The following is a 69872-nucleotide window of genomic DNA, read 5'->3' on the forward strand; positions in this document are numbered from 1 at the left end:
GCGATCAACAAGAGTATAAATGTAGGCCGCTATCCTGCAATAGATAATGGCCATAGCTTTGTAGAAGAAAACATGTTTCCCTAGCAGAAGGCTATGGCTCCAAGCCCTGAATTTTAAGGTAAAAGAGGGAGTGGGGGATGGAAAATACCCTTTTCTTCTTAAGAGTCCCCAAAACTCATGTTATATGGAAGAGGTCAACCAATAATTTGCTCTGGAATAAAACAGATCCTTGGTGCTGCTATCCAATAGTGTTACTGGCTTCTTGTAATCCCTGGAACTCCAGAAGGAGTTCATTGAAGAACAGTTTGGCAAGATGGCAGAACTTGGAAGCTTTTCCAAGATGGAATCAAACCAGGGGAGCCTGCATGAGCCTTCAAACATTGGACCACAATTCCCAGCATTCTCAGATGGCCTGGAGAATAGCAAAGGATGCTGGGATCACAACATCTGGAACGTCATCAATTCTTCATCTTCATATGTTCTCAAGCTTTGCCTTGGTCTACGGGGTGACTAACTCTCAGTGCTGAATCTCTCACCCACCCATTTCGTTTTCTGCCCAGGAATCAACGTCTTCCATTCCCCTGTCCACCTGGAGCTGAGCACTTCAGAGGTGTGCTGTTACCTGAGTGGAGAGGCCAAGAAGCACCGTGTCTGGTCTAGGTGAAATATTCTCTTGAAGAGTGGGCTTCTCCCTGTATCTCAGATCAAAGAAGATCAAAAAGTAAGCAATCGTGATGCTATCCATTTCTTTCAGACAATTTACATATTATACTTTTGCAATTTATGAAGCAAGGGGTGGAGGTGTTGCAGATTTAGCATCCCATGATGGGACTTCACGGAAGGCCACAGTGAGGCATGACTAAGCCAGAACACGTAGGGAGCCTTGTGACACATCAGTACTTGAAGTGAGTGAGGAAATAGATGCAGGGAATGCTATCACTCCCACGCGTGGTGTGAGGAAGGATTTTGTCTAATCCTAACCCTCCCTTAATCCCAGCTGCTGTGTCACAAGGAGAACAGAAGTAGATTAATAGATAGGGGGAAGGCTGGGAAACAAATAACCAAGAGGTGGCCTTGGAGGCTGGAAAAAAGGGAATAAAACCTTCCCTGTTTACACAAAGGAGAAGAGTTGGTCCAGAACTGTTTCTTCTCAAATTTAAGATGTAGGGACTTCAACTCCCAGAAGGCTGCTGGCTGAGGAATTCTGGGAGTCGAAGTCCGCACATCTGAAATTTGCTGAGTTGAGAAACAGTGGTCCAGAAGCTTTAGGACTGAGCAAAAAAGAAGAAGCCAAAGGTGGGATTCTACCGGTTTGGACCGGTTCGTGTGAACCAGTTGTTAAAGTTGCAGCTGGTTTGCTGAACCAGTAATTCAACTGACTGCCTGGGCCCTCCCCTCCTGCCTCACCCCTCCCAGGAGTCTCCACATGGCCCGTTTTCAAGGAAGGTAAGTGCAGGTCCACACCGAGGCTCTGGGAGGAGGGAAAAATGGGCCTTCCGGAAGTTGGGAAACGAGCCTGTTTCTGGCTTCCGGACAGCCTCCAGAGACCAGGGGAAGCCTCTGGACCTTTGGGAGGGTGTAAACGGCCTCCCCTGGGCTCTGGAAGCCCACCAAAAGCCAGAAACAGGAAGTTCCAGTAGGCCATGCCTACTATGGCCATGCCCACCCAGCCAACCGGGCAGTGGAGCGGTTGTTGGGATTTTTGAATCCCACCCCTGAAGAAGCCCACCTCGTTTTGAAAAAGTAGGATGGTTGTAGCTGAGGGATAGTATTTGTTCTATTCATTCATTCATTCTCATTCATTCATTCATTCATTCATTCATTCATTCATTCATTCATTCATTCGTTTCTAACTTCAATGGATTCTGGAGCAAGAGACTCAAACCCTTGGAAGTATTGCTTACACAGACCCTCCTGAGGCTACCACCGAAGTCTTCTTCACCCTTCTTTGGACTTTAATTGGCACAAGGAGAACAGAAAGTTCCAACTTAATACCCCTAGGCTCAGAAAAGAAAGGAAAAAAATAACACGGTCCGAAACTCCCCTGCCATCCCAACCCAGAACTCAATCCTTGCTTACCCAACATGAAATCCAGGCATCTTGCTGACGATGCAGCCCCCCTGCTTCTCCCTCTAGGGGTTCTGGGTCTCACTCGGCTGTACTGGACCCCCATCTGGGAAAGCCAGTGCTTGAAATGCCTGATGCCAAAGTCCTGTCCTTCAACTGAAAAAGACATCAAGAGTCAGAGGTCTTGTGGACAGGGCTCCCCTGGTGCATCTTAGCCCAGCATGGTCAGTCTAGGCCCAAAGACTCATTTACAGAATTTGCCCCGGCCCAATCCTCCCTTCTAACATCAAAGGACAGGTCCTAACAGGAACCAGGAAGACATCATCACTCACAAGCTGAAACTTTCTGACAGTGAGAACGATCAACGAGTGGAACAGAAGTGGCCTTCAAGGGGAGCTTGTGGGAGCTTCCTTGCTTGAGACTTTCAAGAAGAGACTGGACTGCTATTTGTCAGAAATGGTGTAGGGTCTCCTGCTTGGGTGATGGGGTTGGACTAGATGACCTACAAGGTCCCTTTCAACTCTGTTCAAATCTGTTGATTGCTACTCCAGTAGATTCTCTCACTTTTCTACCTGTTACATCAATTATTCTGATTTCAGTCTATGGAAACCTTTTTGGATGTTTCCCAGTCCAACAGAGTGGAAAATTGTTCCTGTTGCCATTTCCACTTGCAACAGGCACATTTTGCTTTGCATGAAGTAGAACAGAGCTGTCCTGGATAATTCCCATCCCTGGGTGTCTCTTGTCCTTTAAAGGCAGTTCCTCCTTAAATTCCAGTGGTTATTTTTCTAGAAGGAGCCTTTCCTACAAGCTCCCTCCTCTGTATCTTATTAAACTGATCTATTTGACCCCCCACACACAAAAGTAAAAAAGAAGAAAAAAGAAGAAAAAAAGTATTCCACTTCTCCACTCACAATAGAATTCCCTATGTCTCCAGGCTCGAAATTTTGGGCCTGGACAATCTGGAACTGCACTGCCTGCGGTCCAATCGAATTGTCTGCTACAACATCTTGCCTGTCAACAACTTCTTCAGCCTCCATCACAATAATACACTGGCAAACAACGATACAAACTCAAGGTAAACTGCTCCAAACTCGATGGCAGAAAATATGACTTCAACCACAGAGTGGTCAATGCCTTGGAACACCCTACCCAACTCCGTTGTTACAGCCTCAACCCCTCACAGCTTCAACCTCAAACTGTCTACTATGGACCTCACCCCATTCCTAAGAGGTCCTCAAAGGGGGTGTGCATAAGTGCACCAGCATGCCTACCGTCCCTGTCTTACTCTCCCCATTGATCTGTATTTACTCCCTTTGTTCTTGTTTATGTTCATATCTATACTTGTTATCTTGTACATGTTTGACAGCAAACAAACAAACAAATAAATAGGAGGTTTAGAGGGCGAACCACCACACTTCCACCCAAGATCAAGACCTCCAATGCTTACTTTGGAGTCAACTCAGCCACCCGTGTGGGTCGTTGTTTCTCCTCAAAGAGTTTTGCCATCTGCCATGGTGGGGTGGGTACCAGATGTCACTTACCAAGCCATGCACCAAGCAACCACAACAGCAAGACAAAAAAACCACAAAATCCTTGGGGAAAAGAGAGGACTAATACCAGGAACGAGAGAAAGAAGAATTTGGAATATATCTAAGGATCTGCAAAACAAGTTGCTTTTGGAAAGCAGTTTTTTAAATCAGCTTCTAAAGGAACTTTCTGTCCAATGCACACCTTCTGATCTGCAGCTGTCTCCAGGAGGCGGTTCTGATAGCCGAAGTCTGAAGGACAGACCAGTCTCTGTTTTGTCTTGTCAAATGTCAGGCTGACGTAAGGTCTGGTTCTCTGCCAGCTCTCCCCCTCCTCCTCCTGGCCCTTCTCTATGTCCCAACAGGCAAAAATAATCACGTTTTCTCCTCTTTTTAAAGCCACAGGACAGAAAAGGGTTTCTGAGCAAGCCAGAAGGATGCTAATGCCACTCTATAAAGTTTTAGTAAGACCACACTTAGAGTCCTGCATCCAGTTTTGGTCACCACACTATGAAAAAGATGTTGAGACTCTGGAAAGAGTTCAGAGAAGAGCAACCAGGATGATGAGGGGACTGGAGGCTAAAACATACAAAGAACGGTTGCAGGAATTGGGCCTGGCTAGTCTAGTGAAGAGAAGGACCAGGGGAGACATGATAGTGGTCTAGCAATATTTGAGGGGCTGCCACAGGGAGGAAGGGAGTCAAGCTATTCTCCAAGGCACCTGAAGGCCAGACAAGGAATAATGGATGGAAACTGATCAAGGAGAGATTCAACCTGGAAATAAGGAGACATTTCCTGACAGTGAGAACGATCCACCAATGGAACAGAAGTTGCCTTTGGAAGTTATGGGAGACTGGACTGCAGAATGTTTTTATTGAGAATTATACCCCAAAAATACAATAAGGAAGAGCTATATTTGATAATACATGTCATCACTGCGGCAAGAATGGTATTTGCCCAGAAGTGGAAAGAGAAAAAAATTCCTAGGGAAGATGAAGTAATAAAATTTTGACTTGCGCTGAAATGGATAGGCTGACTAGACTAGAGATGAAAAATAGAGATGAATTGGAATATTATATAATTTGGAATAGATTTTACTATTGGTGGAGACAGAAAGGAAAGGTTTAAGATTGAAAAGAATTGTTTTATTAAAATAATTTTTATTAAATTTTTACAAATTTTAAAAAGAAACACAAATCATGTTTACAATTTTTGTAATTCGTTGTAGCCTTGGTTTTTCCCATCTTCCCTTATTCATATATATGTATGCATTGTTCATATTTCCCTTATACATTATCTATTATTCCTGTTGTCTATCCGAGCATACAATTTCTCCCAGATCGCGGAAGAATTGTGAAGAGGACATTGTGATCATGAGACTTAAATAACACTAAGAGTGTTGGAAGATGTAAATTAGGATGAATAAATGTATATATATGTGTGTGTATATATGTATGTATGTATATGTATATGTATATATGTATATAAGATCTATATTCTATTATTTCACTAGAATGATGACCAAAAGTTATGTCAAAACAACTCCATTACATTCAATGTTTTTTAATTATGTTTAATAATAAAAAAAAATCTAAAATAATAATTAAAAAAAGAAGAGACTGGACTGCCCTCTGTCAGAAATGGTGTAGGGTCTCCTGCTTGGATGGGGGTTGGACTAGATGACCTATAAGGTCCCTTCCAACTCCATTTTATGTTAAAACAGCAGCTGAACTGGTGGGTCAAGCCAGAAGAACAGGAGGCGAGCTAAGAAACCATCCGAGTTTCTTCACTCTGCTAAATTGAAGGAGGGGGGAAAATACAAATGAAATGAGAAATTTTCCCCTTGAATCTGGCCATTCCCACTTTGGCAAAATTGTGCTCCTTCGACTAGATGTTCAGATGCAGAAAAGTCTTTGCTGGCAAGAAGAATTTCCTTCATTGTCTCCTCTTGCTGAATAAACCAAGCACAACATGTTGATGTTGCTTCTGCAAATAAATTCACTAGGAGCCTTTTGAGGCCTCTCCAGGAAAGGGGGAAAAAAAGCCAAAAGCCAAAACTGCCTCTCTACTCACCGCTTTGGAGGTGCGACCCAAGACTTCCTGACTCTTATTCGGCAACAACCTAAAAGCGATTTGCCCCTCTATGCATGTATTTAATTTTGCTTTTAACTTCCCCCGTCTTCTAGTCTTGCAGCTGCTGGAACTTCCTGGCAGTTCCTTGCCAGGGCACAACCCCAAATCGCTCAGCCAAAATCAAGGAAAGGGTGCCACCTACTGCAGTGAGAAAGTTGCACAACTCTCCCCCCAAAAGAGGCACACATTATTTCAGCCATTTTTGGTGTGTGTGTGTGTGTGTGTGTTGGGTCGTTGTCCTTAGGCCTCAGTACTCGGAGGGATTTGAGGGGTGCAGGAATCAAGGTTTGGCTTCCATCCCTCCCCTCCCCAGCCTCCCAAGCCAGCCTGCCACCCTCACAGCTGCGGTTCCAGCTGCGCTCTCCTCGGCTTGCCAAGGAACGCGGAGAGCTTTCGGTTCGCCCTTTCCCCCCGCTAATTCGCGCTGGGTTTCGCGGCTGGAAGCACGTCGACCCTTCCCCCAAAGGGAGCCCAGCACCCCCCTGAGGTTGCAAAGAGCTCCGCTCCGTTGCCCGCTCCCCTCCGCCCCAAAAAACCCGGACCCTTCGGAGTCACCTGAGAGGAAGAGGGTCCCGCGTGGGTGGTCGCAGCCCCGGCGCGCTGGGCTTCATCGGGGACTCTTCAGCCTGGATCTCTGGGGGGGGGGGGCGGGGATTTGGGGGAGGGAGAGGCAGTCAAGACGTTCCCACTGCCGCTTCTCTCAGCCGCTGCGGTTTCCTGCGCTGCCCCGGCACTTCCCGCTGGCTGGCTGGCTGGGCTCGCCCTCCCTCGGCGCGATGGGTTCGGCGTCTCAAATCCAGCCGGCCGGGGAGGAGCGCGGTGGCTGCTCGAAGCCATCCCGGCGCCGGCAGCAGGGTGACTCCCTTAGCCCCGCGGGGCTGGCCGGCTCGGAGGCGAAGCGTGGTGCCAAGAAGAGAGAGAGAGAGACGGGCTGGAGAGACGGACCTTGAGCTCTCGCCCGGACCGACTGCACGATCTCACAGGGGCGCGCGCGGGCTGTCCGGGAGAATTGCATAAGGCGAGCCCCCTTCGATCAAGCCTGGTCGAGGAACTGCCAAGAAGAAGCCAAGACGCCCGCCCACACATTCAGGGCGAGCCGCTGCATATAAACAGTGAGCAAACCCCCGCTGCCTCCTAGCACTGCTGATGTTCCCCAGTTGGGTCATGAAACGTCTGCCAAGAAAACCACCAGGTTCAGAGAACACCATGAACCCCACAGTCCTTCTCCTCCTCCTCCTCCCCCTTCCTCTCCACAAACCCCACTGATGTTACCTGGTTTGGCAATAAAATGTCTGTAAGAAAGCCACCAAGCTCAGAGACCACCAAGGAGCCCCCCCTCCGCTTCTCCCCTTCCACTTCTCCTCCTTCTCCTCCACTCCCCAAATTCCATCCCCTTCCAGCACTGGTGTTACCTAGTTGGGCCAGGAAAGGTCTGCAAGGAAACCACCAAGCTCAGAGAGCAGCGAGGACTCCACAGTTAATTCAAGAGTCAGGTCCTCTCTGGAAGATGGGGGAGGAGGGGGAAGGATGCAAACTTTTGAAACATTACAGAAGTCTTCCATCAACTAGAGAGAAGCAGCATTTGGGCAATAGAAGTATAGGTTTTATTCATGTGTGAAATAGGCCTGTGAACTTTCAAGAGGAACAACAAACCTCATCCTTTCTAAAAAATAAATAAATTCCTGCTTTCAAAAGGATCTTGGAGGTCTCTGATAGATGCTTCATAATCCAGTTAGATCCAGCCTGTCTCTCTTGTCATTCAAACATTAAGTTCTCTAAGCTCAAAACTTGGATATCCCTCCTTATTTTGGGGTTTTTTGCTCAGGTGGGGCTTTCCAGGAGCTGCAGGAAATCTCCAGGGATGTAGGTTAGACTGGCAAAATGCTAATATCCTAATCGACTCAAGGGAAAGGGCAAAACGTTTGAAAAACTTTTATAAGCCCTGAAGAATATTCTCTGCTCCGCCAAGCAGAGAATGGTGGAGAAAGAAAAGGAAAGACATGAAGATGTGATTTTAAGCAACCGGAGGTGGAAATCGGCCCTTTTGAAACGGAGGAAATTTTCCCCTTTTTTTGAAACTAGAATTTTATTACAGGGTCAATTCCAAGTTTATTTACCCAGGCCTGAATAAGAACGTGTAAGAAATTTTGCTATTATCATAACTTGCTTTTAGCATCAGTTTCATTTCAAAAAAGAAGCAGCAGCATTTTTTTTGGTTAACGCTGAACTGCTTAAAAGCATTCTAACTTGCTTTGGAAGCCCAGAAACTGCAAATGTACAATGTTTCCAAAAGATGGTATCCACAAATACAAATACCAAGAACAAAGAAAGAAACACCAGGAAAAGCAGAAATTGGCTATTGTTTATTCCTAAACATTTGCAACTAAGTGAAGGTGTACCATCGTCAGGCGTCGAGCTGTTAAGATTTGAGGGTGGATATCCCCACCCACCTTTCCGAAAATTAACAGTGGAAATGAAAGGTAGAAAGAGAAAGAAAGAGAGAGAGAGAAAAGAGAGAAATTTGTACTCTCGCCTGAGTTTTGGGTAGGAGCAATGAATGGCCAACTGAAATCATAGCACCAACAATGAAGTCTTTAAACTCCTTGAGAATTGAACTACGAAGGAAACTATTGTCTTCATCATTAGATCAGACCAGTTTCCTGCAACTTGCAGTTGTATTTAGATTGCAGTTTTTCCACTTTCCAGTTGCCAATCGCTGCAAATTGCTATCCCAGAGGTGCCCAGGGAGCATTGCTTGCGGGGGAAAAAAAATCTATGGAGATTCTCAGTCCTCCAGGTTATGGTTGTTCCAACGGGGCTTTTCCAAGAGGCAATTGGACTTCGTTGGCTTTTCCTTGAAGACGTTTCACTTCTCATCCAAGAAGCTTCTTCCACTCTGGCTGAAGTTCTGAAGGTCAGAACGGAAGAAGCTGCTTGGATGAGAAGCGAAACGTCTTCAAGGAAAAGCCAAGAAAGTCCAGTTCGCTCTTGGAAAAAAAGCCCCTTTGGGATCGCTTTTGGGGTGTGTATTTGGGAAACTGTGAAAAAAAACACTCTTGCCTTTCTTTGGACATTAAAGTAGTCCTCAAGTTAGGACCACAATCGGGGGCTGGGATTTATGTCGCTAAGCGGTAGGGTTGTTAAACGAGTTGCCTCTGATTTTAATGACACTTTTTTTTTTTGCCAGGGTTGTTAAGCGAACCACGGCAGTCCTTAAGGGAATAATGCAGTCGTTCAGTGAATCCAAGTTTTCCCATCGAATTTGCTTGTCGCAAATGGCGACCACGGGAGCCCTGCCACCGATGGGTTGCCACACGCCCACACGTTGATCCTGTGATGTGGGGGATGTGGCCACAGTCACAAGCGCAAGGACTGTTTGCAAGTGACCTTTTCAGCGCCGCCGTAACTTTGAACAGTCATTCAACAAATGGTCCAAAAGTCGAGGAGGGCCTGGTCAGCGCTTTCTTAATCACCCTGGGCCAATTCCAGAGGGGTATGAAATCCCTCCGGGGGTGGGGGGGGAATAAATAAAACATCCGAAGGCCGCAGAGGTTTTGAGAGTTTTCCCTGCCTCCCTTTCAACCGCGACGGGACTTTCCTTCTTTTCCCCTCCTGCCTTTTTTTTTTTTGCTCCTTTGCCTTCCGGGTCCCACCTCCGATATTGTGCCATTCCTGCTCGCCACCTGGAAGGAAAAGGGCCTCTTTCGTTCCTGAGAAGATGCCCACAACCGGTGGTGAAATCTGGCTTTGCAGTTTTCATCCATTCATTCGTGGAGAAGAAGCCCCCCATCCACCCCCCACCCACCTCCAGGTGCACCTGCTGTCCTGGTTCCCACAGCTATAAACGGGGTGCAAAGATCTCAGCGGAGAGGCTCGTGGAAGCCAAGGCAACATAGGATAGAAAAAGGGGTTATTGCTGCAGCAGAGGGAGGTTTTTCTGGGTGATGGGGAGGGGCCGAGAAGGGGGAAGGGGCTCCTTGGGAAAAATTCCCTTGATGGGCCAGAAATAGAGGGAAGGAGGGAGGGAAGAAAGGAGGAAAGAAAGAAAAAAGGAAGGAAAGAAAGAAAGGGAAAGGAAGAAAGAGGGAAAGAGAGAAAGAGAAAGAAGAGAGCATGCTTGTAAGACAAAGAAAGGAAAGAAGAAAAAGAAAAAGAAGGAAAGAAAGAAAGAGGGTTAGAGTGGGGAAAAGAGAAAGAAGAGAACATGTTTGTAAGAGAAAGAAAGAGAAAGGAAGGAAGGAAAAAGAAAAGGAAGGAAAGAAAGAAAGAGTGTTAGTGAGGGAAAGAGAGAAAGAGAAAGAAAAGAAAGTATGTGAGATAAAGAAAGAAAGAAAGAAAGAAAGAAAGAAAGAAAAAGAAAGAAAGAAAGAAAAAAAGGAAAGAAAGAGAGGAAGGAAAAGGAAGAAAGAGGGAAAGAGAAAGAGAAAGAAGAGAGCATGTTTGTAAGACAAAGAAAGGAAAAAAGAAAAAGAAAAAGAAGGAAAGAAAGAGAAGAAAGAAAGAAAGAAAGAAAGAAAGAAAGAAAGAAAGAAGAAAGGGTTAGAGTGAGGGAAAGAGAAAGAAGAGAACATGTTTGTAAGAGAAAGAAAGAGAAAGGAAGGAAGGAAGGAAAAAGAAAAGGAAGGAAAGAAAGAAAGAAAAGAAAGAAAGAGTGTTAGTGAGGGAAAGAGAGAAAGAGAAAGAAAAGAAAGTATGTGAGACAAAGAAAGAAAGAAAGAAAAAGAGGAAGAAAGGAAAGCATGTTTCTGAGACAAAGAAAGGAAGGAAGGAAAGAAAGTATTAAAGAGAAGAAAAGAGAAAGAGAGAAAAGAAAGTGTGAGATAAAGAAGAAAGGAAGGAAGAAGGAAGGAAAGAAGGAAGAAAGAAAAAAATCTCCTTACAAGTTTTAAAAAATCATACATAAATAACTCAAGATTTTCAGACAAAAGCAATGACAGGACAAGCAAAACAACGCTAGGCATGGCTCATTATCCAGGCTTGAGCTAAAGTTCCATCATCCCCAGCATCCGATGGCTTCAGGGCACTCACATGGGCATTGTTGATCCCCACCATGTATTTGGTAGCAGACTGCTCTTGACTATGGAAGTTCCATTCATTCTCTCCAGAGCTTTGCTTTTTAAAACCAAACAGGACCCCGGGCAGGAAATTGGTGGTCAGGCAACAAACCCCAATCGTTCCTCCAATCCAGTGATCCCCAACCTTTTTATGGCGCGCCCGTATCGCATAGCTGGCGCCGCCATCTTATTTGATGAAAAGTGCCGGTGACCTCACCGAAGCACTTTTTCATCAAAAAGATGGCGGCGCCAGCAAACCAGCTGCCCGGTAGGACTTGTTCCACGGACGTGCACGTCCGCGGACCGGTGGTTGGGGACCCCTGCTCCAATCCGCCATTTCATTTGTTCTTAGTTATTATAAAGCTATATCTGTCAAGAGCCAACTGATCCCCAGGAGAACCCAAAGTGCAAAATATCAGGAGGAGACGTGCTGGCCAGAAGCAGCAATTTGGGGATCTTTTTCTGATCCAGATCTTCCACGATTGAGGTGGTCCAGGAAAGACAATCCCTTTCCCCAGACCCCTCAGGGGTCTCCAACTTGGGTAACTTTAAGACTTGTGGACCCTAACTCCTCCAGCTTTGCCGACTGAGGACTTCTGGGAGTTGAAGCCCACAAGTCTTGAAGTTGCCAAGGTTGGAGACCCCAGACCATCAACAGTGACCAGCAGTCTGACCGCTGCCACCCAGTTGGAAACCATTTCCGTGCCTTAATTCTTCATCCACACCTTCTGGAGGCAAGTTGTTCCAAGTTGATTAATTGTTCTTACTGTCAGGAAATGTCTCCAGAGTTCTACGCTGCTTCTCTCCTTGATTAGTTTCCATCCGTTGTTAAAGCAAGCAGCAGGGAGAGGAAGCCAGGAAGCGGTTTTGATGAGCATGACACTTGATTGTCTCATAATTTAAAACAAAAACAAAAAACGAAAATGATTGCAATGTCCAGAAAGAAATACCGAAGGGCCCTCCGATGTCCTTGGACCAGCGGTGGAGATCCGAGAAGGTTGGGAAGCCCCCCCACCCCCCAAAAAAGTCTCAAATGGCACTTTTCACTTTTCTATGGCTGAGGACAAGATCTTTTCCCAGCAGACTGAAAGTGTTAAACTGGAGCACTTGTCATTCCAGGCGGAACTCCACTTAATTACAAATCTCCTGTAATTTCTTCTGGTTCATCAGGCCGAGCCAGTTTCGAACATGGTTTCATAAACTGGCCATACTGGATTCACCAGAAGCAAAACGGAAGTGTGCTTTTCGCAGCCTCTCCGACTCCGAATTCTTCCCCCCCTAGGTAGTTAGTCCTTGACGTACGACTCCGGCGGAGCCCACGATTTCTGTGGTTAAGCAAATCCCTTTTGACCCCCATTTGGTGACTTTTCTGGCCCCCGTCGTTAAGCCAATCGCTGCCGCTGACACGTTCGTTGTTAAGTGAATCAGACAGACAGACAGGGATGGGTGGGTGGATGGATGGATGGACTGATGGATTGGTAGATATCAGTAGATGATAGATGGATGGATGGATGGACTGACAGATTGGTAGATACCAGTAGATGATAGATAGATAGATAGATAGATAGATAGATAGATAGATAGATAGATAGATAGATAGATAGATAGATAGATAGATAGATAGATAGATAGATAGATAGATAGATACATAGGATAGATAGATAGATAGATAGATGATTGATTGATTGATAGATAGATAGGGATGGATGGATGGATGGACAGATTGGTAGATACCAGTAGATGATAGATAGATGGATGGATGGATGGATGGATGGATGGATGGATGCCTGAATTTTGGAGCATGGGGCATTGGGGAAGCTGCAACCCATCATAACTATGAGCCAGTTGCTGCCAAGCGCCTAGATTTTGATCCCAAGGCCGTGGGGAGACCACAAAGGTCATAAGTGTGAAAAACAGGCCATAAGTCACATTTTTCAAGGCGGTTGTAACTTTGAACAGCCCCTAAAATAAACGGTTGTAATTCGAGGACTAGAGCCGTATCTCCTGCTTTCAGCTGATACACGCAACAAGATTTTGTGCAATCCAAAACTGCCTTTGTTCCCCCCCACCCCCGAATCTGCCAGCCCCCTACCACCAGCTCTGGCCCCACTGAAGGAGGAAGTTTCCAAAATGCCACTCAAAAGTTGGGAAGGGCCTCTCGGGGGGGAGATCCCACCGGCTGAACTTCCTTCAGTGCCTGCATTTTTGCAAAAGAAGCTGGATAGATACTTGGGGGGTGTTGGTTTTTTTTTTTTTTGAGAAAGGGGTCAGGAAAAGGAGGCCAAGAGGGAGCTCCTGGGAGGAAGGGAAGAGATGTTGTGGTTAGCCAGCAGCAGGTGTGAATGGCTGAGAAGAGCAAGGACTCTGATGAAGGGCCAGGACCATCAGGGAGTGGACTGCTGCCTTCAGAGATTGTGGGGGCTGGTAGCAGCGATGAGGAGGTTCCCGAGGAGCCTGTGCCAAGTGCATGCGCATGAAGGATTGCTCGGAGGAAAGAACAGTTACAGCAGCACAGGTGACTCGGGAGTAAGGCTGCAAGGTAATGGCCTCAAGAGGATAAAAGCCAGGTTTGGAAAAGCATTCTTTGCAGACAGCAAAGAAGCTCTGAAGCTCAGCTTGTGGACATCTTAGTTCGTGTTTGGAGAATCTTGTAAATTAGTTCTTATCTCTGGGTTTTTGGCAGCCTTGACAAACAATTTGGCAAGGCTCTTTCCTGTTGGAGCGAATTAGTGGAAAGCAGCCTTCAGAACAGAATTCGTTATTAAACCTGAAAAGGTGGGGGTTGCTGCCTTTGTCTGTGTTTGCTCTTTGGGAACCTGGTTGGGTCAGAACAAGAGATGAAAACCACCCCATTGCTACATGTAGGGTGAGGGTGGACAGATCTGGGCAGCCCACACCTCCTCTTAAGTCTTCCGCATCCACATGCGACAGTTCCTGCAAGCGAAGCAAGTCAACCCCCCCCCCCCCAAAAAAAACACGAGGCTATAAAACAATGGCGCTACGGAGTGTGCTTGTCAAAGGAAAACCCCTCCCTCCCCTCCTGAACAGCTTCCCCCCAGCTAGAGCCTCCCCGGGCCCTGCCCAAACCGGCTCTAGCATCTCTCCCACCCCCCCTTTGGCTGCCCCCTCCCCCCAGTCTGGGGCTCTTTCTCCACCTCATCTCCACTCGTCGTACGGCAAAGAAAGTTTCCTTGGGTGGATATGCAGCTTTGGGAAGAGAGTTTGGACATGATCCAGAAATGTATCAAAGAGAGGGAGGGAAAGAGGAAGAGATATGAGGGGAGGGAGGGAGGGAGGGGGAGGGAGGAGGGAGGAAGGAAGGAAGGAAGGAAGGAAGGAAGGAAGGAAGGAAGGAAGGAAGGAAGGAAAATGGGAAGGAGAGGGAGAAGAGGAAAGAAGAAAGGGAGGAGGAAGGAAGGTCAGGGAGGGAGGGAGGAAAGTAATAGGAAGGAAGGAAAATGGGAAGGAGACAGAGGAGAGGAAGGAAGGTAATAGGAAGGAAGGAAGGAAGGAAGGAAGGAAGGAAGGAAGGAAGGAAGGAAGGAAGGAAAATGGGAAGGAGATGAAGGAAGAAGGACAGGACAGGAAGGACAGGACAAGACAGGAAGGAAAAAGGAAGGAAAATGGGAAGGACAGGGAGGAGGAAAAGGAAGGAAATAGGAAGGAAGGAAGGAAGAAAAATGGGAAGGAAGCAGAGGAGAGGGAGGGAGGGAGGGAGGGAGGGAGGAAGGAAGGAAGGAAGGAAGGAAGGAAGGAAGGAAGGCGGGATGAGAGAAAGAAAGGGAGGGAGGGAGCCTCATTTGTCATGAAGAAGTTAGGTTAAAACAGTTCTGAGATCCTTCATCAGTCCTTGGCCAAGCTGAAGGGGTCCCCAGCTCTCCAACGCCTCCCTTCTTGACCGGCAGCCGGCAGAGGTTCTCTTTGGGGCATGTGGGCAGTAGTAAGGAAGGGCCTTGCCTGCCTGACTGCGCCTGTCCCTCAGCCACAGGAACTGGGTCCGTGTCCCCTCTTATCTTTCCGCCTTCACCTTGTACTTGAGGGTGAGGTAAGCCAGAAGGCGGATGACGAAAAAGAAAACCCCTAAGATGGCAAAGTCGAGGTACAGTTTGGCTTCTTCCACATCCAACTCCTTCAGGATCTTGGCTGGATCCTGGAACGGGCAATCAGTGTCTTTGCAGTCCAGATTTCCACGGTCCATGGAGTAGATGGTGAGGATGACGCCTTCAAAGCCGTACCTGAGCCAGAGCAAAGGAGAGGGTGCCATTGGAGTGACAGAATAAACGGAACCGTCCTTCAAACAGTTGACTGGAACATCAGGCATAATTCAGTATGACCGGGGTGGGTGGGGGGAGACAGACAGACAGACAGACATGAATGGATGGATGGATGGATCAAGGGATTGGTAGATACCAGTAGATGATAGATAGAAAGATGGATGGATGGATGGATGGATGGATGGATGGATGGATGGATGGATGGATGGATGGATGGACAGACGGACACAGACAGACAGACAGACAGACATGAATGGATGGATGGATGGATGGATCAAGGATTGGTAGATACCAGTAGATGATAGATAGAAAGATAGATGGATGGATGGATAGATGGATGGATGGACAGACGGACACAGACAGACAGACAGGAATGGATGGATGGATGGATGGATCAAGGGATTGGTAGATAGCAGTAGATGATAGATAGAAAGATGGATGGATGGATGGATGGATGGATGGATGGATGGATGGATCAACAGTAAATGATGATAGATAGATAGATAGATAGATAGATAGATAGATAGATAGATAGATAGATAGATAGATAGATAGATAGATAGATAGATAGATGATAGATAGATAGATAGATAGATAGATAGATAGATAGATAGAAGAAAGAGAGAGAGAGAGACAGAAAGACAGACAGCATTTGCTGACAGCAGAGAGAAATTCTGTTTTCCTTTCCATGATGGGCTGAAGAACAGCGGTAGTCTCCAAATTACAAAAGCCGTGTTATTTCCATGATCATGAGACAATAATGTGTTTTCATCGTCATCATCATGGATTCTGTTCGAGATCTATGACCAGAGTCCGAAGCTCTCTGGACCTCCACCTGAGCTAAAGGGAGCCCATTCCAAGGAGGCTCCAGAGATAGGCTCCTCCCTGCCGAAGCTCCTTACCTCACATAGGAGACGTAGGTGCTCCACCGAAGGTAGGTTGGGATGGTCTTGAAACTGACAAAGAAGCCAGAAAGGAGAAGGACTGGAATCGCTGAAACGGGACCAACAAAAGTGGCCACCTGGGAGGAACATGGTGGGAGAGAAGAGCCATGTAAGATGGTTGGAAGAAGACCAAGATGGAGGCTGGAAACTCAGGATTTCAAATCTGGATGTGTAAACCAGCCTTCCACAGGTTGGGATCAATCCTAAGCCAGTTAGGTGTCGTGGTCCTGTTTGTCCCAAGAGATCAGGTGAGGAAAGCAGGTCAAAGTAGATGCCTCTGACTTATTTCCTTAGTTCTGAGGTCCAGGACTGTGATTTGTCTAACTGATGTAAGATTACATCACTAGCATCATTTGAACAATGATGTTGCTTCTTCCCCTTTGAACTCTTAGGATGTTTCAAGATATATTTTTTTAAAAAAATCCTTCTTGTGAAGACCCTGGTTTTGGGTCAGAAATGATCTTGGAAGGATTCTGGAGGAACCTTGAGGAACTAATAGTGAAAAGAGATAATTTTTTGTTTCCAAGACCAACCATAGCAATTTTGGAATCCGTTTGCGTGTTCGTATTTATTCCTCTTCTCCACAAATGTTCAGATTTGGGCCTTTCTCAAGTGACTTAAATCACCCAAATGCCTTTTAAGAAGTGAGAAGACTCCTTGGCATGGACTTCTACCTCAAAAGAGTGTGTTGTTGGTGTGTGTCTGTGTGTCTGTGTGAAACCACTTGCTTTAAAAATATTTTTTTAAAGAAGGACCTTGATTAGATCTTACAATGTGGCTCTCTCTTTTTTGATCCTTAATTCCTTTTCGGGTGGGATCACGTTAGACTCTGGGGTGACAACTTGAGGTCCTGAACAGAGGTGGCAGGCTCAGCAGGTTCTGACAGGTTCTGGAGAACCGGTAGCGGAAATTTTGAGTAGTTTGGAGAACCGGCAAATATCACCTCTGACTGGCCCTGCCAACCCCATCTCTTCTCTGCCTCCCATTGAGTCCCAACTGATCAGCTGGGTCTTCTTTGGTTGCCCTGCACAGGAGAACGGATCTGGAAAGCAGGTTAGTGGGGTGGGGAAGGAATGGGGATTTCGCAGTAACCTTCCCCTGCCACGCCTGCCATGCCACGCCCACAGAACTGGTAGTAAAAAAATGTTGAATCCCACCACTGCTCCTGAACCACCTTGGACCTTGCCGTAGACTCACTTGTGGTGAGCTGGATGCTGCTCCGATGAAGAGACCCACAGATTGGGCCACCAAGGTCGTGAAGGTGGCCAAGGCTGAGAATAGCAGGAAGCGGGTCGCTTCGGGGGGCTGCCCGGTCATCCAGTAGACAATGCTACAGTAGGTGATGGGACAGATGATCTATAGAAGAAGCGGGGGAACCAATGAACCAGGATCTTATACCTCAGAGTAAAGTAGTTATGGGTTGAAGTGGCTCTCCGTTAAGGGGAGGCCAACGTCCTCCACCAAGGGAAGCAACCAACCCTTGACTCTACCACCTCACGTAGTCCTCTACATAAGACCATTTGTTTAATAGCCAAAGTTGGGATGGCCCAGAAGAAAAAAGGACTTTGGGCCAATCCTCTCAGCACCATCACAGTGTCCTGCGGTCATGTGGTCAAAATTCAGATATTTGGCATGTGTTCAGGGCTGCTCTGCTGGGGGTTCGCAGGGGTTCAGGTGAGTCTCTAGCTAAGATTCTGCACAGTTTGGAAAAAAACCCAAATCCCACTCCTGGCTGGCCCCTCCCACCCTGGCCCGCCCATCCAGGAGTCCCCACGGGGCCCGTTTTGGATGCAGGTAAGTGCAGGTGCACGTGGAAGCTCAGGGAGGGTGAAAAATGGGCCTCCCGGAAGTTCGGGAAGGCCGGAAATGGGTCCGTTTCTGGCTTCCAAAGAGCCTCCGGAGCCCGGGGAGGCCAAAAACACCTCCCCACTGTGGTGCAGGAGGCCAACTAGGCCACGCCCACCATGGCCAGCCCACCCAACAACCGGGCAGAGAACCCCTTGCTAAAATTTTTGAAGCCCACCCCTGCATGTATTTATGAAGTTGTATCATCCCGGGGTCTTGCGATGGCCATTGTTGTCCTTCCCAGGGGTCTTCTGATAAGCAAAGGGAGGCGGGAGAGAGAAAGCCAGATTTGCTTAATGACCATGGCAAAGAAGGAGGTCATAAAATCAGGCATGGCTGATTTAACAAACGCATCATTTAGTGACGGAAGGGCCGGTCCCAATTGTGTTTGTAAGTCAAGGATTGCCTCTATGTTCAGCTGCACCTGTTGAACCTCAGTCTGCTATCAAACTGTAAAAAAAAAAAAAAAAGGAGTGGACCCCCTCCCAGTGGCAGAAATGGGGTGTGTGTGTGTGTCAGGATTAAGTGCTCACCTGAAAAGGAACATCTGCTACAGTTTTGGCCAGAAAGTAGGCCTTTAGACTGTACCAGTAGTTGAGATGTTCTCGCAGAAAGACGGACATCTCCAGAGGGACTGAAAAAAGAGAGAGAGAGAGAGAGAGGGACGGAGAGAAGGAGGGTGGGAAGGAGAGGGAGAAAGAGAGAGGGTGGGTTTTTATATCCAGGCAGGGAGGAGGAGGAAGAATTGGTGCATTTGTATTGGAGGGAGCCCAAATGCTGGCAGTTCAGTCTTTATTGATTAGGCCATGTGTCAGGATTCCGGCAGTTACTCCAATTAAATTGTGAGCCTTGAGCCATACTCCCAAAACTAAAGAGGATTTATTTGAAGCTACCATTCTACGACTGGCACTAACTTGGGCGTAGCCAACTCTGAGATACGTAATTCACTGTCACCACCCTTGATCCTGCTTTCCCCTGGCCCCTCCCGCCTCTGGGTGTATCATCCAACGAAACACAAACATAGCCAAGAGTCATCAATCATGCTCTCCAATTAGATTTTTGCTCGGCAAAAGCTTCAGTCATCTAATCAGTCTCTTAAGAAAATATAAATGGAATGTACTTTCGATTCCACACTGCCACCTGCAGTTTGAAACTCCCCCCCCCCACTTCTTTCTGTTGTCAACTATAAAACGTGTATACAAAATGTTTTATGAGTTGACACCTTGGGCCATATCAAAGTGCAGAGTTCCGAAAACAAATTATTATTAACATTTGATAAAAGCAATTTGCTGTTCTACCAAGGGGCCCCCAACTCACAGGTCAGAATGGTGGGCATCAGAGCAGCAAACATGAGGAAGAGCATGGAGACGAACAGGAAGCCGGTGTTGTTGAAGACCTTGGTGGCATCGTTGCCGATGTGTAGGTAGAGGAGGCCGATCAACACCCCCGTGCAGATGTGAGACATGAACCTCAGGTGGGTGAGGAGCTGTGCAGAACAAGAAGAGCCCTAAGTCATCTGGGGAAAGGATTCCCCCCCCCCCAAAGATACTTTCATCTTCTTTGGCAAAGCGTTGGAACATCTTGAGAAAAAGCCACAGAACCTGTTCTGACCGAGGCTTCCCAAACTCACGAAGCAGACTCCTTGTTCTGACAAAAACCCCTTTTATTTAAGCTAAATGTAAATTCCTATCATTCACATCAGCAAAGTCCCAGCAAACATTCTTTCAAGAGCAATTTACAATCACAGACCTTATCAAGCTTGGAGAGTTGCCAGGCCGATAGCTTCCAAGCGCAATGCTGTAGCAGAAAACACTTGGCAAGGAGTCAAGTCTTCACCCAAATTAACTGTCTCCTGCAAATCCCACTCCCCTTTTGCTCCTTTTTATTCCCTAGGGGAGGGGCCATTCACCATCCACCTGTGCCTTTACTCCTGAGTTGACCCTTGTTCCTTAATTGTTCCCTTCTCCTGGCAGCTCTGCGCATATGCACACTGGGAACAGGCTCCAGCTGTTCTTCTGCCTCACTGATGTCCGATTCCAAAGGCAGCAGATAACTGCTGGATGGCCCTAGCCCCATTTCTGCCTAGGAGACAGAGCCCTCGTCAGAGCCTTCCCCAGACTCCAGGACTGGCCCATATTCATCCCCAACCTTGTCCGAGGCTGCCACCAGCTTCTCTAGCCACTGATGGGCCAGAACAGAACTGATCAGGCAAGCTACAATGGGTGACTTCCCACAACAGGTTGGGTTGAAAGCCAGTTGACCACTGGTGTTGAAGGAAACTCTACTTTATCCCAGTGGGGAGATGGGTGAGAAGCACCCTAACCTCTGGGCTCTTCTTGTGTTTTCAGAAGCTGATGGATGCAACTTTTTTATTTTATTTTCCTGCTCTTGATCCTGGCGAGGAAATCGCATTTTGGTAAGCTGCCCAGGGTTGCCAAAGGAGCTCATAAAATCTCTGAACAAATGAAGAATAAAGACGATTTGTGCTGTATGAACCAAACCTCTCTCAACCCCACACAGCACAAAATATTCATTATTATTATTACTTGGTAAATGCAAACCTATCAAATATTCATCTGAAGTGAAAGCCAGCCAGAATCTTGGGCTGGACCAGGAGTAAATGTTGTGACTGTTAAAAACAGATCAATAAATAGTCTGGGAAGGAATAAAAAACAAAATGATTATCAAGTCCTGGATCTTGAGTCTCTCTGAGGATCAGCTGCCTGGTTGGAGACCCAAATAGCAGCTTTATCTTAGAAGGGTTCATGGGAGTGTGTATGTGTGTGTGTGTGTGTGTGTTAACAAAAGTCAAGTTGGTGGCCACAACACATATAAACAATGGGTGGGGTTTATGGTTTCTATGGCTACCAGCCTGACTTTTTTTGACCCTCCTGGAGATCCGCCTAGCTCTGCATCCTAAAGGCTCCAAAGATATTCCAGATGTTGTCACAGCAACTGAGAGCATCAGTGATGCAAAAAACAGAGACATGTCTCCCTTCCTTCTCCTTATCTCTCCTCCCTCCCTTCCTTCCTCTTCTTCCTCCCTCCCTTCTCCGACTGCCTTCCTTCTACTATCTCTCTCCTTTCCTTCCTTCCTTCCTTCTTTCCTTCCTTCCTTCTTCCTCCCTCCCTTCTCCAACTGCCTTCCTTCTACTATCTCTCTCCTTTCCTTCCTTCCTTCCTTCCTTCCTTCCTTCCTTCTTCCTCCCTCCCTTCTCCAACTGCCTTCCTTCTACTATCTCTCTCCTTTCTCCTTCCTTTTCCTTCCTTCCTTCCTTCCTTCCTCACTGCCTTCCTTCCTTCCTTCCTTCCTTCCTTCCTTCCTTCCCTTCCTTCCTTCCTTCCTTCCTTCCTTCCTCCTCCGCCTTCCTTCTACTATCTCTCCTCTTCTCCTTCTACTATCTCTCTTCCTTCCTTCCTTCCTTCCTTCCTTCCTTCCTTCCTTCCTTCCTTCCTTCCTTCCTTCCTCTTCCTCCCTCCCTCCCTCCCTCCCCTGTCTCCATCCTCCACCTCGTTTCTTCCTCCCTGACCCTTACCGTGTCTCTTAGGATGGAAATATAGCTTCTCTTGAAAAGGATGCAAAATTGAGTCAGGGTACTAGTTGCAAAGGTATGGCTCTCGATATGATCCAAATCCTGGGGTTGAGCCAAGTAGAGAAAGAAAAGGAGAAAGAGAAAGAGAGAAAGAGAAAGAAAGAGAGAAAAAGAAAGAGAAAGAAAGAAAAAGAAAAAGAGAAAGAAAGAAAGAGAGAGAGAGAAAGAGAGAGAGAGAAAAAGAGAGAGAGAAAGAGAAAGAAAGAGAGAGAAAAAGAGAGAAAGAAGAGAAAAGCGAGAGAGAGAGGGAGGGAGAGAGAAATTGGAGGTTAATAAAATCTCCCATCAATCCTAGCGATCTCCAAGGAAGACTTTATGGCAGAGGCCCCCAACTTTTGGGGCACCAGGGACCTGTTCACTGGAAAGCGTTTTTTCTGGAAGGGTCACGGTTTCATGTGCTGCCTCCAGCCCATGGATGGGCCTCTGCTTGTTTGCATGGCCTGGTTTCTGGCAAGCCACAGGACAAACCGGTGCCAAGGTTGGGGGGCCCTGCTTTATGACACCTTTCCCGAGCGACCCACAAGGGGTTGCACTTCAACTGATTTTTTTTTTTAAAAAGAGAGAGAGGCTGAATGCAAACGGGACAACCTCAGAACCAGCAAAGCTGCCCTCGCCTAGCCTGACGTGGTCTGGACTCCTGGTGTCTTGGGGGCTCCAGCTCTCAAAGAACCTCCCCACCCCTCCCCGTAGACCACTCACCCCCACGCAAGGTCCTGGCACCAAGGAATCCATCTTCTCTGGGCTGCCCTTCTTCTCCTCCATGGTGCACAGCCCATTCTGGACGGCTTGGAAGAGGAGTGGGTTGAGATCGCCGTATTCCCCTGAGGCCACCTCAATGACTGCAGAGGAGAAGACAGAGGGAGGCAACTGGGGGTCACGCTTCTACCAAGAGACACTCAGCTCTACTCACTTTTCCCATGACCCAAGAATCATAGTTTTATTGTTTTCATGAATCAGCGAGAAGGTTTAGCATTCCACTTCAGGACCCTAGCGAACAACACAACTGCAATTTAAGGTAAGCTTTTCTTTCATATATACGTGAAAACATAATGCTTGGGGATCATCAGAAACAACTTAAAATGGGGGTGGCCAAGGAGAAATTTTGAACCCTGAGCTTCTGAGCTGTTGACCTATTTCCCCATATGGAGGTTTGAGTCCCCATTGCAAGACATCATCGAATGGAAGGTCCTAAGAAAGGGCTATATTGTTATAAATTTTTATAATGGGTTAAAGAGAGTAAAATTGGGGAAATGTATAAGGTAAAGGGGGTGGCAAGCTTGAGTTGACAATGAAAGGGGATAACTTTTGGATAATAAGAATTAAGATGAATTTTATTGAACAATGAATGGAATAATAGCGTGTGATAAAACTTGCAAATGCATGTAAGGAATATAGAAATTGAATAAGAACATAGATAATATTGTAAAATAAGGCATGAGGATATTTAAGGAACAATGAAATAAGTAATAATATGATATGAAATTGGATAGGAAAGCTGAATATGCAATCATGGTCATGTTTGTATTTGAAATGTAAAAACCTGGAACTACATTGTTCACGTAAAGAGATGTTTTTTAAAACATAAAAATAAAAAAATTATTGAAAAGAAAAAAGAAGAAAAGGATGTACATTTTAGCCTTCTCTGGTGGCTTTCCAGAAGTGGACTAATCCCCAGAATGCTCCTTCTGACCTAACTGTTGATGAAAAGTGTGAGAATCCAAGCTGACCCAGATAATCAGAACCAGAGTTCCTCAACATGCAAAAGAGGGACTTTGATGGGTTGGATCAAAAGGGCTTCCCAGTCCAACATTGTATCATGTTTTCTATTCAGGATCACTCCGGTGTCCTAATAGGGAACCCACTCCTGAAAGTCATTCTTAGATCCAGAGCTCTGGTCCCCAATTCCCATCTGGTTGATGACTTCAGATCAAGCCATCACTAAGGGGCCAGATCAGGGGTCTTCAAACTCGGCAGCTTTAAGACTTGTGGACTTCAACTCCCAGAATTCCTCCTCCTGTCATGTTAGCTCAGGAATTCTGGGAGTTGGAAGTCCACAAGTCTTAAACTTGCCAAGTTGGAAGACCCTTGATCTATTCTATCTATTATATTTCTCTCTCTATCTATTCTACCTCTCTTTATCTATCTATCTATCTATTCCAGGGGTCTTCAAACTTGACAGCTTTAAGACGTGTGGACTTCAACTCCCAGAATTCCTCCTCCAGTCATGTTAGCTCAGGAATTCTGGCAGTTGAAGACCACAAGTCTTAAACCTGCCAAGTTGGAAGACCCTTGGGCCAGATGTTCAGGAGATCCTCAAATAAAGTACTCAGCATGTCTAGATAGGGTTGGCAAACATCTGCGTGAAACCCTAGAGAGATCTGGATCAGATGGAGCGAGGGCCTGGGCTACTACTACGGGCTCCTAAGAAAGGACCGTGCCACGCATCACTTAACTCTGATAGATGCAAAAACCATCTATGGCCAACATGACTTACTGAAATCAGCTGGGTTATGGTAGGTGGGACAATGCAAGCCAAGCCCCTTTAGATACGGGATGAGGTTGGAGACAGCTCCCTTGAAGATACATTGACCTTGGCTGAGGATGTAGAGCTGGAAAGAAAGAAGAAGGGGGGAGAAAGTGCAAATCCTGAGTGCAATAAGAGATGTGTCACATGGGATGCTCAAATCAAAGAGTTGCTAAAATGCCCCAGATATTCTGAGCCCTACAGGCATCCTTCTGCCATTCGGCGCCATCTTGCTCGATTAAGAGAGTTGGTTCCTGCGAGTCTCACCTTGTCAAACTTTTCAAAGCAGCCTCACCTTGTCAAACTTTTCAAAGAGCTTAGCGCTGGGCTGGTGGATGGTGCAGATGATGGTGCGGCCCCCTTGGGCCAAGGATTTCAGGAGGGAGACCACCTGGAAGCAGGACGTGCTATCCAGTCCACTGGAGAGGCAGAGAAAGAGAGAACAAGGCACATTTGCAACCTTTGTGTTTCCACTGTGCATTTCTATAACAATCATTCTTTTTCCCTTGTCTTGGGAAAGTTGGGTTTTTAAAAAAGCTTTTGACTCTGACAGTGAACTCCAAGCATTCTTGATTTCTTCTACAAGTTCTTCTCTATCCATTGGTCTGGTCCTGCCTCAACATCCCACCAATTTCTTGGAGGATTCCCACCAATGTTCTGCAAGATCAAACAAGGCCCAGAGACAAGAGGAAAGGGTCTCAGTCCTCCCCTAGATATGGGCAGGAACCAGAGGTAGGGTCTGTCGCTTACCTGGTGGGCTCGTCAAAAAACATGACTGGAGGATTGTTGACCAACTCAAGGGCGATGGCAAGTCGCTTGCGTTGTCCTCCAGAGAGAGCTGAGGAGCGAGTATGGGCACACTCCAGGAGTCCCAAGGCGGTCAAGATCTCATTCACCTGATTGCCAGAAAAGAATTCCCATGAGAAATGGGCCATGATCCTTCCTTTAGGCCAGGGGTCTTCAAACTTGACAGCTTTAAGACTTGTGGACTTCAACTCCAGAATTCCTCCTCCAGTCATGTTAGCTCAAGTTTGAAGACCCTTGCTTTAGGCCAATGTTTCTTAGTAACTTTAAGAACTGTGGACTTAAAGAATTCCTCAGCCAGCATGAGGAAGCCATTGATTCACTGGATCTGTGGATTTCTGGAGTTGAAATCCACCCATCTTAAAGACACTGGTCCATTGGATTTGTTGACTTCTGACAGTTGATGTCCACTCATCCTGAATTTACTAAATTTGACAAATACAGTGTCATGAAGTACATCTCAACAAAAGTAGATCAATTCAAGTCAAACCCCAGCCCACTGGGACATCTATTGAGTGATATAATTTCAGCTTCTCACCTTTCCTTATTCCCTCTCCTAGATGGAAAGCCATGAGGACCCCTGATTCAGCCCAGACCCCCTCAGCAGATGCTACATTTACTACTTTGGGAACAGCCCAGCTTGCCAATGATGGTCTTAACTTAGCTTAACTTAGCAATGCATTGGCTGCAAATTGAGCCCTTCTCAGATGAGGAAGCTGAAGAGACGGGAGAACATCCATCTGTCCATTTGCTGGGAAACCAGCCAGAAAGGGCTTCATTGCATGGTTGAATGTCCCACCTCTGCTTCTTGAGCTTTCAAAGACAACCCAAAATGCCAACTTACCAGCTCCTTCTTCACTTCTTGCTTCTCATTCAGTTTCAGGTTGGCTGAACCCTGAGTGGAGAAAATGAAAGATTCTCATTCTTTGCTTCTAGACTTACCGGGACAACTGGTTTTGAAAGCCCTGGGATCATCATACTTTTTTTCTGGAGGTGAGCTGCCTTTGATGGGGCTCTCAGGTCTCTTCATCCCCTCAGTTGAAGGTCTCTATTGAATTCCCTTTCCAGGGTTGCAACATTTCCTCCACTCACCATCATGGCCTCTTTCACGGTGAGATGGGGCATCAGCATGTCGTCCTGCATAATGTAGCACGACATCTTACGGAAAGTGCGCAGTTCCCTTGGATGTCCGTTCACCAAAATTTGGCCTTTCATGCCCGTTTCCCTGAGAGTAAGAAACACAGAAGGTTGCCGGTTGAAGATCTAACGCTCCTTAGAACTGGGGTGTGCAGCCTGGGCAACGTTAAGGTTTGTGGACTTCAACTCCCAGAATTCCCTAGGGCAGCCAGTCCTGGAAGCTGAAATCCACAAGTCTTAATGTTGCCAAGGTTGGACACCTCTGCCTTAGAAGGTTCTTAAAACTTAATCCTAACTTTGGCAATTTCCAGCTATATGGACTTCAACTCCCAGATTTCCACAACCGGCACCGCCATTACTGAGAATTCTGGGATTGAACACTGGTTTTAGAAGAGCCTAAACATTTTGCTCATTTCTTCATTCATTGGCTAGAATTTATTGTTGGGTTTGGGGGACAGCAGAGAGAGGATGCTGAGGAGGAAGATGAGGTGTCTCCCCCTCCACTAACTTCTGGAAGGTTTAAACAGGAAGTACAAAAAGGATGACTTCGGCAACAGAGTGGTTAATGCCTGGAATGGACTACCTGTTGTTATAGCCTCAAACCCCCAAAACTTTAACCTTAACAGCACTGCACATCAGAACAACTAGACACAAGGACAGTTTTTTCCCAAACGCCATCACTCTGCTAAACAACTAATTCCCTCAACACTGTCCAGCTATTTACAAAGTCTGCATTACTATTACTATTAATCTTCTCATCACTTCTTATCACCCATCCCCTCCCACTTGTGACTGTATGACTCTAACTTTGTCACTTGTATCCTAACGATTTTTATTGACTGTTTCCTAGTATGATTTGATTGCTTATTGTACCCTATGACTATTATTAAGTGTTGTACCTGATGATTCTTGACTCTTGACGAATGTCTCTTTTCTTTTATGTACACTGAAAGCATTTGCACCAAAGACAAATTCCTTGTGTGTCCAATCACACTTGGCAAATAAAAGAATTCTATTGTATTCTATTCTTAAACTATCCCCTATTCACCTCATCCCATTCCTGAGAGGTCTGTAAGAGGTGTGCATAAGTGCACAATCGTGCTTACCATACCTGTCCTATTGTCCCCATTTATTTGTGCCTATTTCCTGTATTCATACTCATGTTTATTGTTATACCTATTATCTTGTAAGCGATTGACAAATCAAATCAAATCAAATCAAATCAAATCAATAAATAAACTCAGAATTTGAGGTTCTCCAATTTATTTCACCATTATTCTGGGCAACGAGGCACCCAAGGATTGTACTAAATCAACCTGAAGATGTTGAAGAAGATTATCTGGGCATTTGTCAGGATACGGGACCAAATCTTCCCATTAAAAATCAAGCTGTTTTATGCAAAGGAAGTATTTTCCTCACCGGTATCCAGCCAAGAGGTTCATCAAGGTGGATTTCCCAGCTCCAGAAGGTCCCATAATACCAATCAGTTCCCGGGGGCAAAATTTCCCAGAGAGACATTTCAGCAGGGTCTTGTATCCTGGAAAGAGATCGAGTGTTCTTGGTGAGCAAAGGGGGTGGGCTTTTCAATTCATTGATCATATCTTTCACCCAGCTGGTGGGACCAAGAAGAAGGATCTTCTCCCTGTGGAACATCATCCCTGTGGGAATAAGATTGGAAATAAAACATTATAGGTCTCCCCTCTTAAGGAGGTCCAAAAGGTGGGACGAAGAAGGACCTTTCTGTAGTGGCTCCATCCCTGTAGAACAGGGGTCTTCAAACTTGACAGCTTTAAGACTTGTGGACTTCAACTCCCAGAATTCCTCCTCCAGTCATGTTAGCTCAAGAATTATGGGAGTTGAAGTCCACAAGTCTTAAACTTTCCAAGTTTGAAGACCCTTGTGTTAGAGCAGGGTGTTCAGGCCCTTTTATGAATTATGGACTTCAACTCCCAGAATTCCTGAGCAAGCCATGCTAGCTCAGGAATTTTGGGAGTTGAAGTCCACAAGTCATAAAAGGGCCATAGTTGCCCACCTCTGTGTTAGAGTAATACAAGAACAGGAAATGCATCACAGGAACAATAGAGATGAAACCTGGAGGGGCAATGTGATACAGGAAACCACTCCAATAGAGGGGAATGATAGAGCTGCATATAAGATAGACCAGGGGTCTTCAAACTTGACAGCTTTAAGACTTGTAGACTTCAACTCCCCGAATTCCTCCTCCAGTCATGTTAGCTTGGGAATTCGGGGAGTTGAAGTCCACAAGTCTTAAACCTGTGAAGTTTGAAGAACCTTGGATTTGAGACTTAAATCTGTCTATCTGTCCATCCATCCATCCATCTATCTATATCAGAGGTCCCCAAACTTGGCAAGTTTAAGACTTGTGGACTTTAACTCCCAGAATTCTCCAGCCAGCTTGCCAAGTTTGAAGACCCTTGCTGTAGAACATCATCCCTGTCAGAATAAGATTGGAACTAAGATGTTATAAGTTTCCTCTCTTAAGAAAAGCCATCTGGTGGGATGAAGAAGGACCTTCTCCATGGTGGCTCCATCCCTGTGGAACATCATCCCTATGGGAATAAGATGGGACCCACTTTGATGCTCTTTCAAAAGGTCCTAAAGACATGATTTTGCCAGTGGAACTGGGGAACCCAGAATGATGAAGAACCCATGAAGTGGTGGCTCTGATTATTGTCACCAAAGGGTTGGGTTTTTGGAGGGGATTGTATTGGGGTTTATTTCTCTGGAGAGACCTAGCCCATAAAATCACCAAGAATTAGACACGACCGAAGAGATAACTTTATCGTCATTTATTTGCTGTAAGCTACTGAGAATCATCGCGAGTGACTTGGGGGAGGGGAGCAATAGAAGGCAGACGTGATCCAAAACATTCACTGAAGACCACAGGATGCTCACACCGAACACAACTGAGTGCTCGGTAAATCAATATCGCTATTCTACACGCCAAAAGGAGCATTTGCGGAAACTAACTGCATAAAATCAGAAATGGAAAATCCATATTTTTCTTGCTGCTGGTTGGGTTTGGTTAATGGGCTTTGCTGCCCCAGAAGTGCTGGAAAGGAAACGGGACACTTTGGGTCCTAGTGTTTCGTCTATCCTTCAATTGAATTCAGAATAGATTAGTTTTGGAAGGGACCCTGGAGATCGTCTAGTCCAGCCCCTGCTCAAGCAGGAGAACCTGTACCAATATCAGAGAGCTGACTGTCCAGTCTCTTCTTAAAAGCCTCCAGAGATGGAGCAGCCACAACTTCTGGAGGCAAACAGTTCCACTGGTTAATTGTCCTCGCTGATAGGAAATGTCTCTTTAATTCCAGGTTGCTTCTCTCCTTGATTAGTTTCCAACCATTGTTGGATGTCCTCTTCATCCATGATCCGTTCTCAAGTTGTCACGAGCTACCAGGGTGGTCTCCTCCCACATGAAGAATGGTAGGAATGGAGCCACTTCAAGCTAAAGGAAGACTGGCTTCCATGGACTCAAAACGGGTAGGTTTGTGTCTGTTGTCTCTCAAGGATTCGAGCATGGGAACCTGCAGAAATCAATCTAGTCTTGAATAAATTATCACATTGGCCATCTGAAGCAATTCTAGGGTACCCACCACTAGAAGGTAGGGACGAGGTGGCTCGGTGGCTCACTGGCTAAGACGCTGAGCTTGTCGATCAGAAAGGCCGGCAGTTCGGCGGTTCAAATCCTCGTCCTAGCTTCTGCCAACCTAACCATTTGAAAGCATGTAAAAAATGCAAGTAGACAATAGGGACCCCTTTGGTGGGAAGGGAACAGCGTTCCGTGCGCCTTCAGCATTTAGTCCTGCCTGCCACAGGACCACAGAGATGTCTTCGGACCGTGCTGGCTCTTCTTCTTCGGCTTTGTAACGGAGATGAGCACTGCCCCCTAGAGCCGGAAACAACGAGCATGTACGTGCGAGGGGAAACCTTTACCGCTAGAGGGAACCAAAGCATCAACATTCCCTTTGCTGGTTCAGGAGAAGACCTGGACCAAAAGGATGAACTTCTACTGTCTTTTATTGTGGTCACAGGCCAGAATTGTGATGGTTTGGTTGGGGAATTCGGCATCTGGCTGGCTGGCTGGCTGGGGAATTCTGGGAGTTGAAGTCCACCCCATCTTAAAATTGTTGAGGTTGAGAAATACTGCTCTAAATACAGGAGCTGGAACGTCTCAGGTTCAACTTGATGTCTATGACGTGGGTGCCAAAAGTCCCAAAAGGGATTATTTCATTTATATAACTAGCCTCCCGCAAGCTAACTACCCTCTTACAAATGCATCAGACTCCATTCTTGAGGCTTTAATTCTATGCACCACTGCTCTAACACCTGAAGTCTTCAGGTTTCATACATATCTTATAAAGACCTATAAAGTTTCTGTCCCCATTTTGCCTTTTCCATTCAGGGCAATCAATACAATCAGGATTTATTAATTGCCTTTCAATTGCTTCATTCCCCTTTCAGAGGGGGGGAGGGAGACGGAGAGGGAGAGAGAAATAAGAGGGGGGATTTTGAGAGAGAAAGAGATGAAATTTGGAGAGAGAGAGAAAGAAAAAAAAGAGATTTAGAGATGAAATATTGAGAGAAAGTGAGAGAGAAAGAAGGAGAAAGAGAGAACGAAAGAAAGAGATTTAGAAAGATTTAGAAAGAAAGAGAGAAGAGAGAGAGAGAGAGAGATGGTTAATCAAAAGCTATTTTCTGCTTCTCTCCTTTTCTGGTACCAAAATTCACTAAAGAGATAAAAACAGCAGCGTAAGAGAAAAAAAGAGCTTGCTTTTAGGGGCTTCAGAAGGATAAAACGCTGAGCTAGACGATTCACGCTATATTTAAGAAAGAAAGCATAAATTAAGAATGCCGTTCCAGTAAGGAACTTTTAAATTTTGTATGCTGTTTTTTATGCTTTTAATATTTTATCGGACACCACCCAGAGCCTCTCAGTGAGGGGGACGGTTCTTAAATGTGGAACATAAAATACATATTTTGCGTGGAAAAATAGCACCCGGTCACTTATGCGTTCTGCTTCTTACGCCATGTTCAGAAGCAGCCCCCTTCCCACCTCTGGCAGGCTGGAGAACATTCTAGACTGGGGCAGAGGTGCCGAAAACGAGTGGTGGAGGGAAGGGGGGGGGTTGAACCCGCTGGAGATTAAGTCTCGTCCATGCTAAGCATGCAGCATGCATGCAGCATGCAACAAACGCCTCCTTCAGGGTTCTAGGACAGCAGCCGCAGTGGGTTTTTGCAAAGCACTCAGCCCGTTCTGCAGTCAGTGTGGAGGATGCTTAGAGACCACGCCTTCCCCCCACACACACACACACGCACACACACCTTGTGCACACTTCCTTCTTGGGCCATCACGCCCCCACCCCGCAAGGCTGCCGCAGCATCTGCCAGTCAGCTGAGGGAGGCAGGCGGCTACTCGGGTTCATTGACTGGCAGTAACCCTGTCTCGCTGGCTGGCTCCTGCTTGCCAGCTGCAAATCCTGCTCAGCACAGAGCCTTTTCCTGCAGAATTGGATTTCGTTTTTATTTTTTGAGCCCGGGCCAGAGCGCTGCTCAAAGGCCCTTGGTTCTCAGCTCCTGATGTGAAGAAGGAATGAGCTCCTGCAAAAGAGAGGCGTGGGGCCAGATTCCCCCCGAGGGCTGGGACATTCCAAGCCAGGTTCCCACGGGACTTGGACAGACCCTTAAGGCAGGGGTCTCTCTTCCCCCCACCCCCCTCTTTCCTGACCTGCCTGGGTTAGCGCACGAGATGTTCGCCCACTGCTGCGCATGTCAGCAGAGAAGAGGCCAGGAGGATCTGCCAAGCGACACTTAGGGATTCTCAGTCAAGGAGCTGAGAACCCAGAAAGGAAAATGTGCTTCACACGTATGCAAAACACACACACACACACACACTTGTCTACACGCATCTCCCTCTTGCCTGCTCTCCAGCCCCAGGGCAGCCTCGGCAAACCTGACATTCTGCATCTAAACAACAACTCCCGCTCTGCATCCAGACTAATTTTGGCACAACTATCATCCCATCCTATAACTCCCATCCTGCAGCCAGACTACAACTTCCCTGTGGTTTACCTGATCCAGGTGTCCTTGGAGATTCTCCATCATCCATATCAGGCAAAAGAAGAAACAACGGATGGACGCTAATCAAAGAGAGACGCAACCTGGAATCCAGGAGAAACTTCCGAACAGGGAGGACAATGAACCAGTGGGACAGAAGTTGCCTTCAGAAGTTGCAGGTGCTCCATCACTGGAGGTTTTTAGGAAGAGACTGGACAGCCACTTGCCTGAGATGGAATAAGGACTCATGCTCTAGCAGAGGGTTGGATTAGAAGACCTCCAAGGTCCCTTCCAGCTCTATTCTTGTTGATAGGTTGGCTGGTTGGTTGAGTAATTGATTGCATTATTGATTGATTGAGTGATTGATTGATTGATCCAGGTCACGGTTGTGCTTTTTTCCAAAGGCAAATGGATTTTCTTGGTTTCTTGTTTTTGAAAACATTTGGCTTCTCATCCAAGAAGCTTCTTCAGTTCCCTTCAGTTCTTCAGTTCAGTCTGGAAGCCATTGGAATCCACAGAACGGAGGAAAACGGAAATGTTTTCAAAGGAAGAAAACCCAAGAAAGTCCATTACCTTCGGGGGGGGGGAAGCACCTTTGGGATACGTGATCCAGCTCACCTTCAAGGCGGTAGGCAGAGCTCAGAGTGCTGAAGGGTTAATAGACACTCCTTCAAATTAAGGAACCGTGACGGGTTTCTCACCTGTTTATTTTTGGTCAACTTTTAATTCTTCCCAACTTACAGTTCCTGGAACCTGAGAAAGCGAGACCAACTCTGAGGTTGGATGACGCCATAAGGGGGTTGTGTGGTTTGGGTGTGCCATGGTGTGTGCATCCAGTGAAATGATGATTGTGCAAAAATGAAAAGAAACGGGACTCCTCTGAGTAGAGGTTGACTTCTGGACACATCCCTGGGTTTTCTTTCTTGAGCTTTTCTTAAGATAGAAAACATTTCCTTCTGCTGAAAGTTATCTCCCATTTCCATGTGTCATGCCCCAGTTGGAATCTGATTCCGAGGGAGAGGTGGAACAGCTGACAGGGAGTGGGAGTGTGGCTCCGGTGGCTGTGGAGGAAACTGGGGAAGGGCACAGGCTGGCTGGGCATTCAGAGGAAGACCCAGGCCCATCCCCTCTTCATCCTGGGGCACGCAGGGAGGAATGGAGCAATGTGGTTTATAGGGGAGGAAAGGGCCCTGATCCCCTTCATGGGCTGCACCTGGGAAGACTGTTTAAAAGGGCAAACTGCGCATGGCAAAGGTGCTGGAAGCAAAAGCGTGCATTATCTTTGTCGAGGCTTATCTGGGTTTTGGCATCCTCCCAACTGTGTGTGCTTCATTATCTTTTGGAAGTCTGCAAGTTATTATCCTGGTCTGTCATGTTAATTACTTCAGCATAGTTTGTGTTGGCTTTTTTATTTCTACTTTATTTGTATTTTGGATTCTGACTGCATTGCTTCCCTTTGTAGACTGTTTTTGGAAGAATTTGATCTCCCGCCGAGGATAATTGGACATTGTGGGCCAAGTTGGAGGCATTAAAGGGAATCTATCTACTTTGGTGACTTTGTTATTTTTGTGCCATGCCCTGGGTTATCACACCATGTTTAGCCTTGGCTGTAGAGCAAGGACGTCCAATCTTGGCAACTTGAAGACCTGTGGACTTCAACTCTCAGAATTTCCCAGCCAGCCATGCTCCGGTGATTTCACAGTGGTCTCTCCGTCAAAGAACCAATCAGGTCTGACCATGTTTAGCTTGGGAGGAATCAGCTTTAGCAAGGAGCTGCTGCTCCAAGTTCTGGTAGAACAGGGGTATCAGTCTGGCCCATGGGATCACCCTGGAAACAGCAAAGGATCAGCCCATGGTGCCTCCGCCAGGGAAAACAGAGCTCAGGGCTCCTGTCATGGCTGAAAATGGAGCCCTGGGAGCTGCACGTAGCCCTCCCAAACAACATTTTCACTGGCAGAGGATTGCAGGAGGCCATCGCAGCCAAAAATGGAGCTCGGGCAGAGTGCTCTGGCCATCACAAGCACCCCGACACGAGTGACGTCGAGCTGGCCATGCCCTGCCCCCAAGTTCAAACACAACCCTGATCCTGCCCTCAGTGCAATCAAGTTTGATACCCCTGTGGTAGAAGAGCTACAGTGAAGAATGACTAGGCATCACTATCCATCCTTTGGCTGGCATCATGGTTTGGTTCCCTAAAAATGTATGTGCACCGAGATGAATTGACACAGATAAAAAGGGAACTTGGGGGGAAAGGGATCAGAAAAAAAATGTCATGGTTCCGGGATGGTGACATCAGAGAAGGTCATCAATCAGATCATCTCCTAAAAGTCTGGCTTGCCTTCTGAGGATTTATGAGATGCGATGACTCACATCTGGCATTACATTTTCCAAAATTGGAGCGGCAATTGCCTTTCCTGATGACATCATCTTGGAGCCCATTAATCAGGGGAAAGGGGACAAGGCGCCATATTTAGGGTGAAGCTACAGGGTTGGCCTCTCCAATGCCCCACCTCTCAGCTAAATGCTTCTTCAGTATTGTGATTGCGTTGACACCTTGCAACAGAATCAATGACTGATTTAATTGTGGAGAACTTGGTGTTCTCTGAGCTTGTTTGTTTTCTTGTAGGTGTTTCATTATACAACTAGATAACACCCTCAATACTCCGATGATGTTATCCGTTGAGTAGTGAAATGTCTACAAGAAAACAAGCCCAGAGATCACCAAGGATTCCATAGTACAGCCCTGAACTATAGAGATTATTTGGGAACGACTAGTTTGACGAAAAGAAGGACTAGGGGATGTGTAGCAGTGTTCCAATATCTAGGGGGGCTACTACAAAGAAGAGGTGGGGGGGTCAACGTATTCTCCAAAGCAGTGGCCCCCAACCTTTTTTGTGCCACGGCCCGGTACCGGCATCACAAAATGTTCCGTGGCCCGGTACCGGCATCAGCATGCATGGCAAGGCGAGCCGAGCGACCGGCCAGCCAGCCGCCCCCGCTTCTCCCCGCCACCTTCAACTCCTCCTTTGTACCTTTGTCGATGGGCTTCGGGACAGCTTGGGACGGTCGCTCGGCTCGCCTTGCCTTGGGTGCTGAAGGCCGGATCATTTGTGATCCTCGGGCGCCTTAGTTTTGTTTGTTAAGCCACCGCCCCCTTCGATGAAACTAAGGCGCGAGGATTCCTTCAGGACCCAAACACCGCTTTCCAACCGGAAAAGCTCACCGGAAGCACTTTCTCATCAAAACAAGATGGCGGCACTCAGCAAACCGGCGGCCCGGTAGAAAATGTTCCACGGACCGGGACCGGTCCGCGGCCCGGTGGTTGGGGACCCCTGCTCCAAAGTACCTGAAGGCAAAACAATGGATGTAAACTAATCAAGGAGACAACCAAACTAGAACTAAGGATAAATTTCCTGACAGTTAGAACAATTAATTAGTGGAGCGACTTCCTTCAGATGTTGTAGATGCTCCATCACGGGAGGTCTTCAAGAAAAGATTGGACAGCCATTTGTCTGAAATGGTGTAGGGTCTCCTGCCTGAGCAGGGGTTGGACTAGAAGACCTCCAAAGTGCCTTCCAACTCTGTGATTCTGTTATTCTTCTATTGTAGGTGTGCTCCATCTAAAAATACTGTCCGCTGATGAGACCAGACAAGGTATCTTCCCCGTTCCTGTTCCTGCCCTATGAAGTCACATCGTCCCTAGAGGCATGACTTGTCTTTTCAATAGGCATTAAAGCCAGATTAGAAGTAGATGGGTCTTCTGAAGTGACTTTACTAGTGTTGGTTGGGCTTATGGGTCTTTGGGTCAGAGGTCTTCAAACTTGACAGCTTTAAAACTTGTGGACTTCAACTCCCAGAATTCCTCCTCCAGTCATGTTAGCTCAGGAATTCTGGGTTGAGTTGAAGTCTACAACTCTTAAACTTGCCAAATTTGAAGACTCTTGCTCTGAGTTATTGCCTTCTGGACTGGATATGTTACCAACTTTATAAGAACCGGGTGTCCTTTATCGAAGTGATGACAAATATATAAGTACATATGCATTATGTGCATATATACAGGGGTGGGATTCTTCAGGTTCGCACCTATTCGCTAGAACCGGTTGTTAACATTCTAAGCAGTTTGGAGAATCGGTTGTTAGAAGAAATTACTGGCCTAATCCTGTAAGGAAGGCAGGAAGGAAACATTCTGGTGTTGCTTACAGAAACTGCCTCTCCGTTAACCCTTATTACATTATTGGCAGGACTAGACTTACTTCACTGGAGTTTTTTTCTCCTCCTTTGCTGGTACTTTGCTTGCGTGGAGTGACCATTCAAAGTTACAATGGCACTGAAAAAAGTGACTTATGACCCTTTTTCACACTTACGACTGTTGCAAAATCCCCACAGTCATGAGAGGCCAGGCGAGGAGATGCGTGCCTCGATGTGAGTGATGTTGAGTTGGCCATGCCCAGCCAACAACATGACCACCAAGCCACGCCCACCAACTAAGCCACACCCACAGAACCGGTTGTTAAAAAAATTGAATCCCACCCCTGCACATATGTGGACACCCAAACCAAATAGGAAAAAAAAACTGGATGTCCCTGGGGGCAGAAGATAGAAAAGTCGCCCTTCACAGCCTCCCCTCTTCTGCACAACTGGATGGCCCACCTCCTGACCAGGCCCTCAAAGACAGCCTAAGAATCAGTAGTGGGATCCTACCTTAGTCGCTACTGGTTCGATGGGTGATCGTGAATGCTTGCGCGCCCTGAACGTCTGAGAGGATGAAGAAAGGAAACGCCAGGAGCGACCCTCCCACCTGCTTTTTGTTCTTTTATCCTCTCACCTGATTGTAGGAGACATTTTTTTACTACTGGTTCGGCTGAACTGGGCCGAACCAGTAGCATCCCACCACCCAGGGGTGGGATGTTATCGGTTCTGCCTGGCTCTATAGAACCGGTAGCTCTGAAGAGCAGCAGACACTGAGCCGGTTCTGTGTTTGCTGCTGTTTGGCCCACCTGCCCGCCTGGGTTCTTACCTGTCCTTTATTTCCTGCTCTTTCAACCTCAGCAGCTTTGCGTGGCGCAGCCAAGCTTGAAAAAGCAGGGAAAAAGCGGCTTTTCAAATGCGGCACACCCACGTGCAGTGCTTTTCAGCTGTCATGGAGGCACAGCTTAAGGTTTTTTTACATGCGCGCGCAAAACGTAGTCACCCAACTGGTAGTAACACCGGTTGAACCCCACCCCTGCCACCCCTTCTAAGAATGGTGGCCCTGCAGCAGGTTCTGGGAAGACTCCACTCATGGCCAGATTGGAGATGAGCTGGACTTCTGCTGATTGCCAAAGGAGCACACCTTTTTGGTAAAAAAGGTGTCATAAAACAACTGATGACTAAAATGGGTGTGGGAGCTCTGATTCACACTCAGCACACTTCATCAAGATGGGGTTTTCCCCGGGGCAAAGCCACAACACACAGGACTTCTTCCTCCTTCATTTGTGCGGATAGTCCTCAAGGTACGACGACAACGGAGCCCAACATGTCTATTCTTAAGTGAGACGCCTGTTCAGTGGCTTTTGTTCCACTTTGCAAGCTTTCCAGTCACGGTTTTTTAACTGAACCACTGCAACTGGGAAGTCAGTAACCCGGTTGTGAAGGGATATCTGGCTTTCTGGGTGACTTGACTTGTCAGAAGTTCTGAAAATGTGATCACACGATCACCGGGACAACTATAACTGTCATTAATCGAAGTAAAGGCTGATCTCCATCTCTAAATGGATCTCTTTTGCTCCCCTTTTGCACATTGTTCACAAAACAGTTCTTAAGCCCCCGGAAGTCCCAATTCTTCCTTTTATTTCTGGGCTTTTATTTCTACTTTTTATTTCTACTTCCTTTTATAACTGGCACCTTTGAAAAGAGACTAATTAAAGCAGTCGCTTCCCGCATCTCCCTTGCATTCTGCCCACCGATTCATATACGAGGAACCATTCTGCTGTTCACCCACGCAGGAAAGGGATCCCCAGGGAGCTCAGAGAGAGAGGAGAGGGGGTGGGGGTGGAAGCCAGCTAGATTTATCTTCTTCTCAGCATCTGCTGCTCTTCAGAATCTGAAGTGTGGTGGGCTTGAGTTCTTCCCAGGGAACGGGGCAAAGGGTAAGTCTTTTGCATGCGCCAAGCTGACTTTGGAAGAACTTTCCATGCCTCTCGATCCAGAATTTCAGTTCCTGGATTCAGGTATAGGGGCCTGACAACAGGGCCAGAGAAGAACCTCTTGTTCTGCCCACAAAAATGGTCCAGACATCTGGGGAAGATCCCCCTTTGATCCATACCCTGAGAAGCTGCGTGGGTTTGGACAAAGAATCTGAACACGTGTCCCAAGATAATGTTGTATGACTTAATCGTGGCCATCAACATGCCAATTAACACCTAAAAGCCACACACCACCAGGCACCACATAAATATTTCAGTCCGGTGCACACGTTCTGGTGGGAGAGAAGTCCAGCACAAAGCCCAACATTTGCATATCTAAACCTCTGGTCCTGGTGATCGATCCAGGGGGGATCCTGAAATCTGAATTAGATCCAGGTCTGGGATCTGTGTTGGAAACAGCCAAAGGATTTGGGGAATGCCTGTCTCCCCTTGCTTGTCCAACTAGATCTAACATGCTCCAGCGTTCTCCCTTCCAAGAGTGCCTTCTTGACGGGCCCCAGAAGTTGTGCCTTTCTGATCCAGCCCTGCCTTGCAGAAGTCAGGATGATCTGTTCATCTCTCACAAGAGTTGATTGTGCCTCCAGATGTTTGAGCGAGGAGATTAGTCGAGTTCTGGCCTTCGTGTTTTTAGGTGTTGGTTTTGATGTTTTGACCTCAGGTGTTTGTGGTTGAGATGATTGATTGTTTTCATCTTGTACACCACCCAGTCACTGTTCTGAGTTGGGCAACCGTATCAGCCATTGAAATCAATCAATCGATCAATCTTCAATCACACAGCTGCTAGTATTGGCTTGGAGGCCAGTGGAACCCATGTTCAATCAAACCAGGAATGAGATCCTGGCTTAGAAGCACACGTATCCCGCATGCAGCAAGTTTCAAGCTGAATTCCTGCAAAGACGTTTGGGCTCCGCGTCTTTTGAAAAGCATTTCAAATCCTAAACGGAATGAAAAGCAATTCAGGCCACTGTTGTCCTCCTGCCCAGCCCTGGGATCTCAAGATCCCCAGCTTTCTTTGGGACCAACTTTTTAAGTGACTTAATTCAGTGAGTCCCATCCCAGCTCTTCATCGCTTTTCTGACAAAACATCTCATCTTCTCTAAGCCCAGATTTTGTGACGAACGAAAGCAAATAGATGTGTCCCAGGATAATGTTGCAGGAGTCAATCTGGACCCAATTGGATCCCCCAGTTTTTAGGGGTTCAAGATTGCTGAACTCCAGGATAATAATAATACCAACATCTGTCAGCCTTGTAAGGTAGTCCAGACAGGAAGCCTCCTGAATGACTGGCATGTAAGGCGGTGGTGGGATTACACCAGTTTCCCTACCGCTTCAGTGATCGCGCACTAACACGCACACATGTGCCGCTTTCCAAACACCAGCTGAGGCTCTGTCATGCCAATCAGTGGAGAGGATAAAGGACAGAAAAGCACAGGGGATGGTGGGAGGGCTGAGCCTGCATTTTTCTCTTCGTCGGAGCTTTTTTATCTAGCAGTTCGGTCAAACTGGTAGCATTTCACCGCTGATGTAAGGGGACCCAGGCATAGACTTACACAATTCTATTGTTACAGCCAATCTCAACAACCGTGCTTTTCGCCTTTCCGGCGGGTTGATTTCCTAATCTGGTCTAATCGCATAGCTCTGTTATCAACTACCAGGTCTGTTCTCTATTGCTCATAATTAGGCGGGACACTTTGGGAAGCAAAGGTGCAAAATTGATATCACCTTCCTTGGGAATTCCCCTGGATCCTCCCTGTAGGGAAAAAGCAGTCTAGAGCACATTGGGAGAGGCTTGGTCCTGGAGGGAGAGCCTGCGTGGGCTGGCAATAGGGAAAACAGAAGGGAGATTTGGTGGTTTCGATTGCTATGGGTGGATCTTGGGTTCGGTGAGTGCAAGGAAAGCCGGCTGTGGAGCATGGGCCCTGCAGCTGCCCCTCAAGGGTTAGTGAGTGGATGTAGTGCCAGGTCAGCCTCAGGGGTTATGAGGATGTGAGAGAGATTGCAGCTATGTCCAGTAAGGGAAATAGGACAGGAGTCCTGGACAGCAGTGAGATCCAGGGATGGGATTCTACCGGTTCGCACCTATTCGCTAGAACCGGTTGTTAACATTCTAAGCAGTTCGGAGAACCGGTTATTAGAAGAAATTACTGGCCTAATCCTGTAAGGAAGGCAGGAAGGAAACATTCTGGTGTTGCTTACAGAAACTGCCTCTCCGTTAACCCTTATTACATTCTTGGCAGGACTAGACTTCCTGTCTCAGGAACATCCCTGGAGTTTTTCCCCCCTCCTTTGCTGATACTTTGCTTGTGTGGAGGGACCATTCAAAGTTACAGTGGCACTGAAAAAAGTGGCTTATGACTGTTTTTCACACTTACGACTGCTGCAGCATCCCCACAGTCATGAGAGGCCAGGCGAAGAGATGCGTGCCTCGATGTGAGTGATGTTGAGTTGGGCACACCCAGCCAGTCACAGGACCACCAAGCCACGCCCACCAACTAAGCCACGCCCACAGAACCAGTTGTTAAAAAAAATTGAATCCCGTCCCTGATGGGATCCTATGTGTTCCACTATCGGTTCGGTGATCACGCCTGTGTGTGCGCGCACGCAGCTTTCTACACACCAGCTGAGGCCTATCAGCTGACAGGATAAAGGAGAGAGAAGCGCACGGGTGGGTGGGAGGACAGATCCTGCACTCTCTTCTTCTTTATCCTCTCAGCTGGTTATCAATAGCCATTTTTGCTACTGGTTCCTGTGCCGAGATCTTACATGGATTCAGGAATTGCAGCAGCAGTGATGCTACAGACAACAAGAAGGTGTGGTGATCATGTTCCATGACAACTCTGTTGCTTCCAGTGTCCCTGCTGGGAGGAATGTTGGATGGAGGTTGAGTTGCAAGGAGAAGGTGGGAATTCTATGAGTGATTGTCCATCTGAGGGTCCGGAAGCATCTTACCTACCTTCACTAATTTCCTTGAGGGATGGGGCTTTAATCTCGGGGCTTTAGAAGGGGGCTTAGGAAGGTCAAGGATCAGGAGTGTATGGCCTCCATGACAAGCAGTAGAGAGTTCATCACACACACACACACACACACACACACACACACACAATAGATACAAACTCAGGGTAAACCACACAAAACTCAATTGCAGGAAATACGTGACTTTGTGGTTTCTTCCCCGAACCCCAAAAGCTTTAACCTCAGACTGTCTACTGTTGACCTCACCCCCATTCCTAAGAGGACTTTAAAGGGCATGTATAAGCACACCAAAGTGCCTACCATTCCTGTCTTAATGTTCCCTTTTATTCGTATCTATTTCATGTATTAATAATCATGTTTATACTTATATATATTATCAAATGCCTGCTTGACAAAATAAATGAAATAAATAAATAAACAAAGGGACCCCAGATATCTTGGCCTGTGGTCATCTCTCTGGGTTCCACCAGCCTTTCCATGGATGGAAACCTCCTCCAAGTCCCTGGCCTTCGGGATACTAGAAGTTGCAGTCTTGGGATGCCAGGAAGTTTCCACATTGGGGATGATCAGCCTTAACTGGGTTAGATGCCTAGGTGGACCAAAATCAGAACTCGCTTAAGGATGCTGGAGCAGAACTTCAAAAAGGCCACTTCAAAGAAGCAAGGCTGTCCCGGCAGGGATATAAGTAGTCTTCAACTTAGGACTGGTCACTTAGCAACCATTTGAAGTTACAACGGATTCTCAAAATGGGACTTACAACTCAGTTTCAAACTTCCAATGTCCTGCTGACTACCCCCTACCCTATGGCCATATGACCACCCTTTTGGGTGCTTGGCAACCAGATAACAGATAATCAGAGTTGGAAGGGACCTTGTAGGTCATCTAGTGCAATCCCCTGCCCATGCAGGAGACCCTACACCATTTCTCTACACCATTACACAACCAGTCTGAATTTGTGGCTGTTTGCAGTGACCCTGAGGTCCTGTGAACAGGATTCACGATGTTTTTGCTGGAAATTGGCGTATGCTTCCAGGTTCTGGCAAAAACCATCCCATAGTGAACATTGGCCTCACTTAATGGCCACCTCAAGAAGCTTGCAAAATCAAATGCGGTTCCATGATGACCCACTTTATGATGGTCACAACTTACGGCTGGAATTATGGGTTCAATTATGGTCATAAGTCGAGAACTATCACTCTGCTTCCTGTAACCCATGCAGAGATGCCTACAGACATCAAAGCCCACGGGGAAAAAAATGTCCTTCAACCTCGATTGGCCCTTGCCAGGATCAACAACCGCCTCCAAGGGACTGCCATCCTACCTCTTTTCCGCCACCAGGAGCCTTCCCGGACCGAATACGACAGGTCAGTGAACTCAAGGTCCACAGCTGACCGCTTGGGCAAATGGGAGAACCTCTGAGCATCCGTGATGTGGTTCTCCACCTTCTTCAGGTGGGTGGTCAGGAAGGAGCCATCCTGTGAGCTAGCGTTGCAGACCGAGTCCTCCAGGGCAATGGAGACACAGGTGGGGTCAAGGGTCTTCTCTGCCATAGCGGCTCCTCTGTTGAGAAGGCAAAGGAAACAGAGATGAATGTTCTGCTCTTCAGGTGCTCTCCAAGGTTGCAGATGGCCAACTCCACTCACCACAGCAGGTGGGCCCCCATCTCAATTTGGGAGAAATTATGTATGTGTGATCATGGCTAGCAGGGTGGCCTAATGGTGAAGACGCTCGCCTCCCATTCAGAAGGTTGAGAGTTCAATCTTAGCTAACGGTAGATGTTTATCTCCTAGTACACAAAGAAACAAATATATACTGTGAACTCCCTGTGGTGTCAGGAAGGGCATCTGGCCAGGAAATGCTCAGCTCCATCCAGTCACCCCAACTCTACTCCAAATAGGGTCGATAAGGATGTAAAAAGGGAGTTTCTATGTATGTATAGTCATGCAAGTATGGTGTCAGCGTTCCAGCATAGCACCTGGCACATCTGTGGAAACCCGAATCTAATTTTTTTTCCAGCTTTCCACAATTTTTCAAACCAGAAATCCATCCCCCCTTGGCTGTCATCACATCACATAGGCCAATCATGATCCGTCCAAAAGTAAGATCTTGATTTTCTCCTGCGCCATACTAAATGACCTTGGACTAACAAAATAATTTTATTTTGTCTACTAGAGCTACTTAATTGAAATCACACACTCCTTCCACTCTCTCAGGCTATGTGGCAGTGTGGAATATGGCTTCCAAAGCTGACATGTGAACATTGGAACCATAGTTGGTTTAAATCCTTGTTTAGGTGAATGTAGCACATCGAAGTTTTAATAGATAAATAAATTGCAAATAACATCTTATGTCTTAGCAAGGGAAAGGCACCTGCTTACTGGACACTAGCTATACTAACATACATTTTCTTTGTCTGTAGATTGCAGTCAAGTCCCTCTCTTTTTTTGCGCGAGAAATAGCTTTAATTGTTTAAATAGCTTTAATCTAGATTCCAAAGAGTATGGAAAGGGGAGACTAAATAAGACAAACAGTTCTTGATTTCAGAAGAGGCTTATCTGTTCTTCTGGATAATTGCATATGCTCCAATTTATTGTACTACATCACATCTTGTTCTGAGAAGTGATTCACACCCCATCAATCACCAATAAAGTACCCCAATTGCTTCTATTTTAAAAAGGTTTGCATGACAGGAATCAGAACTGATATATAACAGCAACGAGGCCTTGTGGAAAGGTTATGTTCACCATCTTCCTTCCACTTGCTCATTTTGAAGATGGAAGGAGAAAGCACTATCATTTAAGCCAGGGGTGTCCAACCTTGGCAACTTTTAAGGCTTGTAGACTTCAACTCCCAGGATTCCCTAGCCAGTTGGGGAATGGCTGGGGAATTCTGGGAGTTAAAGTCCACAGTGGGCATGGCTGGAGGAGAGGCTCTAGACTGTTTGGCAGGAAAGGAAACAGCCAGAAAGGACAGTAATTTCTTATATTGTCCTTTGCAAAAAAAATTCCACACTGGTTTAATTTAACAGATTAACAGAGTTGGATTAGCCCAACCCTCCGCCCAAGCAGGAGACCCTACACCATTTCTGACCTATGGGAGTCCAGTCTCTTCTTGAAAGCCTCCAGTGATGAAGCTCCCACAACTTCCAAAAGCAACTTCTGTACCATCAGTGGATTGCTCTCACTGTCAGAAAATTTATCTTTAGTTCTAGGTTGGATCTCTCCTTGTTTCCACCCATTATTCCCTATCTGGCCTTTGGGTGTCTTGGAAAATAGCTTGACCCCTTCCTCCTCTCTGGGGCAGCCCCTCAAATATTAGAACATTGCCATCGTGTCTCCCCTGGTCCTTCTCTTCGCTAGACTAGCTGTGCTTCCAGTGATGAAGTTCCCACAACTTCCGCAGGAAAGCTGTTCCATTGGTTGATTGTTCTCACTTGTCCTAATGGCCAACGTTCTCATCAATTCCAAGCTAACCCAACACTCTTAGAGCTGGGATATCAGAAGGACCACCTTCCTCTTTTCATCTGAGAGGGACTGGACAAAATTGTCACAGCAGCTCCCAGGTATGCCAACGTGGCATTAAAAGTTGCAAGGGTAGCCAAACCAGGAAGGTGATTGGATGGTTCATCATCTTTCTTTATACAATACAGTTTGGGGAGGTCCAGATTGCAAAACAACCAGGAAGAGATGCACATCCTTTTCTGCCTCCAGCCCTTTGCCTTTTTCTTTTCGTTTTTTTAAAAACTTTATTTACAAGAATTAAAAACATACAAACTTTTAAAAATACAAAACCAATAGTGTATACATAACACATTCCTCTTTACATTTGATATCGAATTTGATACGTCCTAATAGTCATTACTGATACTTTTCACATTTCCATTTACTATCACATTTTAATCACTAAATAACTCACAATACTCTACTAATCTTCTCGTTGGTTTATAACTATTTATTAATGAATAATACATTCATAAATTTTTAAATAATAAATAGATATAGTGAGAAAATATAGGAGAAAATATAGGAGAAAAAAGTATTTAACACCTTTGTTATTCTTATACATTTCGTATAGGAAGCTGAATATAATTTGTTTCTTGGGTTCATTTATGTGTTTTTCCTTTACAATCTACCCAGCTGTACCATTTATCCCATATCCTATAATAATATGTGTCCTCCTTCCCATTAATTTTGAGTGTGAGCCTCTCCAATTGGGCACACTCATACATTTTTTGAATAGCAACATGTATCAGTGGTACATTTGGATTCTTCCAATATTGTGCTAATGGGATCCGTGCTGCTGTTAATAAGTGGATGGTCAGATATCTTACTTTAGGGGTATAATCCCCTTTAATCATTCCCAACAGGAACAGTTCCAGTTTCCACCCCAGTCCACACTCTATGATTTCTTCTATCAGCTCCTTTATTTTAACCAATATTTCTTTATCTCAGGAGAAGTCCACCATAAATGAAAATAGGTACCAAATTTCCCTTTACATTTCCAACAGCATGGGTTTGCTGTCGGAAATATTTTGGCCAATTTAGAGGGTGCCAGATGCCATCTGTACATCATTTTATACAGATTCTCCTTATGTGCTACTGATTTAGTTAATACAAGATTTTTTTTGCCAGATTTCTTCCCAGTCATCCAGCTCTATACTATAACCAAAGTTTTTTTCCCAAGCTAGCATAGGTCCTTTCACAATTCTCTCAGCCATTTCATGTTCTAATAAATAATTATATAGTTTAGAAATCAACTTTTTCTCAGGACTTGAGAGCATTTTGTCTAAATGTATATCTTTTACTTCAATTCCATATTCCTCTACATCTTTATTATATCTCAATTTTACTTGGAAATATGACCAATTATCAATGACTATCCCTTGTGCTTCTAGTTCCTGCATGGTTTTAATTCTTCCCTTTTTATCTAATATTTGATGGTATTTCAGTTTTTTTCTGTTATCCATCATATTTAAGTGGAACATTGCCTCCATCGTTGAAAACCACCTCGGAATTTTGGTATAATGATTTCTTCTAATACCAGCCCAAATTTTAATTAATGGCTTTCGGAATACATGTCTAGTAAAGTATAGATTGTTTTGGCTATTCGGGTCCCACAAAAATGTGCGCCACCCTACAACCTAACCACCAACAAGGAAGAGATGCATGTCCTTTTCTGACTCCAATGGCCATCATGCCTTTTTCCAATACTAGGATATTAAAAAAAAGAAAGAAAGAAAGACAAGGAAAATGTTTCAAAGCAAATGTTTAAATAGGGATGCTAGCCAAACCTGGATGGAGGATTAAACCCAAGGCAAAATAAAAGGAATGGCTGCATTCAAATGCAAGAAAAGGGAGGAGGGAATGGGGGTGGTGGTGCTAGAGGGACAACGTCCTGCAAAGGGATTAGAGACGGGTGAGATAGACTGGAGGGGAGGAGGATGAGGGGAGAGCATGCATATTTTTTGGGGGGGGAGGGGCGCTAATCCCCCATACAGCTGGGAGAGAAATCAGCTTCCATCCTGCCCTATTTTAAGCTGCAGGGCATCAACAAAGCAGGAGAATTTGAACTGCCAAAGGTGTGCAGGGGAATCACACTGGTAGACCCCACCTCCTCGCTGCTGATCCCACCCCCCATCTGCCCCCCCCTCCCCATGGGTGGAATGGAGAGACTCTCTCTCCCAAGGAGTCCATTATCAGGACACCTTCTGCCTCCAAAATGTTGGTGTCAACCCTGAAGCTGACAGTTGGATTACAATGGCCATCAAACCAGTGTCTCCAGGTTGGGGGCAGGGATGATGGATGTTGTAGTCCAAGGGTCCCAGACTAGTAGAAGAAGGAAGGTAAAGAGAGGAGGGAGGGAGGGAGGAAAAGAGGGAGGAAAAGAGGGAGGGAGGGAGGGAGGGAGGGAGAGAAGGAAGGAAGGAAGGAAGGAAGGAAGGGAAGGAAGGAAAAGAGGGAAGGAAGGAAAAGAGGGAAGGAAGGAAAGGAAGGAAGTACAAGAGAGGAGGAGGAAGGAAGGAAGGGAAGGAAGGAAGGAAAAGAGGGAAGGAAGGAAAAGACGTAGGTAGGTGAGGAAGGAAGGACAAGAGAGGAGGAAGGAAGGAAGGAAAAGAAGGAAGGAAGGAAAGAGGGAAGGAAGGAAAAGACGTAGGTAGGTGAGGAAGGAAGGACAAGAGAGGAGGGAGGGAAGGAAGGAAGGAAGGAAGGAAGGAAGGAAGGAAGGAAGGGAAGGAAGGAAAAGACGTAGGTAGGTGAGGAAGGAAGGACAAGAGAGGAGGGAGGAAGGAAGGAAAAGAGGGAAGGAAAAGAGGGAAGGAAAGGAGGGAAGCTGGCTGATGGATTTCTGACCCAGAGCCGGCCCAAAGGAGGGGAGAGGAAAGCGCAGGAAATGCCCTTCTGCGCAGGCTCTTCTCCTTCCCTCCCTTGCTAAGCCTGACTAGCTGCAGCTTCTGGGGCTGCTGTCAGGCGCAGCAGATCGTTGCCTTCCATGAGCCGAAATGCCAAAACGCTGGGCCGCTTTATCCCATCCCCGGATCTCCCTCCACCAGCCCCCCTCCGGGATGTGCCTTTCCAAGAGAGGGCCTTTCTCTCCCCCCCCCCATCTAGCACAATGAGGCACCTCCGAGAGAAGGGGGGGTCCCCTGGCTGGAAGGCATCTCTGGAAGCCCCCTCCCCGTCTCCAAAGCACACGTGACCTCCTTTCAGAACAGCTTCCATTCCCGGCTAGCCAATGAAGGCCATCGTGAAAGGCAAGGCTGGTTTGCAACCAGAGGCCAGATTTCTCCAGGATCTGGGTCTTGGTGTCATTTATGAATCTTCTTCCTCTCTTTCTCTCTCCCTCCTTCCCTCCTTCCCTCCCTCCCTTTCTCTCAAGCTGGAGCTGAAGTCACTGCCCCTCTGGGAACAGCTATCTTCTATTCTCCCCCCCCCCTCAACCTAACTCCCCTCCCCCTTAAGAGTATTTGCAGCCTTAATACCCTTTGGGATCTCAAGGGTAAGACCCCAGCTATGCCAAGGGGGTGGGAGGGGGTGGGAGGGGTTTCAGCATACCCAAACTTGACAAGAGACCCCCTGGACCTCTTGGGGGGGGGAGCAATCTGAAATCACCCCCACCTGCCTCAAAGGTACCAGAAGGGCAAGACTAGATGAGAGAGGGAGACGGAAGGAGGGAAGGAAGGAGAGGATGACGGATGAATAGATAGATGAGGGGGGGAGGGATAAAGGAATAGATAAAGAGGCGATAGATGGATGGATAGATGGATAGATAGATAGATAGATAGATAGATAGATAGATAGATAGATAGATAGATAGATAGATAGATAGATAGATAGATAGATAGATAGATTCAAAAGATGGCTTCCTTGAAAACAAAGCAGAGGAATTTCTGAAGGTATCAAACCTGCCCCAATTAGTCTAAGATGGGGGGGGGGAGGGAAACCCTCCGGGCCTTTCTGCCTCCTGCCATGCCCGGACCTCTAGGAAATGGGGGCGCCGTCGGAAACAACTTGGCATGCCCCATTCCCCAAGACCTCCCCAAGCCCCTTTCTTTGCACCAACCCACCCCGATGGGCTGAGAGACCCTGCGGCCCCCGCGGGAAAAGCCCTGTCCGCAAATGGCGCAGACGCCCCTTCCTCCCGCCCCGGCCCACCTGGGAGGGTCAGGAAGGATGCCCCAAAGTTTGCGGACCCCTCCCCGCGCGGGGCGCCTTCCCCTCCCTTCCCTCCCCCACATTCCAAGGGGAGAGGAGGGGGCTTCTCGGGGCGCCCCTCCGGCCCTGGATAGCCGGGTCCCTCCTTGCTGCGGGGGCGAGCTCACCTCTGGGACGTCGGCGCCTTCCCTGCTGCTCGGCCGCCGGCCTGGTGGTGGGGTGCGGGGGCTGGGGGGCGCCTTGCCGCCGCTCTCCCTGCAGCCGACCTCTAGCTCCTCTCCGCAGGCATCGGCACCAGCACTGGGGTGGGGGTGGGGGCTGAGAGCGGGCGAGGCTAAGCAGCGGCTCTCCTCCTGCAGGGACCCCGAGCCGGGCGCAAGAGGTGGATTCAGCGCCCGCCGCTTCCTTCTCGGTCCCCATCCTTGCAGGCGCCGGGCTGGAGCAGGTGGGGAGGGAAGGGTGGGGGGACGACGAAGAGAGCCCGCCCGCCGCCTTGCAGAACAACCCTGCCCAGCCCTGCTAGCGGACGCCCCTGCCCGGGCTCTGCAGCCGGCTCCTTCCTCCGGGGGCTCAAGCAAGGCGAAAGGTCCGAGATCCGCGGCGCTTTGCTCTTTAAAGCCTCCGCGGAGGCTGCTGCTGCTGCTGCTGCTGCTCTCGAGGGCGGGGATGGAGGGGTGGGTGGGCTGGAGCGACAGTCGCCTGCCAGGAAAGAGACCCTGCCGGAGGAAGGAGGGAGGGCTGCAGCCCCAGGAAACCCACCGAGACAAAACACCAAAAAAAGGCCAGCAAAGTCCTAGTCCTGGAGGTGGTTTCCTTCTTTCTTTGCAGAGCTTGGATATCGGGTATCCAAGCTCAAGGGGCCGTTTGGGGGGACTTCTAGGGTTGGGGGAGGGGTCGTGAATTCCCTAAAGCCCCCCCCCGCCCTTTTCTCCGGGAGAAGGATGGGGGGCGGAGTGTCATGCCTACCTTTCTCCCGGCTGTAACTGTATCATGAAGTCATCGGTTGACAAAAAGGTGGGATGCTCTCATGAGAGCCGTTCCGCATGCATGGGTTGATCTCCAGCTCTCGGCACCCTGTAATTAGAGGTTCGGCTTTGAATCTGGGCCGCTGGTTCCCCGGGACTGTGGCTCCACCTGTAGGGGAGAAGGACAAAAGCCAATTTGCCCCAGGCAAGCAAAACGGGGCCAACAGGAAAACAAGCTGTGGATCCTGCCCTGGCTTTAACCCAGGTGTTTCCCAATGGGGGAGGAGGGGGCGGGGGGAAAGGTGAACTTGAAGAGGTCGGGGTGAAGGAGAGTCAAGGCCAGGACCAAACAGCCTCAAGTGGGACACCCAGAGGACAAGCGGGGCTCTCGCAGTCCCCATTTCTATTCTTTGGACCATACCTGTGGGCACCTGTGTCGAACTGGGGCTGGCAGCCCTGATTCTAGGTGAGTTGGGTGGGGGGAAAGGAAGCGGCTCCTCTGCTTGTTAGTGGGAGCCTTTTTGAATCCCGGTTCTGATGGACAGGGAGGTGGAGGGCGTGGGAGGAAAGAGGAAGAGATCCAGCAAGATGTGGGGGGAGAGAAAGAGAGAGAAGGAAGGAAGAGAGAGAGAGGGAGGGAGGAGAGAGAGGAAGAAGAGAGAGAGAGAGGGAGGGAGAGAGAGGAGAAAGGAAGAAGAGAGGGGGAGGGAGGGGGAGAGAGAGAGGAAGAAGAGAGAGAGGAAGAAGAGAGAGAAAAGAGGGAGGGAGGGAGGGAGAGAGAGAGAGAGGAAGAAGAGAGAGGAAGAAGAGAGAGAGGGAGGGAGGGAGGGAGGGAGGGAGAGGGAAGAGAGAGAGGAAGAAGAGAGAGAGGGAGGGAGGGAGGGAGGGAGGGAGAGAAGAAGGGAAGAGAGAGGAAGAAGAGAAAGAGGAAGAAAAGGGAGGGAGGGAGAGAGAGAAAGGAAGAAGAAGGGTGGAAGGAAACAGGAGGAATAAATGCCAGGAAGCTGCTCTGGCCATTTAAACCAGCTTTCTGTTTCCTTTGGTGGCCGCTGGTGGGATTTCCTAGACCAGAATAGCATTTATTGGCCCAAAGGGATGGATTTAGTGGGATCCATTTTTAAAAAAAATGCTCTTTCAAGGAACTCCAATCTGGTTGTTTCGGCCAGCAAGGAACAAGGGCTGGGCAAACACAGGGTGGTCTGTTCTGGTTGAAATTCAATTCAATTCAGTGTTATGACCTTGCCTTTTTTTAAAAGAACTTTCTAAATAGTTTCCCCCCCCCACTCCCACCCATTTTTTTTTTCTTGGACAATGTATGCATTTCTCTCATAATCTTTTGTGTTTTGCTTGGTTTATTCCCCCCCCCCCTTTTCTGTTTATTCCCATTCTTTTAAAGGGAATAAACCAAATAACTTAACAGTTGCTGGAAAAACCAGGATTAGGCGAAGGGAGGCAATACAGTAAAACCAGTAGTTCTCAGCGGCTTCACGACAGATCTCCAAGGCTTGAGATTTAAAGCATAACATTTTTTCAAGACTTTGCTGACCCCCTGTGACATCACGGGACACCCCCCAGGGCCTGGGGACCACCAGTTGAGAACCCACTGTAGTAAACCAACATGCGTTGGCTTGGATCTCACGCTCCAAGCTCCATCCCAGTCAGTCCCAAGATGGCTTCACACGCTATTTGAATGGGTTGAGCTGGAACCCAAGATTTTGGACAGAGGGCAACGCCCTGGAGTTGCAAATGGTCCTTTCATCACAGTGTGGGCCCCAATGAAACTAACATCTGCCTGGAATCCACACTGTATAACGGATATTAATACGATTGAGCAAGTCCGGAGCAAGTTCAGGAGAGGAGGACTCTACTAATCCTGGTTCTTCAGCAACCAGGAGTTATTTCTTCATTCCCTTGAAAAGAATGTCAAGAAAAAGAGGGGGTTGGGGGGAATATAAATCCTTTTCCACAGTTCACAAGGCAGCTCCCAGTTTTTGGAAACGGTGTCCGTGCAAGTCCGAACAGCTGTGAGTTTTGCAATAAGCTTTGGCCCAAACAACCCACAGCCAATACAACCCGCATTTTTTCAGGCAACACAGGTACTACACTCGAATTCCAGAAAGGAGTTTGGCATAAGCAATTTCAGGAACGAGATTATCTGGCACCGATATCCTGAGGTTACCTAGTTTTTGGATCACGAAACGCCTGCAAAGGAAACAACCAAACTCAGGGAACACCCTCAAGCAAGAGAGGTGGGAGGTTTTATTGGCGTAGCTGCCAAAAAACGATGGTGATTTTGAAGGACATTAGGAAGGAAGGGATCTTACTGCTGATGCACTGACTAGGGCTCAGGAATTATGAAATACCTGGGCCCGACATGAGAAGGAAGCTCACTACCCCTGCATAATAAAGTGAAGTTCAACAGAGTTCAGGTATCCCAACGTTGTTTTCCACCTCGACTGGCCGGGCTCACTGACCCCCTTTGCCAGCTCCAAGACATTCCTGCTTCACAAGCTGAGCATCGGTCCAAACCGTCCTCCCCGTTTTCCCCCAAAATAAATTCTATTTGGATGCTGCTCCTTCGTCTATCCCAGGCCGAAGTCCGACCTGACCAGGGGAAACTTAAAAGATTACAGGGAGTTCTTGCCTTAACAACCTCAATTGGGCCCAACCTGTCTGTGGTTTAAGCGAGGTGTTTGGTTCAGTTGGCCCCCCGCCCTACGACTTGTCTTGCCACGGTTGTTAAGCGGATCCCTGCAACTTGTAAAGTTAGTAACAAGGTTGTTGAGTGGGTCCGGCTTCCCCGTGGGGATTACATCAGGGGTGGGATTCTATCAGTTCACACCTATTCGCTAGAACCGGTTGTTAACATTCTAAGCAGTTCAGAGAACCGGCTGTTAGAAGAAATTACTGGGCTAATCCTGTAAGGAAGGCAGGAAGGAAACATTCTGGTGTTGCTTACAGAAACTGCCTCTCTGTTAACCCTTATTACATTCTTGGCAGGACTGGACTTCCTGTCTCAGGAACTTCACTGGAGTTTTTTCCTCCTCCTTTGCTGCTTGTTCATTCAAAGTTGCAATGGCACTGAAAAGAGTGACTTATGACTGTTTTTCCCCACAGTCTTGAGCCTCCCCAGGCAAGGAGATGCGTGCCTCGATGAGTGAACGATATTGAGTTGGCCACGCCCAGCCAGTCACAGGACCAAGCCACACCCACCAACTAAGCCATGCTCACAGAACCGGTTGTTAAAAAAATTGAATCCCACCCCTGGATTACATGACCATGGAACAACGCAACCATCATAAACACGGGTGTGAAAAACGGTTGTCAGTCACTTTTAGTGCTGTTGCAACTTCAGACAGTCACTAAATGAACCGTTGTACGTTGAAGGCAAGCCATACAAGGACACAAAAGCACTGGTTTTGTCAGTGTGGCTTTATTTCTGAACGTCAACACAACGTAAACCTTGTGAGCCAAGGAGCTGGAACCCCAATATGGGAGAGGCCCCCTGGCAAAAAGAATCAACTCCCTTGTTCACGCCCTCCTTCCTCGTGATGCAAGGAGGGGATGTGCCACACCGCCTCTCGCTCGCTTTGGGACGACTGTGGGAAGAAAAAAAGGGCACTCTTATGACTTCTCTGTCCTGGAGACAACAAAAGGAGGATCTCTGCCAAGAAGGCAAAACAGCCCCGTGGACGATGGGCTCATCACACACAGACACGCCCCGGGGAAGAGGGGTGACAAGGGAAGGGCCCTGAGCCCACCCTGGGGGAGAATGCTCAGGGGCAGAATCCCCCCTGGAAAGGAACTGAGGAGGGGTGTGGCCCCGACCGCGGCTTGGTGGGGCTACGAAGAACAGGGCGACGGGCAAACCAACAGAGAGAGACGTATATTTTCAGAGTCCGACCAGCACGGAGTCAGGCTGACCAGGGATGAGGTCAAGACAGCGAGACTTCCGAGGTGTGTGGCCAGCTACTTGGAATGGCCAGTTCTTCCAATATGGCCAGGAAGAGGCCGTGTGGTCAGGGGGCTTCGAAGTAACCTTTCTTCCCATCGCAAGTCGGTCCCTTTTCCCAGGAACTGCCTTAAACCTGGATTCCCAGCTTCCCAGACTACCCTTTACTGAGAGGTGTAGTAACCGGACACCGCCCCCGCCCCAGGCTGAAGGGAGCCCACGAAGGTAGCATTTCTCTCTCTTGCGGGAAGCCTTCCCTCCTGCCCCCACCTCCATTCGAGAAAGTCCATTTGGGCAAGGAGCCCAAGCCAAGCACCGGCAAATTCGGAAGGTCCAACCAGGGGAGGGGAGGGGAGGGGTGGGGAGACCCCAGGAGCAGCCTCAGAGAATCTGAATGCCCAGTTCCTCGGCCGTCTTCTGCAGCCTGTCCATCACGTTCTCCTCTGGCTCTGGGACAAGCCCGCTGGGCACAACTGCCCGGCTCTCAGAAGGGGCGTTTGCCATCACGTAGTAAACCGTCTCATTCTCTCCGTGCTCGTTGGTCCTGTTCACCACCCGGATGATGGGGCTGGGAGGGGCGCTCGGCTCACAGTCCGGAGGCTCGCTGGCACGCGGTGGCGCAGAGCTCTCGGTTGGCAGGGCAGCAGGCAAGTCTGTCTCCGCCGGCTCCTCTGTTGGTGAGTCCAGGATGATGCCCTGTAAGCCGCCTTCTGACCCGGCCAGCACCACGCACTGGGCCGCGTCCTCCAGAGATTCTCCCTGCTTCTCGCGGTCCTTCAGGAGCTGCTCGGTCAGTTCCACGCTTTCGTATCGCACCAGCTGAAGGCGCATGTACCCATCCTCGTGTTCTTTGTACCTAGGTGGGGGTGGCAGAGGCTGAGATTAGCAGGGAACCATGCCAGGGAGTCCTTGGCGTCCCAGAACCATCGATTACAAAAATCTGGTGAACAGCGACACAAAGCTGCTATTATGCCACTTCTTCGACAAATACTTGATTTGTCCAGAAATCTCGAGCAAGGTGAGAAGGATCTACATTGTTTTCTCCACCTTGTCTGGCATTTATTTATTTTTTAAAAAGGGCTCAACCCTAGTGAAAGAGAAATAATGCCAGCAGCCTCATCTAATGCTTCTAGAGCAGAGGTCTCCAACCTTGGCAACTTTAAGACTTGTGGACTTCAACTCCCAGAATTCTCTCATCTAAGCCAGCATAGCTAAGACTTATGGACTGGAGAATTCTGGGAGTTGAAGTCCACAAGTCTTAAAGTTGCCCAGGTTGGAGACCTCTGTAATCTAGAGGATTCCAGAAAGGCCGCCAGCTATCTTCTTACACACCCTTCTTCCAATTGCTGCAGGCTACACTTCTAGGCCGCTCTTCTTCGCCGCAAGTTGGAAGAGCTTGCAAAGTTTCAAACTGGCCTCCCTGGGAAGGTGCCACAAATTGCTTCCTTTTGACCCCATTAGCTCAGACAAGCCACCAAGAGATAATAAGATACATGCCCAATGCGTGCCAGAATTAACCAGCCTATCCAAACCTCCTAGATTTAATCAACCACAAACATTTTCCTTCCTAAGTCTGCTGCTGATTTGAGGACAGCGCAGTTTGCTTCAGACAACCTGCTTCTCCAAAAATACCCTGGCTTGTCTTGCAAAGACATTTGCAAACCAGTCAGATTTTGAGCTAAAACTTCCAGCTGTCCTGAAGTTTAATCAAATTCTTTGGAGGAATGTAATGAGAACACTATGAAATCCCCCCCCCTCTCCTTTCCCTTTTGAGGAGAGGGGCTGAAGTGGGAAAGTGAAACTGACCTGCAGAAGCCCTTTGGGCAAAGAAGTCTTCTGCTAGCAGCTTAACAACAAGTCAGTTTCTCCCTGTAAACCAAGAGTCCCCAAACTTGGCAACTTTGAGACTTGTTTGGACTTCAATTCCCAGAATTCCTCAGCCAGCAGAGCTGAGGAATTCTGGGAGTTGAAGTCCACAAGTCTTAAAATTGCCAAGGTTGGAGACCCCTGCTCTAAACTGAAGTTCACGCTCTCTCAACAGGGCCACAAAACCATCAAGCATATTTCAGCACCGCCCAACCCTGGTGTTACCTGAAACGAGGATGACCTGACGGCCACTTGAACTGGTGCTTCTTCCTGAGGTGGACTGTCAGGTTGTTCCCTCGTGTGAAACACTTGTCACAGACGTGGCACTTATATCTGGGCTCCGAATCACCCTGAGGGAGGATGGCAAGGAGAGAAAGGAATGGTTAGAGAGGCGTTTTCTCTACCTACGGGTGAAACTCCACCACTTGAAGGAATCAAGTTTTTGGTGTTCTGTTTGTAAAGCAAGTCTGTAGATCCTGTAAACAATAAATTGGATTTCTAACTATGAAAATAAGGATAGTAATAATAACAACATACCTTTCATGTTATTAAACAGCAACATCTGCCTATCCCAAGTTCTTGTGAAGGTCTCAGTAAGTGGACAAATGCCAAATCCAGTCTAAACATTTTGCTAACTGTACAACCATAACCATAACAGCGGGGGGAGGAGGAGGAGGAGGAGGAGGAGGAGGAGGAGGAGGAGGAGGAGGAGGAGGAGGAGGAGGAGGAGGAGGAGGAGAAGAGGAGAAGAAGAAGAAGAAGAAGAAGAAGAAGAAGAAGAAGAAGAAGAAGAAGAAGAAGAAGAAGAAGAAGAAGAAGAAGAAGAAGAAGAAGAAGAAGAAGAAGAAGAAGAAGAAGAAGAAGAAGAAGAAGAAGAAGAAGAAGAAGAAGAAAGAAGAAGATGATAATTTTGAGTCCTGGAGGAAATCAGAACTCCCAGGAGCAGGAAAATTTCGGGAACTCTCTGACAATGTTTGTATGGAGGCGATTCAGACAAACGAGCGGATGTCATTTCGCTTTTTCCTCGCTGCTTCGGCTTCTACTCTGCTAGCCCAAGCCGTGTCTCCAGAGTCATTCTGCAAAGCTTCTGTAACTGCCCTGCTTGTCTCCTCCAACTCAAAGACGCCCCGCCCGCCCCAGCCCCTGGGATGCCCGCCTGCCTCCTTCTCACCTCGTGAACCTTTTTGTAGTGCAGTTTGATGGAGCAGAGGGATCGGGCGCTGAAGTCGCAGGCTTCAAATTCGCAACGATAGGCTGGCTCCTTGCTATGGGTATCCAGATGCTTCCGTAGATCGATCAGATTCTTACAGCTGTGGACGGATCACGCAAAGAAAAGTATTTCAAATCCTGGCACAAACCAGAAGATGCAGCTACATGTAAGATGGCAGCAATCAGAGGTCATAAAATGCACACACTCCCTTCTTTGTGTTCTTCGTCATAACATTCTGGCTATTACCCAAAACAGCCCATAGTTGTCTCTTCCTATCACAATGACCCCGTCTGACTTCACGACAAATCCTCCACAAACCCTCAGGGAACCTCCAAGTGGGACAAGAGTCCAACAGCTAACCTCACCCATAATGTTACCTATCCTGCTGGATCCGACAGGTAGACCATTCGGAGTTGGAGAACTCTGGGAGGTGAACTTCTTAAAAGTTGTCAAGGTTGAGAAACACTGGTGCTTCATTTCATATACATTGTGTCAACTCCTAAAATATTTCTCTGGTCTTTTTAGAGGTGCCAACAGAAAGGGAGGGAGGGGGGAGCAGTGCAGCAGCTTGCAAAACCGAAACCGCATTCCATCAATGTTTTTAAAGATAGTTAACTAGGTGACTGAAGTTTCTGCCGGGCAAAATTCTAACTGGAGAACATGATTGATGATTCTTGGCTATGGATGTGTCCCATTGGAGACTATGAATTAGGATACACCCAGGCGGTGGGGTGGGAAACGAGGGTCAAGGGTGACAATGAATTATGTGTCTCAGAGCCAGCTACACCCAGGTAGTGCCGGACATGTTAACTCCCAATAAATCCTTTTGAAGTTTTGGACGTTTGGCTCAAGACTCATGGAGGTAGCTGCCGGAGTGCTGACATATTGATTTCATCGCTGTAATATATGTCACCCTGAGCAAGGCCTTGATAAAAAGGCCACAGTGGGTCTAAAAAAAAAAACCAAAGTGCTAGAAACGGTAGCTATTTAACCCAAACATCCTTTGAACTAAACTGGTGGTTTGCCCAATAATTCCACATTTCGTTGGCCAGCAGGAGAGAGGCTTTTCTAAAGCAATGGTACTTTTGTAATTGGGAGCTAGGCACCGGCTACAATCAAGTCGCCACAATTTGTAAACTCTTAAGGGAGCTGCTTAAACCACCCATTTCAGTGGCGGAGAATCAGGAGAAGGATTTGGCTGTGGAGAACGCTCTCCTTCCCAGCCCAGTGCCATGTCCCACCTGGCCTCGGGGCTTACCTGTGGTCACAATAGTTGCACTTGTAAGGCCGCTCCTCGCTGTGCCTGAAACGGATGTGGTTGCGTAGGGAGGAGGGCAGAGGACACGTCATGTCACAGAGGGGGCACTTGTAGTGGTTGACTGCTCAGGAAAACAGAAACATGCCCATGTAAAAGAGGTCATTCCCGAAGGGAAAGCTCACCAAGAGGAGAGGAAAGGAAGCGGGGGTGAAAGCTTTCTCATCATATCTTACCATGGTTCCTCATATGATCTCTCAACAATCTCTCTGTGGCAAACCTTTTGGAGCAGTGAGAACATTGGAATCGCTGTTCTGTGAAAAGCAGAGGCAGAAACTAAAGGACACACGTCTCATTTGGAGAGAAGCAACAATTTCTCCTTGGTTTTACAACACATGGACAGACTTCCTCATAGTTTTAACTAGGAAACAGCATCCTAGACCAAGCTGAGTCCAAAAATGCTGGAGAATTCCTGGAAGCCGGGAACTCAGACAAATTAGCCATCCACAGGCACACAAAGATAAACAACTTCACATCCCATTTAAAAGAGATAATTAAAAAAAAATCTAAAAAAGGAAACAGACAGACTTAAAATACCTCCTCACCAGCAGTTAACACTCAGATGAGCAGAGATGAATATCAAGATTAATACCAGGCCAACAATCAAGCAGGAAACAACAGGCCAAACAAGGAACTACCAAGAAGAGAACAGCACTCCCACCAACACTGACAGGACAAGCAACTTGTAAATAAACAGAGAGCAAAGCCTTCTCCCTTTTAGCACTGATGATGTAACCTAGTTGGGTAATGAAATGTCTGCAAGAAAACAGCCAAGGTCAGTGACCACCGAGGAGCTCACAATGTCCTCTCTTCCAGATGTCTACTCCCTTCTAGAGTTTATAGCTCAAACCTTAACCAGTCCTAAACTCATGTTGGTTAGCAAGCCTGACCACTTGTACCAGGCTAAACGTGACGATGGAGCTTTAGGTACTCACGTTCTAAAGCTGTCTGACGGCGGATGTGATCAAAGAACTTGGTGTTGTTGGAGAACATGCCACCACAAGTGGGACATGCCACCACCTTCTCCTGGGTGTGGCTGCGCAGATGTTCCCGCAACTTACATCGGCCTTTGAAGGTGCAGTCACACTCTGGAACAAAGGAGGACAGTGCTTGAGCATTCCAAGGTGGTGCCAGCATGGCACGTTTTGGTTTGGCAAGGATGATTCCCTTAGAAACCCTGGGGTTCTACACGAGGTTTTTTTTTTATTATTATGGATTTTGAGGAACTGTTTTATGTTTTTTATCTGCATGAAAAGTAGGGGGACGATTCTCCCCTCATAAATTGCCTAACAGTCACAAGATGAAATGTTTGAGTGTATTTATTTATTTGCACTGAGGTAAGTAACATTTCACTGGGGAAAAACAAACAGGGATGATAAAATGTGTGAATCATAGAAACAGTATTTATAGATGGTATTAAAAAAAATGCAGTGCTTTTTTAATGCAATGTTAATGCAGTCCTCAACTTATGGCCACTATTGGGAAGAGAATTTCTGTTGCTAAGGAAGGTGGTTGATCAGGTTACTGTGAGGACAGTACAATGGCCGTAAGTGTGAGGACCAGTTGTAAGTAACTTTTCAATGCTGTTGTATCTTCAAATGGACATTAAATAATAGCGTTGAGGGCTACTTGGGGTATTATTCTATAGCGTCATATATAAGAGCATTTTTCTTGTTTAATTTTGCCTCAAAACAACAGGAAAAGATTGAGCAGTTAAAAAAAGAAATCAACCAGCAAAGGTTTGATATTTCAGAATCAATTCTTACCTTTCCACCCACAGAAGACCATGTGGTTCTCTTTTCCAATCGCCTTGTACTCTGCGCAGAAACTGTGATCTTCCACGTGCCTGTAGAACCACTCAGGGTTATCAAAAGCTCGCTGGTGGGGAAGACAAGAAAAGGAAGGATATATTCTGAGCATGCACCGAGTCTTATCAGCAAATAAATAGATCCATTAAAGGATGTTATTCCCATAAATCAATATTATACTTTCCGAAAGCTTAATAAAGCCCGTCCGGGAGTCATTCAGCAGCTCTGCGTACACGTGGACGTTTACACACACACCCCACTCCCTCTTCTTTGTCTCAGGGGCTGCCCCAAAGAAGAGGGAGTCAAGCTATTCTCCAAAGCCCCTGAGGGCAGGACAAGAAGCAATGGATGGAAACTAACCAAGGAGAGAAGCAACCTAGAACTAAGGAGGAATTTCCTGACAGTTAAAAACAATCAGTGGAACAACTTGCCAACACTGGACGTTTTTAAGAAGAGATTGGATAACCATTTGTCTGAAATGATGTAGGGTTTCTTGCCTAAGCAGGGGTTGGACTAGAAGACCTCCAAGGTCCCTTCCAACTCCCTATTCCCATTCCATTCTATTCACTTCACCCTGGGGGAGGCTTAATCTTTAAAAACTGGCTAATAATAATCTGTGTCATCCTTAACATGGCTCCGTTCACTCAATTTCTTGTGAGATCATGTCAAGGCATCCAAGCATTTTCCTGTTGGCACACAATCTTACACTTCCCTGGAGGTTTCAACCTGAGACCTGGAACAGGAAGAAAAGGGCGGTGGCTATAGTTTCAGAGGTCAGTTTCCAAAGTGAATACAGGTAGTCCTTGACTTACAACAGTTCATTTAGTGACAGGAGTTACAACGGTACGGAGAAAAAAATGACTTATGAGAGTTTTTCACACTTATGACTTTTGCAGCATCCCCGAGATTACGTGAACAAAATTCAGATGCTTGGCAGCTGAGTCACATGATGATGGTGGCAGCGTCCCGTCGGCGTCACGTGATTCCCTTTTGCGCCCTTTTGACCAGCAAAGTCCATGGAGAAGCCAGATTCGCTTAACAACCTTGTTACTTACTAAACAGCTGCAGTGGTTCACTTAAGGTCGCAAAATGGGGCAAAGCTCACTTAATAACTGTCTCGCTTAGCAACATCAAGTTTGGGCTCAATTGTAGTCGTAAGTTGAGGACCGGCTGTATAAAGGGAACCTAAGTTTAGGAATGTCATACATACATGCTATGGGATTTCCAGAGATTAGCCCTAGAGATATAGCTTATTAAATAGCAAAAAATATTCCAAGTATCTTCCACGGGCAAACTATTTTATACATCCAGAACGAGGCTTCTGTAAATTCAAATTTAAACTGGGTGTGGAGGGCTCTGAAAACATTCTTGCATTGTTTGCAGGATGATTGGAGGGAGAAGTGGACATGTTTGCATAATCTCTTCAATAATTTATACAATTCGTGTTGGTCTGATAAAGCAATGTACTTAGATCCATCCCGCAGTCATCGCAGCGCGCCAAGAATCTGTCTGAAGCTCAGAAGTTGGACGTGCATCCTTTCACTGTGCAGTGGACACACTCAACACAATACCTGTGGCAGAACTGCCACCTTGAGCATTGGCTTCAATCTCGCTTTGCTAGATGCCAACCCTGCCATAAACTATGGAGGGGAAAGAATTGCTGGAGTTCCAGGGAAAGGAGGAAACCAAAATTACTCATCGTGCCATCCTGAGACATCAGCTCATCGCGCCAAGGCCAGAGGTCTGGGAGGAGAAATATCACAGCTTATCATCTAGCCCAGGGGTTGCCAACCTTTTGGACCTCAGGGACCACCAAACTCATAATTTTAAATCCTGCAGACCACTGAAATGAATTTTGACTGACGGTGGCTTGCTGACGTCGGTGGGAAAGTCCGTCTCATATTCTAGAGCTGCAGGAGTCACAGGACTGGCCCTTTGGTCATCCTGGAGCAGCTACTCCTCCACCCAGGTGCACCGGCCTGCCATGGACTGGAGGAACTGCTCTGGAATGACCAAAGGGCCAGTCTTGTGACTCCTGCAGCTCTGGAATATGGGACCAACTTTCCCACCGACGTCAGCAAGCCACCCCCGGGGCGAATTTCCCTCCCCCGCCGTTGGTCTTACCTTCCAGTTCCAGCTCATGTGGCTCTAATCAAGGTAAGGTTTGTACTCGGCCAAAGGGTGGGGGCCAGTAGGTGGGCGGGCCATGTAGGCGGTGCAGCCTTGTGTTCCTGCACAGCCTGGATTAATTGCTTTGGGGGGAATGCTTTGGGGGGGGGGACATTTCCCTGTGGACCACCAAAATTTTCTCACGGACCACTAGCAGTCCCCAGCCCACTGGTTGGCGACCACTGATCTAGCCTATCAGAGCAGGGACAGTTACCAAAATAAATCGTTTGAATGTAACTGGACAACAGACAGATAACAAGGGGGAGGAATGGCGAAAGGGAGGGTTAACTAGGAATTCTTTCTGCACAAAGTTTAGTTCTGGCTTTGTGTACTGTAACCACTGGGTTTTTAGTAAAAGTATACCGTTCACACAAATGGAGTCGTGAATCTTTCTTTCCTGAGAATCCAAGTTGGGGCAGGTATGACCACATCACTGGGAAAGACCACCCATTTTCCCGTCCCATCTCTCACCTCACAGTATTCCCAAAGGCAGAGGAAGTTCTCTTGGATCTCAGGGATGATGTTCCGGCTCTGAAAATCCAGCTGGCAGGGAGTCAAGTCAGACTGGCTCTGTAAGGCATGCAGTCCCCACTGCTTCAGCTTGGTGTGGTAACAGTGGAAGTAAACATGGCGGACGAGCTCCGCAGGACTCTCGGGAGAACAAAAGCCACATTCCTGCCAGAGGCAAGAGTATTCTTCTGGGGAGGGAAAAGAGAGAGTTTATAGAGCAAGCACGAAGCTCATACCTGCAAGAGACAGACTTACATCACACATTTCCACTTAGTAATTGGTCTTGATCACCCTCCCGTTTCTGGATGTGATTTATAAAACAGAAACAATTCTGATTTAATACTGAAGCTTGTAATTAAAAAAGAAGCCAGAGAAAGTAACTTTCTCAGCTTTTCTCAACTAACCCCTTCTTTCTTTTTCTTTCTTTCCCTTTTTCCTTTCCTTTCTTTTTTTCCCTTCTTTCTTTCGCCGATTCACGCTCTCACTACCTTTTGAAACCCAGTTTAGCTTAATCCTGCCTTCTCCACATGTCCCTTGCCTACAGCCACTGGCCTGCTTCAATTTTGCACTGACATAAGTTAACTATAGTAGTGAAGGGGCTGCAACTTCTCCCTTGCAATTCCAGTGGGAGCTTTGGGCAAACCCCAATGGCTAACAGGACTATCTGCAATAAGAAAGACCAATAGGCTGGCTGGCTGGCATTGAACCAGAAAGGTAATTTAGAGGAGCATAAGGGTTTTCTAATGAAATCAATCCATTCTTTTAACAAGAGGAGGAAGGGAATACAGAGAAGCATTGTGCCAATTTTCAAAGAGGAATGCCACACAGCTCATATTAAAAGCAAATAAGAGTCACTGTGATGTCCAAGGAGGTCAAAAAAAGTCAGGGCGATAGCCCCAACCAGGCGATCAAAGCCCCAAAGCCTTTTGGTCTGCATCACAGCTTGATGTCCTGCAAACCCTCCTAGAAGATTCTGCTAAACTGAGAACCAAACCTGCCCGGCATGCCCCTCACCAAGAGAATCCATCTCATTGTCCTCCTTTCCCTGGAGATGCTGCTGCAGGTGCTGTGACACGTGTTCACAAAATTCTTCCATCTTCGAGGCCACAAAGCTGCAGATTTCCCATTCACACTGCAGGACCAAAGTCTCTTTTTCCCCTGTCTTCCCAGGAGGCATGGCCACAACCCTGCAGGGCAATCGGAGAAAGGGTGTGTGTGTGTGTGTGTGTCTCTCACACACACACATCCCGAAGGAGGTCTTCTGTCACCTTCCCTCCAGCCTCGGAAAGGGGTTGATGGGAAGAGCTGGAATTCTGCCCAACGCACCTCCCGACTCCCAATTATCCTGTGGATTTTACAGTCTTTAGAAAAGCATCCTCATCCAATTCTTCAATTCCAAGGATTCGCTGTGAGGAAGCGCTTCAGGGCAAGCCGACTGCAATGAATTTCTAGCAAAACCACAATGGCCTTCCTTCGGTCCAAAGGACAGGGCAGGCAAGCAAGGAGAAAAAGTATACATAAATGCTTATATGCATATTATAATATATTGCATCTTATGCTATATGATGCTAAATATATATTACATATAGTTATACATTCTATAGACATACTATGTATAGTATAGACAATATTTACACACACACAATGCTATGTACATGTATGTGTGTGATTTTATACATATGTATATGGACGGATGGATAGATGAGATAGATAGATAGATAGATAGATAGATAGATAGATAGATAGATAGATAGATAGATAGATAGATAGATAGATAGATAAAGATGGATAGATAGATACAGAAGGAGATGAAAGAAGGGAGAACATGTAAATTTAGTTTTACCATTTTTGTGGTTTTTATGTCCAAAGTCTTCTGGAGCAGGCAGACATACCAAATTATACGAATTAAATTATAAAGTGCATATTACTATAAACACACAAGTATACATGCTATTTAACATAACATAACATAACATAACATATTGTATTTTACACTATCTACATATAGAAAGCTGTCAATATTATATAAAACAATATACAATAATAATCTCCCTTCGCGTTTCTATCCATTGCTGTTGCCCTTTTTTTGCCCCTCCTGAGAAAAACAAAGCACCTTTGGCCGACCCGGAGGCTTCCAGAATTTAGCTGAACTTGGGTTCCACTAATCCCCACCAGCTCGGCCAAGGCCGGGGCTCCGCGTAGCTGAAAGCCCACCCGGCCAGAGACGCCCCCCGTCCATCATCTGAGTCGCTCCTTCCTCGGCGCCTCGCCCTTTCGTGCAGCGTCCGCACACCCACCAGGCGGGACCGAAGAAAGGTCCCCGGTCGAGACCTCCCTAGCTGAAAAAACAGGGTCTGGAGGAACAAAAACGCCCTCCGGTTCGGGGAGCCAAGGCCCGGGGGCACCCACTAGGCCGCGTTTCCATAGTTACCGAGTGTTTCCCGGCCGGCCGACGTCCGACGCGACGACTCCTTCCCCCCCCCTCCACCTGCGCGCCCGCGAGCCGTCCGGATTAATTTCAACAGCCAATAAAGGCGCCGGAGGCGTCCGAAGCAGCCAATGGTGTGGCCAGGGGAGGGCGGGACCTAGCCGGCCTGTCAAAAGCGAGAGCATCGCGGTGTTAGGTCCGACAGAGAACAGAAGGTTGTCGAGTAATGGTTCCAGGTTTCAATAGGATTCCTCGTTCATCCTAACCTGCCCCGTGGAAAAAAGGATCCATTTAATTTGGGAGTCCAGAAATCAAAGATTAAGAGAAAATTTAAAAAAAAGTGAAAAGTGTTTTGTCGTCCAGAATTTTTGCAGACTTTGGTGCAAGTTACCAGGTTCTTCCCACTTCTTGCCTTGCCCCATACTGTTACTATAAAGAGGGGGAAGTGGGTGGGGATTGGAATCAAGCCAATGCAGAAATTGCATCTCAAACAATACTTTTATTAGGCATTTTAGAAGATCACCCTTCTAAACATCCCCGGAGAATGTTCAAGAAACTCTGGATCAGGAGCATAGTTTTTAGTACTTGGATAGAAGACAATGAAAGTTGCATTGGCTAGAGTAGAAAGAGTTTTTTTAAATTATAATTTTTATTATTCGATTTATATGCTGCCCATTTTGCCTAGAGGGGTGAGAGAGGCTTGACCTCACTTGTACCAAACTCAAACTTAGATTACATATTGTAAGGAACTGGTTATGCCAAGGATTTTGGATCTTACTGAAATCAAATGTTCATTGTGTTGCACTAAAAATAGAGCAAGATGTAATAAATATGTAGCCTTTTGCAATGTAGGTTGTGTACCTAGCTATCCTTGACTGTTCTGTCAGAAAAAAATGAATAAATTACGCCCAGATCTGCATGAATAATTCAGCCTTTGTATCATCTCATAAAACACCCCAAGTCCTGCAAACTGCATCTCCCCATAAAGCATGGAAATAGTTTTAAGTCCCACTGATATCAATTAGTCTGATCTAAAGATGACCAAAGTGAGATCCAACCAACATTTTTCATAACAATTGATAGCAATATGAAATATCCAAACAAAATAAAACCTTTTCCAAAAAATTTAAAGATGTATTTGATTTCCAAAATGATGCTAAAATAGAAAGGTGCATCCAGAATCAGATTTGAGCACAGATAAATTTTCATTTTAAGTTTGTCTTTACTGTAACCTACCTATATCTTTAATTCCTTCCAGGAGGAATTTCATTTTTTAAAAAATAAATAAATAAATAAATTGTTTGGCTTGTAAAGTCTGTGACTTATGTTAATATGTTTAAGTGTATTTGTTTGAAAATATTACTTTGCATCAAAGTAACTTTTAGGGTTGCTATAAATTTTCCAGAGAAGCTTATGCAATGGAATGCACAAAAGTATCATTAATAAATGCAATATATGGTTGAGGAATTTTTTTCCCTTTTGTTATTTATAGTTTACTAAGAGTCATTACTATTATAACATAGATTGAAATAAAGTTAAGGAACAGCTTTCTAACTAAAGGACAATGGGAAATGGGAAAAACTCTCTTTGTGTTGTATATGCACAGGAGTTTGGATTACAGTGTAAACTGTCCAGACCAAGATCTAGAACATTTATTTAGCTATAAAGCAGGGTTTTTTTTACAATTGCAAATACTCAATATCAGTTCTAATTATTAAAAATAACAAGTAATTGTAGGACTCCTCACAATCTTAAACATTCTTCATTTAACTTTTTCATGTAGCAAAAGTCTATTTGTAAAAACGAACATTTATCTGTCCATCCATCCACCCATCCATTCCATCCTCTCTTGCTCCTAAAATTATGCATTTTGGCTCAGTGAAAGCACCTTTTCCTCGCTGACTATGCAAATTACATCTAAACAGACATCAAAGGATTTGCATTTATACAAATCCTACAGAACTCATTTCTGAGATGTCTTCTAAAATTGCGGAAAAAGCCATTTCTGTTCAATTCAAAGTGAGCGTGAGTAAGAAAGAGAGTCTTCTGCGGCAGCATCCAAGTTCATGACAGCAGATTTCCTCAAATATTCTGCTAAATTTACAGAGAGAGAAATAGTCCCCCTTGAGCATGGAAACTGGTAAGTATTGACTTGATCCACTTCACGTGTATTAATTCGTTTAGCAACAGTGGCATAGAAGTTTGTAAAGTCAGCTGCAAGATAGTAAACAGCCACCTTGCTTTTGGCAATAGAAATTCTTCCCCCACTTGAGATTGTTAAGTCAAGAACTGCCTGTACATTGCCTCCCTCAAAAGTATGTATCCAAAATAGAACCTCCAGGTCAGGCAATTTACTATCATTGCCAAACTCAAGGCTAATTCCACAGAACCCAAAATACAGGAAAGTCTTGATTTCAAATCCTGCCAACTGAACCGTTTCAGACAGTTTGTGGTGGTGAAGTTTCCTAAAATGCTGTAATTATTGTATTTGGATGCGTGCATCTTAGCTGAGTAAAGGGAAAGATCGGGGGGAAACCCTTTTCCTTCTGGACTGAAGAAAAGACAGAGGTTTCCAAGTAGCTTTATTTAAATAAAAACCAAGGAGCAGTTTTATCCTAAGACAGAATCTTGAACCAGCTTCACTCTCTGACTTAAGCTCCAGACAAACCAGGAAACTGATTGCTTGGATTTTCTTTGATTCTCCCTATTGACTGGGTACATAGTTATTTCTGATCACAACTGATTCCTATAAATATTTTTATTTAAGGGGGGAGGGGGGGTCTGCTGCCTTTTTTAGATCACTTGCAGCCAAAATCGGGATAGAACAGGTCTAAAGATTTGATGGCTAGCCGTTCCATTGTCCTAGATCTTGAAAAGGCTTTCTATGGATTACCGCTCCCAATTTGCAGAACTAATCTATCTCTATTTCCCAAGCGGAACAAAACGCGAAATAAATGCCATATGCTAAATAAATAAATAGATAGAGAACAAAAGCACAAAACAGTTATGCACAAAAAGACCTACCCTTGGAAGGGTAGGTCAATATACATAAAAGATCAAATAATTTTCCTCCTAGGACACTTTATTTGAGCTTGAAAGATGCTCCAGTTTTGTAGTTGCATTGTTTCCTAAAACTTTAAGTGGAACCTCAAATAACAGCTGGCTGAAAGTTCCGCTCAGGCTGTTTCTCACTTCTGCACAGTAGATTCTTTCTGTGAGTGTTGGGGTGTCTTCAGGGTATGACTCCAGAAGTCAAGATTGCAGCTCTGTTTTGGTTTTTAATGTGCCTTGTGCACCGTTCCAAAAGCTCTCGCCTCACACTCAGGAGGTTTTCAGTTCAATCCTAGGTAGAGGCAGATATTTCTCTCTCTGGGCACACTGAGAATATATCTGTTGAACAAAACTCCACATTGGTGACAGGAAGGGCATCTGGCCATTAAAACACTCTGGTAGCTCCATTCAATTGCCTAGACTCCACCCCGCAAGGAATTATGGGGTCGTTAAATGAAGATGACGATTGGGCACAGTTCCAAAGGCAGAATAAAAGAATCTGCTTCATTATTTCAAGTTGAATGAGATTAGAATGGACACCCACCCACCCCCAAGAGCAGCAAAATATACAGAGAAGCATCTGGTGAAAGCCATGGCTGCCAATGATTCAGGAAGTGCTTCTGTGAGTGGGAAAAAATATATCATTTCCAGCTTGGAATGATATTTTGAAAAATACGAGTACTCTTCAACTTACAACCCTTCACTTAGTGACTGTTCAAAGTTACAATGGCAAACTCTTGAAAAATCAACAAAATGTTCTCTACTCTGGTTGAATCAAGCCACAAAGAGACTTTGATTCACCTTAAACAAAAATTGAATCTGCACATTAGACTATGTTATCATTGCTTCCTCCTAGCTAGCTTCTCATTGACAAAACCAAATCCAAATCAATCTCAGGATGACTGGTTGAACATCAGTCCTTCCGTTGTATTTATAACACCAGATATTTCAAGATGGGGATTGGAAGGTTTCAATGACCCCTGAATAGGATATATCTAAATCCATCAATCAATCAGTCAGTCAGTCAGTCAGTCAGTCAATCCCCTTGGAGCACAAAACATTTACCCAAGCTTGGCCTGTTGACCCTGGACTTGATGGCACCTTCGATCCATGAATGAAAGAACAAACCATGTAGCCTTACTCTACCTCTTTTTATTCTCACAATTAACATACAAGGTTTAGTTAGCTCCTGGAGCAGAGATCTATCCTTGAATCGTGTAGATTCAGGGATGGCAATTTGAAGATTTGTGGAAATCAGCTCCCAGAATTCCCCAGTCAGCAGGAGAAATTCAAGCCCACAGGTCTTCAAGTTGTTGAGGTTGGACACCTCTGGAGTTGAATCTTTTCTTCATCCAGCATCCTTTATGAGATCCTTTCCTTTCCTGCTCACGTATCTTGTCTTCTTTAGTCCCCACAGACTATGGCAAGCGTATTTATCAAGGTGTGCGCGTCAAACACACAGTGAAGGATCTGCTGGCTGAAAAGCGCTCAATGCAAACGAGCAGCTTGCGACGAAGTGTAAGTCGCCGTCTCTTACCTTCCTTCTCCAAAACCTGGTTCTGATGCAGCAACCTTTAACCATGGCTAAAAATGTAAGCTGCTTAGGCAGGAAGACTCAATATCTGCCGTATGTATTTTATATTTAATATCTAGGGCAACGTTTGAGAAAAAAAAATCATGTTGCAGGGGAATTTCCCATGTGGACCAATGGCTATAGTAGCATTTAGTAAGGGCTATTCTGGTCAACAATATGCAACATTATAGAGGTTGTCTTGACTTACAACCGTAATGGAGCCTCTCCATCAT

General features: G+C 46.6%; 4 protein-coding genes across 13 annotated transcripts in view; 1 reads left to right on the forward strand and 3 right to left on the reverse strand.

Moving 5' to 3' along the window:
* Positions 1-2251, reverse strand: part of NLRX1 (NLR family member X1) — a 10540-nt gene extending 8289 nt beyond the window's left edge. The window contains 2 exon segments of the mRNA XM_026687975.2: positions 623-692; positions 2080-2251. Coding sequence (XP_026543760.2) covers positions 623-692; positions 2080-2236 — 227 coding nt within the window. The 5' untranslated portion in view covers positions 2237-2251.
* Positions 2252-14380: 12129 nt separating this feature from the next.
* On the reverse strand, positions 14381-50274 carry ABCG4 (ATP binding cassette subfamily G member 4). Of its 4 annotated transcripts, XM_087970180.1 has the most exons (16): positions 50179-50274; positions 49759-49926; positions 42462-42700; positions 27324-27441; positions 25860-25992; positions 25612-25662; positions 24714-24859; positions 24259-24382; positions 23934-24048; positions 22139-22278; positions 21383-21481; positions 19164-19332; positions 18380-18480; positions 17199-17357; positions 15960-16078; positions 14381-15018 (listed from the first exon to the last, which is right to left on the reverse strand). In XM_087970180.1, exons 2-16 carry the CDS (start codon positions 49782-49784, stop codon positions 14793-14795), a joined length of 1965 nt encoding a protein of 654 aa, XP_087826306.1. In that variant the 5' UTR covers positions 49785-49926; positions 50179-50274; the 3' UTR covers positions 14381-14792. The 4 variants fall into 4 exon arrangements, with proteins under 4 accessions (XP_087826306.1, XP_087826307.1, XP_087826308.1 ...); XM_087970181.1 differs by lacking the exon at positions 50179-50274 and having other exon boundaries at positions 49759-49952; XM_087970182.1 differs by lacking the exons at positions 49759-49926; positions 50179-50274 and adding an exon at positions 48960-49349.
* Positions 50275-53171: 2897 nt separating this feature from the next.
* On the reverse strand, positions 53172-65118 carry HINFP (histone H4 transcription factor). 7 transcript variants are annotated; one of them, XM_026687977.2, is made up of 11 exons: positions 65019-65118; positions 63914-64058; positions 63602-63774; positions 62549-62775; positions 59867-59978; positions 59036-59188; positions 58277-58354; positions 58044-58164; positions 56747-56885; positions 55801-55925; positions 53172-54565 (listed from the first exon to the last, which is right to left on the reverse strand). In XM_026687977.2, the coding sequence occupies exons 3-11, from the start codon at positions 63762-63764 to the stop codon at positions 54091-54093; spliced, it is 1593 nt and encodes a 530-aa protein (XP_026543762.1). In that variant the 5' UTR covers positions 63765-63774; positions 63914-64058; positions 65019-65118; the 3' UTR covers positions 53172-54090. The 7 variants fall into 7 exon arrangements, with proteins under 7 accessions (XP_026543762.1, XP_087826297.1, XP_087826296.1 ...); XM_087970171.1 differs by having other exon boundaries at positions 64701-65019; XM_087970170.1 differs by having other exon boundaries at positions 63602-64058.
* A 2027-nt stretch (positions 65119-67145) lies between these two features.
* POU2AF2 (POU class 2 homeobox associating factor 2) overlaps positions 67146-69872 on the forward strand; it is a 9961-nt gene continuing 7234 nt past the window's right edge. The window contains exons 1-2 of the mRNA XM_026687974.1: positions 67146-67155; positions 69475-69584. Of these exons, the coding sequence (XP_026543759.1) occupies positions 67146-67155; positions 69475-69584 (120 nt within the window). The remainder of the gene's footprint in view (positions 67156-69474; positions 69585-69872) is intronic.

The sequence above is a fragment of the Notechis scutatus genome, chromosome 7 (assembly GCF_049901735.1).
Source record: "Notechis scutatus isolate UNSWTSFEM ecotype Mainland chromosome 7, rNotScu1.2, whole genome shotgun sequence".
Lineage (NCBI taxonomy): Eukaryota > Metazoa > Chordata > Lepidosauria > Squamata > Elapidae > Notechis > Notechis scutatus.

Coding starts and splice junctions, on each gene's coding strand:
- ABCG4 (XM_087970180.1), bottom strand. CDS start 49,784: ATGATACAGTTACAGCCGGGAGAAAG. Junction 24,860..25,611: donor AAGAAGTGAAGAAGGAGCTG/GTAAGTTGGCAT, acceptor TCTGGCAATCAG/GTGAATGAGATCTTGACCGC. Junction 17,358..18,379: donor TAGCAGATGTTCCTTTTCAG/GTGAGCACTTAA, acceptor CTTCTTCTATAG/ATCATCTGTCCCATCACCTA.
- HINFP (XM_087970170.1), bottom strand. CDS start 63,833: ATGTGTGTGTGTGAGAGACACACACACACACACACACCCTTTCTCCGA. Junction 59,979..62,548: donor GCCTTTGGGAATACTGTGAG/GTGAGAGATGGG, acceptor CTTCCCCACCAG/CGAGCTTTTGATAACCCTGA. Junction 58,165..58,276: donor AGATCATATGAGGAACCATG/GTAAGATATGAT, acceptor TTTCCTGAGCAG/TCAACCACTACAAGTGCCCC.